Source organism: Elaeis guineensis, chromosome 5 (genome assembly GCF_000442705.2).
Source record: "Elaeis guineensis isolate ETL-2024a chromosome 5, EG11, whole genome shotgun sequence".
Classification (NCBI taxonomy): Eukaryota; Viridiplantae; Streptophyta; class Magnoliopsida; order Arecales; family Arecaceae; genus Elaeis; species Elaeis guineensis.
This window is the reverse complement of record NC_025997.2, coordinates 118,831,636-118,903,724: the sequence shown is the minus strand read 5'-3', so window position 1 is coordinate 118,903,724 and position 72,089 is coordinate 118,831,636. Positions and strand designations below refer to the sequence as shown.

At 38.2% G+C, this 72,089-nt stretch overlaps 3 protein-coding genes across 3 annotated transcripts; all 3 read right to left on the bottom strand.

The window, feature by feature from the left end:
• Positions 1–603: 603 nt before the first annotated feature.
• LOC105045490 (splicing factor 3B subunit 6-like protein) lies at positions 604–1,342 on the bottom strand. Its single transcript, XM_010923783.4, has one exon. The coding sequence runs from the start codon at positions 1,207–1,209 to the stop codon at positions 835–837; it is 375 nt and encodes a 124-aa protein (XP_010922085.1). The 5' UTR covers positions 1,210–1,342; the 3' UTR covers positions 604–834.
• A 750-nt stretch (positions 1,343–2,092) lies between these two features.
• Positions 2,093–13,833, bottom strand: LOC105045489 (dihydropyrimidinase). Its single transcript, XM_010923782.4, has 13 exons — positions 13,646–13,833; positions 13,395–13,544; positions 6,886–6,937; positions 6,527–6,796; positions 6,169–6,380; positions 5,520–5,640; positions 4,529–4,616; positions 4,366–4,444; positions 3,889–3,976; positions 3,750–3,790; positions 3,590–3,642; positions 3,217–3,373; positions 2,093–2,474 (listed from the first exon to the last, which is right to left on the bottom strand). Exons 1-13 carry the CDS (start codon positions 13,784–13,786, stop codon positions 2,283–2,285), a joined length of 1,644 nt encoding a protein of 547 aa, XP_010922084.1. The 5' UTR covers positions 13,787–13,833; the 3' UTR covers positions 2,093–2,282.
• A 3,114-nt stretch (positions 13,834–16,947) lies between these two features.
• LOC105045488 (uncharacterized) lies at positions 16,948–66,343 on the bottom strand. The gene is made up of 5 exons (XM_010923781.4): positions 66,214–66,343; positions 66,004–66,066; positions 52,903–53,513; positions 37,473–37,648; positions 16,948–17,802 (listed from the first exon to the last, which is right to left on the bottom strand). The coding sequence occupies exons 2-5, from the start codon at positions 66,023–66,025 to the stop codon at positions 17,316–17,318; spliced, it is 1,296 nt and encodes a 431-aa protein (XP_010922083.1). The 5' UTR covers positions 66,026–66,066; positions 66,214–66,343; the 3' UTR covers positions 16,948–17,315.
• Positions 66,344–72,089: the final 5,746 nt, after the last annotated feature.

The window sequence follows — 72,089 nt, the reverse complement described above, 5'->3', positions numbered from 1 at the left end:
AGATGTTAGCCATTTAGGCTGCCAGCTTTTGTAAGGGGTTTAAGGAAAGAATAAAAGCATTTTAAGGGGGTCAAGTAGCACATAGAATGAACCTAGTTTCAACTTTTGCTTGATTGTTCTCTAATAACATCTTCTCCAAAAGATTGGATTATAGTTTTTTTATAGCAGGCCTGCATAATTTAATTTGCCTAGGATATAAGAATTATGAAACTGTGGAAACCACCTTAAAGAAAGAATTCACAAGATCCAAGCAACGCAAACCAACATGATGCACCAAAAGATCCAATCCACATTCGTATAAACCAAGAGATAATCCATCTCAAAATATGAATTATTAATCAACAAAATACAAAACTATGAAAGTCACAATATCCCCAAATTTGAACTTTTCACTATGTATCCATTAAAACATGCAATTCCAAAGAGTTCAATGAACTCCTAAAAGCAATCTGTAGAAAACAATAGAATCAAGAGCAAAGAAGATACAAATCCACAAATTTCACATATTCAACAGAGAATCAGAAACTCAACCGAACTTTCAAAACCCTAAAAGCTGTACATGCAATCTAACTTTAATTCAAAAAAAAAAAAAAAACAACCACATGAAGAAGAACATATCTGAATATAAATCCATACGCACAGATCATCCAAAAGTTGAAACAAATTCCAACAGAATAGTCATCAAATCCACTAAAGATTCGATTTTTTTTTTTTTTCAATAGAAGCATTCAAATCATACAAGTAAGTTCTAGTGATGTAAAAGTCACCTCTTAGAGCAAGACGCATCTCAAGAAACCCCCAATCCGTAACCTGTTCTGGGATTTAGTGTGATGTTTACTTATCTTTGGAAGACAAGCCGTATTTCTCCTGCATGCGGGCAAGCTCGTCCTCCTTCTTCTTCTGGTCGACCTTCTTGGACATCTTGGCCTGCTGGTAGTAGAGGACGATGAGGTAGCGGTTGGCGACGTTGAAGCCGGAGAGGTGATCGACGGCGGTCTTGGCGTCGTAGATATCCTCGTAGACGACAAAGGCGGTGCCCCGGGTGTCCTTATTCGTCCCGATCCGGATCTGGCGGATGGCGCCGTACTTGCCGAAGATGTCGTACATCTCCTCGCTCGAGATGTTGAACGGGAGGTTCCGCACGTACAGCACCCGGTTCACCTCCGGCGGCAGCCGCGTGTTCCCCTTCCTCAGGCTAATCGTCGCCATCTACCCCCTCTTCCGTCGATCTCCGGAGCTAAGGTTAGGGCTAGGCTTCCGACGAGGAGAGATAGAGGGTTGGGGTTTCTGCTGGAATTTTCTAAGCTTTTTCGTGAGAGGATTCGGTGGCCTCGGAGGGGCGGATCGGTAGACAGCGGACGGTCGATGGAGCAGATGAGAGAGAGAGGCGGTCAAGTTGAGTCTTATACAGGGAACAGAAATGTGTGGTGACTTTCTAGATGGATCTCATGGGCCGGATTATAAGTCCTCTTGGGCTCGGCTTGTTACTGCTATGGGACTATTTTTGCCCCCTTTTAAAGGGCAAAGGGCAATTGGTAATAATCCCCCCTACCCCGCTTTTCCGGACACTCAAATCAAAATCTAATCAATTAATCAAAAGGCTTCATATTTTCGTTATCAAAAATCAAAATTAAGGAGTGATAATAATCTGGACGGAGCTTCTTTTTTTTTTTTTTTTCCCTCCGCATTCCTTTCCTTTTTTTTAATTTTTTGGGTAGAAAAAAGCAGCAGCCTTTGGACATGGATTAAAGTGCCGTCATAAAGTATAAGAAAATTAATCTAAATGGACCTTGTTCGCGCAAATTTTTCCCTCGATCGTTACGGATTAGTCTAGTTGCTGAATATAATGAAGATATTCCTTCACATAAGGAAAGGAACGTATTGAAGCCCCCCAATATAATTTTGCAGGATCCTTCCTGTTCTCGCCTGTACTCATTTGAAAGTTTCTGGCTTACTGTAAAGCTTTATAAGTAGGCAGATACATGGACAGAAACATAGCCAAAAATTTCACAAGAAATTATCCAACATGCTATGTTGCACTGTTACATTAAGGGTATTGGCACATCTATAAATTTATTTACATGCACAAGTGTAATGTTAAGTGCTTATATATATACAGACAGTTAATAGAAACATTATGATTTGCTTGATTATCTCAACATTACACATCACGCATCTAACATACACAATGTCCTAATAACAGCTTCCATTCTATTCATGCACCTTATTTGGGAGTATCTTCTATTATTGATAAAATTATCAAGACAATAGGAAATATAACCCTAGGCTGCAGCTTTGGTCCGCTGAACAGGAGCACGAAGGGAAGCCAGATATGCAGCATCTGCCTTCTCAATCCCATCAAAGAGATAACCATAAGGTGCCATTCTGATGTACTTGCCAGAACCAGGCATAACGTTCAGCATGCCATCTTCCCAGACTACTCGTCCTCCTGAAATTGTCACCTCTACTTTACCCTGCACCAGCAATAACATGAAAAGCCAGCATCATAATGATTGTTAGAAGGGTTTTAGCAAGTCCAGGGTAAATTTAGGTTTACTTAGTTGCTAGTAATAGTTTTTCGAGTAAGAAAAGCTGAAAGGAGTGGGAACTTCAACAAATCTAGTCACACTTTAAAATTTACTTTCACAAATGCCGCCAAGGTCTCAACAGAGCTATGCAACAAAACCTGTGGGGATTCTAGCCATAGATCAAGCTCGAGCATTTATGCTGATCATCAAAGTTGGAATTGCATGAAACCATAACAAAACCCATGATTTAAAATAAAGGGATACTAGAAAAAAAAGTAAATACGTGGACCCTCGTATCCTTCATACACTTGCTCAACTATGCTAAAAAAGCATACAAAACCTACTGCACTGACAATTCAAGATTATTCTCTCTCTTTCTCTCTCTCTCTCTCTCTCTCTCTCTTTCTGCTAAGAAACAAAAAGAGAAATTGAAAGTACTGAGACCAATATTTTCCTCTTAACATATCTCTCTCTCTCTCTATCTCTATCTCTATCTCTCTCTGATAAGAAAAACAAAGGAGGAACTGAAGTAGGGACAACAATATTTTCCTCTTAACAGATCTGTTCAAGCTTGCAGAATGCTATAGAAACTACAGAAATGAAGGAACTAAGATGAGGTTCTTAAAAAGTTACGTTTGATACTGTATCTACTGAATTTACCCAGACAAGTATCAATGCTCAACTATACCTTCCCTGTCCTCCCATCATACACATTTGTATCGGATTTAGAATGATGAGAAGCAGCAGTTACTTTGAAGCTTGCATTGGGGTTTAGTATAATTATATCAGCATCAGATCCTTCCAGTATTGCTCCCTTTCTTGGGTATATATTGAAAATTCTAGCACTGCAATTGTATAAGATTAAACAATTAGAGCTATCATGCCGATCTATGCAAGTACAAACATATCACATGAAGCATATGGATATAACTCTAGCACAGATCTGGAAAGTAAATTTCAGCTGAATTTGGTGTGAATGCTGAACTTTTGAATGTTCTAAACGTGACTAAAAGAACAGCAAAATTTACAATGCCATGAACATGTTCATGATTATGACATACCATTCAGTGCTTGTTATCCGTACATAATCTGTAACAGATATTTGGCCAGACACCTAGAGCACACCAAAAGTCAATAAAATGGCACATCAACTGCTGGCACAAATTATGCAAATGACAAACGCATCACTAAGAAATCAGCTGTCACTAGTTTTCAGCTTACCACCATTGTATCCCAAATTAAATGCATCCTTTCCTCTATACCTGGGATTCGGGGCATGGTAATGGAATACCAGTATTAGAAATTTTTCGTAAAATAGGCGTGGAATTTGCTTTCCCAGTTACCTAATTCTTAGGCATACCATTGACACCATTGGGAATTTTCCGGAAGTCATCAAAACCAAAAGCTTTCTGTGTGGAGTTGAAGGTGCAATGGTCAGTTCCTACAAGCTGCAAAACACCAGAATGATCTTTCAGGAGTCTTTCCATCATTTAATACAATGGATACAACACAAACAACAGGATCAGAATGAAGTAATTGAAAGAAAAAGCAACAAAAAATACCGAATATTTGCATTAGAGGAAACTGACAGTATCTTTGTCCAAATTTGAAGTTTTTAGCAGAAGATCAAATCATTTAGAGAAAATATGAAAATTACAAGTACTGTACCGAAATCTATCTGACTGCCAACATGTCTATATCCTACCACTCGCACAACCTCCAAAGAGGCACAAACCCAAAAATCATATGAATCAAGTTTTTAAATAAATATAATGCACAACCTGAATGTGCCTAGTGTCCTAGGCACATGAGTACCACAAAAAAGGAAACATATTACCTGCAGAATTCCTGTTGAAAGTGCAGATTGAAGGGCTTTATCATGTCCTGCTTTCCTTATTGGGGGACTCATTACATATCTAAAAGATCAAATTGACCGTTATAAAAAGCATTGCTATAAATCTTAAGGACAAAACAAGGAAAAACAAGGTATAAATTCTTGCTTTGCAGCAGTAGTAAAATCAGGATCCCAAAGCCAAGAATCATCAAGTACTAGACCAGAAACTACAGGTTCGCCGATAACCCTTTGCCCTGCAAAATAAAACTCAGTAGAAGTGTTAATGACTTATTTCACATTGTTTAAAAAGTTATCGGTTTAATGCATAATAAACTGTTCAATGCCCAAGAACAAACTTGAGCAATCATTGGAACAACAGAAGTATATATACTTAAGCTTACAAATAAATTATAATGAGGGATTTATAGCAACTTGCATGACAAACTCTTTCCAAGTCCAGAGGGATACTCAATCTCCCATTGCACCATTTTAAGTTTAGTAACAATGAAGTTTTCTAACTTTCAGGGTAGGACTCTCAATCCGTTACATGGCTTCTCGGTTTCATTGCAAGTCCTACTCTTTCCCAAACTTGCCTTGGTCAGGACTTCAGTTCAGCACTAACTCATTGAGGGTTAATGTCATGATTGAGTCTTATAAAGCCCACCGCATAAAGATGGGATATCACATACTGGTTAAAGTTATCTTGAATATTTACAATCCCACAAAATATAGGTTGGGAAGGAAGCATCAAAATGTGCATACATGCCAATATATGCGATTTTCAGGTAAAGCAACAACCCCTTCCCCCTCCCACACGGGCCCCTTCTCTCCCCCTCCTCCTTCCTACAGGAAAATACACAAGGTCTAGACAAAGTGTTTTGATCATAGCATATCTTGAAATTTTATCATTAGACACAATAAAATATAGCATCGATAGTATTAGACATCTCTACTTCAACTACATAACTTTATTACTTGGTGAATATTACTCTCACAGAGATATCTGTCTACTGCAATAATTTGTGACATTTTCCAACAACCAATGCTAAAACATATTGCAAGTTAGAAGAATGGAACCGCACTGTATGTCAAAAGATATTTTAAATGTATTAAGAATAAATGTATATAAAAAGAAAAAAAAATTCAAAACATGTCACCTGCTTTTCTAGCCTTCGCAATCTCCTCCATGGCATTGATGCTCATCACATGAACCACATATAAGGGTGTATTGACAAAACTTGCCAAATGAATAGCTCTTGCAGTTGCTTCTCCTTCCAACTGCACAAGAATCAACTTAAATCACAAATTATTGCAAGCACTAATGAACCCGAGAGAATAGTTCATTAACTGAATGGTTGTATACTTATACCATATGGCAGCAACAGGAATGACATTCAACTGATAGGCGAACAAACACATGTCTCTTACAATTACCTCTAGTCAGTATACTATTATATGTATATGTGCATGCTTACAAGGTTCTAATGTGCTCACTCCATTAGGTTGCAGAAAGGACAAATGTTATAACGTTCAAATGCAAAAGGACAGCATACAATATTAAAGATTACAAATAACTATCATACCTCCTAACAGCTATATCAACATATGTAGCAATGTATATATTGAAGTAACAGAAATTCTTGAAGGCAACAGAAGCAACAGTAAAATCAAGAGAAGGATAAAAGTTACATACAAAAAGCAACCGTCAAATGGAAAAACACCCTAAGACTTACTAGATAACTTGAAAATAAAATCAGAAGTTACTACTGACATGGCACAGTAAAAAAGACAAGTTTTGAGAATCACCACTGGAGGCCTTGAAAGTGCATGTCCCTCTGGACCTGTTATGCCAAGATCTATCATTCTTTTTTGTCCTTCAGCAACACCATCTCCATTTTCTGCATGAACCATGGCCAATGCACCAAGAGACTTGCATTTTTCCAAGCCTTGCATTAAAAGCTCATCGTTGACCATTAATGATCCTTTGTATGCCATAAAGAATTTAAAAGAGTTGATCCCTGATATTAATGTTAGAATATTTTAGGAAGGTCCATTATAATAAAAATACAACAGCCAGATTAAGCTGTTTTCAGATGAGCATTCAAAATCAAATATTTATGCACTAATCAGAATAATTTTCCATGGGGTAGCATAAATTACAGACCATTCTCTTTAACCATTAGCTCCATTTCTTTTGCAACTTCTTCATCCCATTTTATGATGGCCATATGAAAACCGTAGTCCATTACTGCCTTTTTTGCTTTGTTTTTATAGGATTCAAAACCTGCAGATAAACTTCCATTAACTGGGATAACAAAGTCAATGTGCATGGTTGTTCCCCCTGCTAATGCAGCAGCTTGACCAGTGAAAAAGTCATCTATTGTCACAGTTCCCATAAACTCCATCTCTAGGTGAGTGTGAGGATCGATGCCGCCTGTTACAATACACACAGAAAACCCGGTAGTTATCAAAAGAAAAGACATAAAATATATGATTCCTCTACATAATAAAATTTTAACAGACCTGGCATGACATACTTCCCAGTTGCATCAAGTATTTTCACATCATCTCCAACCTGTAGTAAACATTCAGATGCATATATATTGTAACAACAACCGATAGGAAAAGAAGAAAGAAGCACCTCTAAAGGAATTATGAGTTTCTTATGTAAAATAGTTGCCTTTCAGTACAACCAAATTAGAATTAAAACCTGTGACAGTAAGATTAGTAGTACAGTCAAGGTTGCTAAGCTGTAAGTTTAATAGAATGAGAAAACATGGAGTTAGAATTCATGGTATTAAAAACAGGTTAAGATTTAGGAGTATCAACAGTGATAAATAAAGCTAACAAAATAGTTTGATATGGTTTGAAACTGTAAATACATGCAAGTAGACTGGACATTGTTTATTAAGGAGACACAACCAGGTTTAGAAGCCAATGAAGAGATTCGATCACCACTCCCTCCCCCACACACAGGCAGAGAGAGTGAGACTCTACAATGGAAAAAGGATGCAACATGGGTTGAGCTCAATCCGAAGTTGCCCGCCCAACCTACTCATTGGGTAGGGATAGGTTGAAATTTTATAAATTTGGGTTGGGAATGGCTCAAAAATATAGTTGACCTTCAACCCAACCCGAGCTCAAGCTGGACAAACCCTACCTGATTCAACTCAATATATAAATTAACAAACAATTTATATATATTTTAAATTTATATTTATGTTTTATATTGATCATTCACATGTTTTATGTAGCTATATCCTTGGCCTTATTAAATTATGTCCAAATGTGCTATTAAAATTTATGAATGATTGAAGCCTCAATCAAACAACTATTGATCTAATAAAACTATCCCAAACATTTTCCCTATCTTAACTTTCTTATTCAACCCAATCTTTTTTGATTGACATGACCTAACCCGACCTAATCCGACGAACTGGACCCAACTCAAATTTAGCTTAAGATGTTTGGGTTGGATTGGACTAAAGAAATCCCAACTTGAGATTAGGTTGGGTTGGCTAGGGCTGGGAGATATAAAGGTTGGTTTAGGTAAAGGTTAGCTCTCAACCCAACTGAACCTACTCTAGTCGCAGCCCTAGGAAGAAGGTGTGCAAACAAATCAAGCTTGCGCAAGCTCGCATTAGCTCAAACTTGGTTCATTTTGTAATTGAGCTGGCTCAAGTGAGCTCATTTAATTCTGAGCCAAACTCAAGTTTCTCATAAAAAACTTATTTAAAAGATCCACTAGCATTATATCGAAATCTTATAGTTAAATACATTCTTTTGTATATAAATTATATCAATTGTTAATAATTATAAGTAAAATATTTTTAATCTATGAAATAACTAAAATACTATATAATTTATATCAATTATTTATTTATTTCTATTTAAAGCTTAATCAAGCTAAGTTCAAGCAAACCAAGCCAAGCTCTAGGCCAGCTGATTAACTAATTGAGCAAGCCAAACTTGAGCTGCTCAAAAATAACTCGTTTGTTTGAGAATCCTAGATGGAAAGAAGGGAAAAGAATTTTAAGCCGCTAGCCATACTCTCCAGAAAAATCCGCCTCCAATAGTTATAAATGTTCTGGTCCATAAACTAACAACAAGGCAATCTCTCAAAGCTTCCTTTTTGTTCTTTTTTCCCCTTGTTTTCAATTACTAGAAGCAGGAAACAGGCATACGTTCATGTACTAAATCTCCATCATTTGCAGTCCCGCATGGTATTGCTTTTCTTTTCTGTTTTTTTGCTTTCAAAAGTTCAAGAAGAAAATTGAACTAGAATGAACAGATATTATGATTAAACCCTTTTGTTTTTAAATTATTTGTTTGGCAGCAAAGACTTTTATTGTTTCAGAAAAAGTGAAACCAGAAAGCAAGGATTGGCAGAAGTTTGGTGCGGATGCCATGTGCAACATCAATCTCCATGAGGTAGTTTACTTACTTGTAGGAAAAAAAAAACATACAAAAACAACAACAATACTTAACTGGCCCTTATCATATATATATATATATATATATATATATATATATATATATGGATATAAAACGATACTCTACGAGGGATATTATGGTGTTGCCAACTCAACTCCTTAGAGGAGTTTGGTTGTACCACGTGTACCTTAAAAAAGATGGATCGCACGGAGGGTTACAAAGAAGGAGCGAGCCGCGTGTGGTTACAAAACCCCACGCATCGTCAAAACTTCCCTATTCGGCCGCTCAAGCCTTCCACCTGGTTGGACCGACATCCTCCACGAAAACCACGACGATGCCACTACCGGACACCTCCAACGACCGCCTCTCCCTTGCTCCCCTCCAGCCTCCGTGTTCTCCTGATCCGTCATCGGCTTCGGCGGCGATTTTTTGCTCCGGAATTCAAGAACCCTCATGCAAATTAATTACGTCAGATCACGTGCGGAGCCAACACCGGCGCTGGAAGCTCCCAAGTGAGGCGAGGGGAGTTGGTGGTGCCGGAGCCGGGGGAGGGGAGGGTAGGGGAGGGGGTTGGTGGCGTCGGAGCCGGAGGAGGGGGTTTGGTGGTCGCACAGAGCCGAGTGCGGTGAGGACGGCGGCTGCGGCGCAGACGGAAGTGGGGCAGGGCCACGGCAGGGGCGGTGCGGACGGCCGCGGCTTGGGCCTCACGGAATGGGGGCGGAGGGTAGGGGGAGGCGGTGGGAGAAAGGGATGGGACCATCATCACCAGAGCCGGTGCCGGCGCTGGAAAGCTCCCAAGTGAGGCAAGGGGGGTTGGTGGTGCCGGAGCCGGGGTAGGGGAGGGGAGGGGGTTTGGTGGCGATGGAGCCGGAAGAGAGAAGGGAAGGGGGTTTGGTGGTCGCGCAAAGCCGGGTGCAGCGTGGATGGTGGGTGCGACGACGGCAGTGGGGTGGGCCCGCAGGGCGGCGTGGATGGTCGTGATTTGGGCCTCACACGGCGAGGATGAGGGGTGGGGGAGGAGGCAGCGGGAGGAAGGGATGAGAAGGGGAAAAAAGAAAAAAACATAAAAATATTTGGGGAGGAAAAAGAAAAAAAAATATTATTATTTTATTATTAATAATAATTTAAATATTATTATTTTTTAAATAATATTAATTTTAAAATAACAATAACAATATTATTTTTTAAAAAAATATTATTTGAAAAATAATATTTTGATTATTAATTTAAAAATATTGTTTGTACAATAATGTATTATTTTTAAAAATTTATTTCAAAAAATTAATAATAAAATATTATTTTAAAAATATTATTTAAGTAACATTAATTTTAAAATAATAATAAAAATATTATTTTTTTAAAATATTATTTTAAAAAATAATATTTTTATTATTAATTTAAAAATACTATTTGTATGATAACATATTATTTTTGAAAAATTTATTTCAAAAATTAATAATAAAATATTATTTCTAAAATAATAATAATTATTATTTTAAAATATTAATTTATTATTAATAATAATTTGAATAATAATAATAAATTATTATTAATAATAAGTATTATTTTATTAATAATAAAATATTATTATTTTGATTAATAATAAAATATTATTATTTGATTAATAATAAAAAATTATTTTAGTAATAATAATAAAATATTATTATTTTATTAATAATAATATATAAAATGGGTAATGTGTAAGCAAAGGATCCATGAGCTTTCCTATCTCCCTCGGCCCTGGAGGGAGGGTTGTGGTGAAGGCACCATGGGCGAGCAAGGGGCGGATGGCGGAACCAAACCTACCCCCTTGCTCGGAGGCTATTAAATACAGAGATTTGGCTTTCAAATCGATAAAGTATCGTGCTTTGTTTGTGGATAATTTATCAGGTTTGATCTGATCCAGTGGATGGATTCAGATCTCGAAACATATTATTTAAAAAAAATAATAAAAATATTATTTTTTAAAAAAAATAAATTAGTATGTTATTATTTTTAAAATTAAAAAATAATATGTTAACTCGCATAGTTATGGTACATGCTTAGATATACATGATTTGTCATTTGAGGAGTTGTGATGCACTTATAGGTTGTATGGCCGTAGGGTTGAAAATGGATTAGATATGGATTGGAGTATTAGAGTGTTGCCAACTCAACTTCTCAAATGGATTGAAAGAACACTTCTTCAGTGCAACTATTTAATACGATACAATCAATATATTTTATTTTCCTACATCCGGCCCCGCTGTATCTCAAAAAGGATGGATCGTGTGGAGGGTTTTAAAGGAGCGAGCCGTGTGTGGTTACAAAACCCCACGCATCGTCTAAGCTTCCCTATTCGGCCGCTCAAGCCTTCCAGCCGGTTGGCTTAAGGAGCTCTTGCTCCTTCACCCACATCCTCCATGAAGACCGCGACGACGCCATCGCCGGACACCTCCAACGACCGCCTCTCCCTTCCTCCCCTCCAGTCTCCGCCTTCTCCCGATCCATCATCGGCTTCGACAGCGGTTCTTTGCTCCGAGATCCAAGAACCCTTATGCAAATTAATTATGCCAGGTCATGCGTAGAGCCGGTGCCGACGTCGAAAAGCTCCCAAATGAGGCGAGGGGGGTTGGTGGTGCCGGAGCCGGGAGAGGGGAGGGGAAGGGGGTTGGTGGTGCCAAAGCTGGGGGAGGAGAGGGTAGGGGGTTTGGTGGTCGTGCAGAGCCAGGTGCGACGCAGAAGCGGGTGTGGAGTAAACGGTAGTGGGGCAGGGCTACGACGGGGGCAGCACGGACGGCCATGGCTTGGGCCTCACGTGGCTGGGCCTCTCGTGGCGGGGCGAGGGATAAAGAGAGGCGGCGGGAGGAAGGCATGGGACCATCGTCACCAGAGCCGATGCGAGAAAGCTCCCAAGTGAGGCGAGGGGGGTTAGTGGTGCCGGAGTCAGGGGAGGGGGGGTTTGGTGGCGACGAAGCCGAGAGAGGGGAGGGGAGGGGGTTTGGTGGTCATGCGGAACCGGGTGTGGCGCAGATCGTGGGTGCAGCGATGGCGATGGGGCGAGCCCGCGGCGGGGGCGGCGCGGACGACCGCAACCTGGGCCTCATGTAGTGGGGGTGGGGGGTGGGGGGGAGGCTGCAGGAGGAAGAGATGGGAAGGGGAAAAAAGAAAAAAAAAATTGAGGAAAGAAAAAGAAAAAAATATTATTCTTTTATTATTAATAATGATTTGAATATTATTATTTTTTAAATAATATTAATTTTTAAATAATAATAAAAATATTATTTTTTTAAAAATATTATTTTAAAAAATATTTTTATTATTAATTTAAAAATATTATTTGTATAATAACATATTATTTTTAAAAAACTTTATTTCAAAAAATTAATAATAAAATATTATTTTAAAAAAATATTATTTAAATAATATTAATTTTAAAATAATAACAAAAATAATATTTTTTTCAAAATATTATTTTAAAAATAATATTTTTATTATTAATTTAAAAATACTATTTTTATGATAAGATATTATTTTTTAAAAATTTATTTCAAAAATTAATAATATAATATTATTTTAAAAGCAATTATTTCTAAAATAATAATATTTTTATTAATAATAAAACATTATTATTGATTAATAATAAAATATTATTATTTGGTTAATAATAAAAAATTATTTTAGTAATAATAATAAAATATTATTATTTTATTAATAATAATATATAAAATGGGTAATGTGTAAGTCCATGGGCTTTTCTATCTCCCCCTGCCCGAGGGGGAGGTTGTGGCGGAGGCACTATGGGCAAGCAAGGGGCGGACGGCGATCCCACCCCCTTGCTCGAAGACTATTAAATGCAGAGTTTGGCTTTCAAATCGACAAAGTACCGTGCTCTGTTTGTGGATAATTTATCAGGTTTGATCTGATCTGGTGGATCGATTCAGATTTCGAAATATATTATTTAAAAAATAATAAAAATATTATTTTAAAAAAATAAATTAGTATATTATTATTTTTAAAATTAAAAAATAATATATTAGCTCGCATAGTTATGGTACATGCTTAGATATACTTGATTTGTCATTTGAGGGGTTGTGATGCACTTATGGATTGTATGGCCATAGGGTTGAAAGTGGATTAGACATGGATTAGAATATTGGAGTGTTGCCAACTCAGCTTCTCAAATGGATTGTAAGAATATCTCTTTAGTGCAACTATTTAATATGATACAATCAATATGTTCTATTTTCAAACATCGGCCCGTGCAACGCGCGGGTCTTCGGCTAGTTTAATTCGTACAACAAGGTTACCAGAAACACTGCAAGCACACATCAACAATGGAGACCGAGATTTATTTTTAACTCATTATGCAGGACACTAAGGAGATAAATATCTATGTGCGTGTGTATGAGAGAGAGAGTGAGCGAGCAAGTCGGGATCATGAAGCCATCTAGTACTCAGGACAAGCAATTATTCATGGAAAAGTTAATTTGACTTAAATCTAAAAAGATGAAATTTGACCTTCCAATATCTCGAATCTCACATAGATTACACGAGTAGTACCACACGAGTAAACAAGAGACGTATCAAAGAACAAAGGATTATGATCAGAAACTGACCTTGATATTAGGTCTCACAGAAACAATGACCCCGTCCTCGATATAGACATCGGCGACCTCCTTATGATGAGCGTTTACTACGGTCCCTTCCTTGATCAAGATCTTCGTAAACGACCGACTACACTCCGAATCGCTTGCAACGGCACAGTACTACAAAAAATCCACCAAAATTTCATCAGGATCACTCGAATTAGATCAGGAAACAAAGGATTGGAATCTTAAAATCGGTTAGGGTTATCGGAATTGCTCACGCCTTGCATCTGATTCAGCTCGGAGATCGAGCGAGGGAAAGAGAGAAGGAGAAGAAGAAGCAAGAGCTCGGGGCGGTTGATCGACACGATGGATTTCGTCTCTCTCGACGTCTTCCATGGGAGGTTGCGTTCCACCGCCATTGGTAGCAACTAGCAAAGAGGAGGAGACGACGGAGAGATTCTTTTTTCTTTTTATTTTCCTTCGGCTGACGCGGGTCGCTGCTTCGAAAACTCTTTCGAAAATAATACTTCCTAATTAGAATTTTATTACGAAAAGGCCACCACTAATATTACGCGATTCAATCCCTCGTAATAATCTGCTAATGTTAGGGGTAGTTTGGGCATAAAGTCGGATTCCTGTGGTGACTGAGCTCGCCGGGATCTACCATTAAATATATTGACCCTCCAATGCATCGGAACGATGCTATAGAGGATGCAAAATAGGGAAAAAATTTATCCTCCTTTGGATATATTGCACTGTTCAGACATACCACTTGGTCATTTTCCTTACTGAATTCTATCCCTTAAAAAAAAAATTGGTTTCACCAAATTAGATCCCCAAACAACACATATTACCAGTATATAATACTTCTAAAATAAAATAAAGCTGGTTTTGATTATGCCTATTGAACTAACTAAAATATCCTAGACCTAAATTTTTGTAAATACTATATTCATATTTTTTTAAAAGCATTTATCTTGTATATGATGTTTTCTATGACAAAGTATTAACAGTAATCTTTATGGATTGCTAGTGGGTCGATTTGGAATTTATAGTTAGTATTAAAATTTTGTAATTATTTTCCTATTTTATTCAGTCAATGAGTACGTATCTCTTTCCCACTTCGGTTTCGGCGAGAATCCATGCATTTGAAATTTAAAATCTCGCACGTAATTTACTAGTATTATGTTGCCTTCCATGAAGAAGGTGCCATTTCTAATCTATTTTTAGTCGATTTTCTTGTCTTTCCTTTGCTTGCACCTTCGTTCGCGGATCCTCTCCGTGCCCAAACATGATATATTGGCCTGGTTTCTTCTCGTCCACACATATCCAAAAGCAATTTGCTGAAGAGAAGAAGAAGACAACGTTGGTGTACAACTGTACAAGCCAACTGAATACCCTCATGCTTCACCAGAAAAGGAAAAGAAAAAAAAAAGCCAAACTTTGAATTCAGCAGCTAGATGAGCCTGGGGTTTTAGTTTCTTTTTGTTCCCATTACCTATTCATGCCTTTCGCCGTTACTTTAGTTCTTGCTGACCTACTCTGCTGCTTATTGATATCTGCCACTTAACAGAACTCCCATACCAGATAATTTTGCATCTTAGACAACAGAAAGCAGTTTTCTATTATATTCAGCATGTTCTCTCTTAGCCACCATGGGCATGGAGTTCCGAGCTCTTAATTCCCATAGCAAATAGCTTGTATCTAGCCATCCGAAACGGAAATATTCCATGCATATTTATTATTTAATTAAAGGTTCAAGTGAATCTTTGAAAAAATACATGAAGGCAGATCCATCGGAATGATATTTGTGCTGATGTATGAATTTTCATCCTAGCCGCCGCCTTCGGAGTTGGCATGATTCAATTAGGTAATGGCCTATTTCTCTAAGACGGCTCTCAAATTTGGTTGGCCAATAACAGGCCGTCATCCTTGGTATTGGCTCGATTCAAGTGGAGATGGACACCTTATCTTTTCTTGAGATTTTTCTATAGGATACCGTTGAACATCCTACGGAACTCATGGATTAGGTCGCTCATTTAAGCATGACTTTATCAGCCAAACACTTCTCAGTCCAAATCATCTCAGAAGAAAAAGACTTCCATGGTTTTTTTTTTTTTTTTCCCTCTCCTTCCTGTGGCACAAAGATTGGAATTTGTGCTAAACTTTGAGCAGGCTTTTAAAAGGTTAGGAGCTACATGGACCGACAAACCCGATTTAGATAAAATCGATCAGATTTGGACTCAGATCTGATCAGATCAAAACTGGACAATGAAGATCCTACATTGATGATCCAAGCTATTGGATATAATCTACTACTTATAAACTAATTATATATCAAAAATCATATAATTTGAAAACCTCAAACTTATGCATCAAGTAATCAAAAGATATATCTAATTCAATTTTATTTAGATTGTCCAATTTTTGACTACTTGATGAACAAACTAGGGACCCCTAAATTAAATACTTTTTGTGTGTAAAAAATTTTTAGATAATAAATCACATTCAATGATTTAGATCATTGATGTAAAACACCAATTATAGAATTTTAATCTGACTGGATCTGAATCCAAATATGATCAATCTAATTCTAACCTGGCTCTTTGAATAAGAATCTATTTTATGATTTCTATTGTGAAACAGATCTAAAATACCCATTACATGATGGATATTATCAAGTTTTCAAGGAACTCGTGTGATTTTTTTTTTTTTTTGGAGACAAAGTAAATGGAGTACTAGATGTTTCACAAGAACAAAGCCTCCAGCCCACCTACAACAAGGGGACCACTTTACTTTTTCAATTCTTTGATTAGTGACTGAATTTTGAGGGACAATGATATAGGCGAAATAGTTGCGACAGACCTTTAATCCGAACATAATAGTTGTTGTTTCCATTTCTACAAAATATTTGCAATACTACAATAAACTTTAATTTGTATTAAAATAGCAGACAGACGTGTAGTATGCGTCATTCAATTTGTAAGCATTGGATTAGATGGCTTACCATGTGCTGTGCACATGCATCACTAGCCAACGATAACATCTGCATCACCTGCAATTCAAGAGCGAAAGCAAAGCAGGTGAACTTGCTATATAGTCTATAATAAAATGCCTCCTTAGTTATTTATTCATTCTGTGTACTAATTTTCACCACGCTTCCAGCTTAACATGCACATCGTTACATCATACTATACTAAAAGTTTCCACCAACATCTCCAACCTATATTTCTAAAGTGACTTTTATAAAACCGTTTTGCATAAGTTTTGCTTGGAATTCAGGATAGAAAGGAAGATTGATGTGTTTAAACAACATATTCAAAGTACAAATTCATCCCCTACAACGAAGTTTACCACTTGTCTTTGACTGCCTGATGGACAATTCAATATCATACACAAAAGCCTGGAGCATAAGATATCAACACCAAATACAAGAAATTAGGTCTTTAACTTCGTTCACATAAGCGGTCCGCATTTACTTAGAAATATACATATTAAGCATTAGATCAGTTGATAGGGAACTCTTGTTACATATACTTCAATCATCCAATTCGCACATCAGAACTCAATAACAGCAATATATCATTGCCCCAGGCAATAAGTCCAGCAGATTTCCATTAAGTAAAAAGAAAAAGAAGAAGGTCCAACTCTAATAGCTTATTAGATAAACAAACATGTCTTAAGCATGTAAAGTACCTTAAGCAGCATATTCCATCCCCCTTCTCTTCTGTCAATGAGAAGTCAGTTTGAGAGGTTAGGCAAGTACCTAAGGGTTTCAGTAACAGGAACAAGGACAAACTGTAACAGTATACATATACGGAAGCAACAGCCCACCACGCTGCACGAGCTCATTGCTTTCCCAACTATTGATAAGATCAAACTTCGTTCCTTCTGTACAGAAATGATTTTTCTGATGATATATTCCAGTACTAGAAGTCTTCTCCTCCATTAAGGTGAGGCCCACATGAAGTAATTACAGACGGCACGTCTTGTAGTTGTCCATCTCCCACACCCAAAGAAGCACCTGCCCTGCATTGGCCCTGGCTTGCGAACCACAGACTTGCTGCACCTCACGCCACAGAAACAGTAGCTGCACCTCTCCCCAGTGGCGGGATCCATAAAAGGATGGAACTGAAAGGCAGGGACCACCAGATCTTTCAGTTTCTGAGTTTGCGGGGCAGGGTCCACCGGGTAGTCGGGTGGTAACTGCCAGGGCAGCGGGTGATCCCCAGACTGCCACACTAGTGAGTTAGTTATGGAGAACCTGAAGCCCCGGCGCATGAGAAGGGCAAGGAGGCGTGCCGTATTGCGGGCATCATCAAGGCCACAGTGAGCACGGCCCTCCCATGCGAGGCCAGCCAGCTGAACTGCCTCCTTTAGATTGCAGCGCACACCACCAAACACCTCTTGGAATGGAACTTTCAAGTTAATCCACCTACTCACAAGTTCAAAAACAATGAAACCATTTTGAAATCAATTGCAATATAGCCTGAAAATAAGGCATTATACAGATGATGAAACAAATCCATCGAAAAATATTTCTGCCTACAATTATTTTGACAGTTGACTGGCACGCTGAAGTCATTAAGAAATGGCAATATACTTTGTTATAGCATGATTGCTCCCCAGGGTAAAATATTTTGTCATTAAAGGTTTTGATATCCAAGTCTAACAGGTTCTGATGACTAAGATGGTAGAAACACAAGTTTCGTTCTGTAGTTTAAAACACTGTGAAGCAAGAATATTGGTATAAGAGAGAACACTGCATAAAAGCTCTACACTTTCTAACTAATGGATGTGGCACAGTGGGTCCACTCATGTAATAAATGAAGAGTCTAGTACATTTACATGTACAAAAATTATATAAAATGATGTGAATCTATAGCTCTAGCACCATGCCTCATACTCAAGTTGGTTATAGTCAGCAAGCTTGATGCGGATATTAAGAGCACATGCTATGCTGGCCTTTTTGAAGTCCGCAAGCTATTCAGACCAGATAAGTGCTAACCATAGGATATCTTCTGATGGAGGTGGGCTTTAACTTTTTTGAGAGGCATGAAAGAAAGATCTCAAGAGTTGAGCTTGCCAATCTCCCAATTCTAGACCACTCTTTGTGAAACAGAAGTTGTTTTAAATTACAAACATACAGAATAAGTCATACCAACAAAAAAAGAATATGATGCTCTTGTACATATTAAATACACAGCGGCAAGATTGTCAATAGATGAGATTGGGCAAGCATAGTAATCCTAAGGATTATCAGGACAGGCAAAGCAACTACGAGAGGCATCAAGATTAAGAACTTCAGAAATCCTGACAATCAGGTTAAATATCAATCGAGGCAAAATCAAAGAAAGCATCAAAATGTCATAAGAAGTCTCAAGTATAAAACAAGTGTAATTACAACAAACATATACATCAGACTTCTAGCAAGACAATCCATATTTGCATGCTCACAAAAATGTAGATGAGATATTCTAATGGTAATCCAAGTGCTGCTAAGAGGAAGAAGATTATATCAAGCAGGATTTTAAATTTTCTGAGATGGGGTTGTCCCAGTTTTCCCATAAAACGGGACGCGCCGCCATCCCATCCCGTCCTGATACTTGCAATAGCGGATGTCCCAAGACATGCAGATTGGGATGGATGCTGGAATCATGGTAGGACAGTCCTGTCCTGATACATGAGATCAGAGTACGCTATACCGTGCCGAATCGGAGGAATGGAGAGTATTGTACCATACTAGTTCGATACAGTACATGGTATGAGGATGTACCAATACTTGGTACCTCGAACCGGCCCTATACCAAGCATTACCGACACAATGACAGGGTGGCAGTAGTATGGAATCTGGTACTAAGATGGCATATCTTGTATGGGATAGTACCTCATCCGGTTGTCCCATGGGACGTCCCACCAGAACTCAAATCCTTGATATCAAGAATACGTAACATGTGATGGTGACCATAAGCATGAGTTACTGGTCATTCCTTAGAATGAGCAAATACCATGGCACAGCTAAAAGATTAGTTAAGAAGGGCCAAGTCCCGTGATGATCGAGAGATAACATCTGAGATACATTATTTTTTATCAATAATTCCATAATACTTGTTTGGGAACATGACCTTTTGGCGCATGAAAGTATATTGCTGTAACATTTTTTGACCAAAGAGAAATATCAAAATCAATTTCCAAAGGCCTTCACAGGTTTTCTAAACTGGATATGAACCATTATTGTGAAAAAGCTACATATGCAGCACATAAAATGTTCGAGGCACATATAACATAACTTACCAAGAAAGAGTAATCAATAATGAACATAAAACATAATCTACCCATTAATGCAAAGGGCAAGCTGCACATATCAACAAGCATAATATAAAAATGCAGAAAATTTTACTTCATTTGATAATTTGTGGGACATGCAATATGGCCATATACATCACCAAGCAACCTAAAATAAATAAGTCCAAGCCTTTGCCCAGAGGAAAGGCAAGGTACTAATGTCACATGTAATGTAAAATAAAATACTAACAAAAAAGAAATTGGCTGAGGAACCACTAGACGAAAAGACATGATGCACTAAGCCTCTAACTGATACTAATGATATCTTCAACCACTTCTTTGTACCCTTCTTTTTGCCATCAAATGTAGAAACTCAAATAAATGACTTCTACCAGTCCTTTGACATACATTAGCACAGATAAGAAATGAGATAATATAGCAAAATTGATACCAAATTTTTAAATGGCAAAAACCCAGTACGCGAATGATGTGCAGGAAATAAGCATAAGCTGGCCTCTCTAATTAAAGAATAGGTTGGTATGGCTGTCTTGGGAGGTGGGAAATAAATAAATAAGCTATTTGAAGGTAATCCGGTTGGCAATCTCAAAATCAAATACCCATAAGGATAGGGAAGCATCGACGACAACCAGCATGGCAGAGGAAGCACCACTAGTGATATTCTTGGTAACATGTCAAAAAATCAGTTGCATATAAGGGCGCAAATAAGTCGAGTCACTCGCGAGCTACACGATCTTGACTTGAGTCTAAGCTCAACTCGACTCGGTTATATGGCTCGATTGATATTTGAGTCGATCTCAAATTTTACCTATTTTTCATCAAGCTAAGCTCGAGTTTGGAATATTAAGGCTCAGTTGATCTCGAGTCGAATTTCGAGTCAAAGTATTTTGAGTCGAGTCGAGCTTCTATCCACTCGACTCAACTTGACTCGATTGTACCTCTAGTTGCATACGCCAAAGTTGTTTGACAAAGAATGGCAAGATCAAGAGAAAAAAGACCAAGGCACTTCAAAATCAATAAAAACAGCAAAACAATCACCTCTAAAATGCTGCCCTACAATGATCCCTTTAAACAGACAACAAAATTGCAATGCTAGATCCTCAATAAGTAGTTCATCCAAAACAATTTCAATTTTGGAAAGCAAAGGGATAGGCATGATGGTACCTAAACACTAGGAATAGGTGCCAAGTTTCTCGTGTCACAATCCCGTATTGACTAATAAAAGGGGTAGCACATGGGTTTATTAGTCTGGGCCAATCCTCCTAACAACTTAGCTTTTAGGCTGCGAGTCTGTGACAAGTAGTATTAGAGCTAGGTTGATTATGCATCACAGTCATTATTTGTCATGTAGACCTCTCACTCAAAGATACCAAAGTGAAGGAAGATTCGGTAGGGTTGAGTAGGACCGAAGCCATGGGTGGGCTGCCGTCTCTCAAGTAGGAGCCAACCATGACGAGCAAGGTTCACCGACTCGGAGTCAGATCCCATGCCGACCAGCCGACAGTACGAGTCTGTATGCCCCTGTACCAGACCGTAATAGACCTGAACCAACATGAAACTAACAGAGAACCGAAGAAAAGAGAGAGAGAGAGAGAGAGAGTGGGGAGGAAGGGAGGAGGCTGGCAGACACACCGGAGGTCCTCTGGGGCTCCACGATCCTCCATGAAAGAGATTGGAGAGAGAGATAAAGAGAGAGAGGGGAGGGAGAAAAATTGAGGGGAAGGCAATGAGGAGGCCACTAGAGGGTTGTCAGGTGGCCGTCGTGGCTGTCGAATGGCGAAAATCCACCCCACAGATGATGTAGGTTCAAAACAGCAATGGATCCCTCGTTCATCGCATTTTTTTTCAAAAAATGTTGGTCTGCTAGCTTCAATGTAAATCGAAAAATGATGAACAAGGGTGGATTGCCCCTATTTCGAATCTGCAACGTCCAAGGGGTGGATTTCCACCATCCGACGGCCATGATGACCACCCAATGGTCCTCCAGTGGCCTTCCTACTACCTTTCCCTCCCCACTCTCTCCCTCTAATCTCTCTCATAAAGGACCGTGGAGCCTCGGAGACCTCGACGGCCCTCCAACAGTCTCGACGGGCCTCCATCGGCCTTTCCATCTCGTTCCCTCCTTTCTTATCCCTCTCTTCCTATTTTTCCTTCTCCCTCGCTCCATTTTTACTGGCATTCCAAATCAAATGCCTAAACCTCACTACTTGGCAATCAGTACGGTTCAACACGCCCCGAACCATCCAGCTCAAGGAAGTTTGGTGAACCATGGTGATGAGGGCATCACGAGGTTGGATGGGGGAGATTATCATAGTCCCACATTGACTAATAAAAAAGGTGCCATATGGGTTTATTATCCTGGGTTGGTCCTCCTAACTACCTAAGCTTTTAGGCTAAGTTTGTGACACTTGGCAACCTTAAAAAACTTAGGCACAGGGGCATGGTGTGCATATGTATGTATGCACACATATACAACAAATGGTGTTACCTAGGCATGTATATGTATGTACGCATCGATGCATGCATGCATGCATGAAAATGGATGCATGTATGCATGCATCAAATGGATGCATCTATGTGCATAAATATATATGTGGTGTTTGCATATTTTAATCCTTACTGAAAGAGAAAAAACGTACAAGGAGAAGGAGAGTTTTAAATGCTATCCAACAAATAAATTAATGGAATAGCTTTGCAAGTTGTCTAATTTATTCACTAGGTTTATTTCTAGTTACTTAAGATTTCATAAGATACTTAAAATTTATCATTACCTGGGATATATCTATAAAGTATTCATAAAGTTGTGATTATAATAAAAACATAGTAACACTTTGCCTAAAGTGTTCATATAATCTTGATAATTTTATTTTAAAAATATCATGGCATTTCTCCTAAATTGCACACAAGAAAAAGAAAGGAAGGGAGAAAAAAAAAAGGAAAGAATGAAGAAAGGAAAGACAAAGAAGAAGAAAAAGGAAAAAAAAGGAGGGATAAGAAAAAGAACGAAAAAGGAAAGAAAGGAAGGTAGAAGAAAAAAAAAAAAGAAAAGGAAGAGAAATAAAGAAAAGAAGGGAAAGAGAGAAAAAGGATATCCATTGAGATAGCTATGGGGAGAGGACGGGATGAGACAGTGGGGCATCCCGTTCCATAGAGATACCGGGATACCTCTGTACCATAGGATTTAAAATCTTGATGGTAACAATGTGCATGTAATACTAGTGTATTAAGATGAACATTGATAGTTTAACACAATTAAACATTTACACTGATTTCAAGTTTGTTGCATGAAATTGCAGTCATATTTTTTCTTCCTTTTTTTTTTAAGGTTAGGAGGGGCTAATCCTCACCTTCTGCACTATACCTACCCCATCTCTCAAGGGCTAATACCAATCGGAGTTGAAGCCCCACCCCCTTGCCCAGGTGGCAAGGGGTAATCCCATCCGAGCAAGCACACATGAAACCATAGCTAGGGTAGTAAAGTTGATATATGCAGCTTTCTTACCTTTGAAAAACATAGCATTTCGATAGGAAAATATCACAAAAAACCCAAACCACAATTTAGAGCCAAAAATTGCTGCATCAATGATGTCCAAGGGGCATCCATGTATTATCCAATTGTTCCCTTCACTGGTACAATCCTCAGTACATGTACCTACCCACCCTTCTTTGGTATAGATTCAATCCATGGTTTAAAAGACCTTGATAAATAGATATATAGATAAATATCCATATGAACCAACTGACATACCACTAAGCTAAATATTTGCCATAGTGATTGTAGTAACCAACAATTTGGTGAAGACTAGACCCCATGAGACTAAATCAAGCACTGCAACATGGGTGGGTAGTTAATTGTATGCTAAACCAAAGAGGCAAATACATGGGCATGCCAAAAAAAAGTCCATAATGAGCAAAGTGAGAGCAAGATGAGAAACAATCTGACAACATTGAAAAGAATAATTAATGAACATGTACCAAAAAGTAGCGAAGAAGATAATTTTAGGGTGCGTGTGGTAACACTTTTTGATTTTTGATTTTTGCTTTCCAAAAAATACTTTTTTTTTTTATTTTTGCTACAGAACAAAAGCAAAAAAGCAAAAAGTATGTTTGGTAACTATCACCCTCTTCCTATCAAATGGAGAAAGAGAAGAAGCCAAAGAAGCCCTTTCAGCGGCAGAAATATTTTTATACAAAGAAACCCTCCTGATCCACCGCATCCAGCTGCACTCCACCATCAATCAGTACCCTCACCACCTTGATCCGCCCCTTGAATGCCGCCCGATGGAGTGCCATCCACCCATTTTGGTCCCTCCCGTCCACCGCCAGCCCCCACACCAAGCAACTCCGCACGCCGGTGACGTCGCCACCATGCGCCGCCCGGTGGAGCGCATCGCTCAGTCTGAGTGCATTGTAGAGCCCCGTGTGGCCCCAGTCGATGGTGAGGTCGAATGGCGTCTTCTGCCTGTCTCTTGTTCGCGCGAGCTAAGCATCATAGGCAGACTGATCGATCAAGAACTCGGCAACATCCAGGTATCCGCCGGTAGCGGTGCAACGAAGTGGGATCCACCCATGGGAGTTGGCCAGATCGGAATTGCAGCCGTCGGAGGCGATGCGGAGGCAGACGGCAAACAACCCACGATCTCCATACAGCTGGCTATTCTGTTATAACAAATTAACGGCCCAACAAACTCTCCTAACGGCCTAAGAACTTGAACAAATCCACTCTATATAAAAGGGGCAAAGTACTCTCCGAGAGGTAAGTCAAGTGAGAACTCGTAGAGTTGAGACTCTACTGAATCATTCTCAACTCCCCCACTAAAGGGAACAAGAGTCCTCTCTCTACTTATGTACAGTCTCTTTTCTCATCCTTCTATTCTTCTATTTTCACAACCTGTTTTCAAGACTTCGTCTGATTTAATCATTGAAGGGTCTTAAACCGAAGGATACCCCTCCGATTTTAGGACTCTCTGCAGGATTTGCTATGGACTTCGCCGAATTCACCCAAGAAGCTGTCCAATTCGATCCGAGACTGATCTTGTCATCTATCCTCCGGAGCCTTGCAGCAACAGATTGACGCTAGAAGAAAGGTCGTCCCAAAAATTTTGGTGAAAATGGTAAACAAGAAGGCACCAAATCATCCTTTACCTGCACCATCTTCTCCTGGAGATGTTCAGGAGAATACCCAACCTTCGATTACTATTAATCCCCAACAATTCAATCTCTTGGTTCAGTAGGTTCAAGCTCTTACTGTCGTAATATAGCAACTTCAACGTACAACAAAACAACAGCAAGAAGCAGCCCCTCAAAAAGCTCATTCACATCACACTCAATAACCAACTCAAAATCTCCGCCATGATCATCTTCTTGATTGTGTTGATCAATCTTGAAAAGCAGAATTTGCTCCACATAAGAAGTCATGTATGGAAGGTCCTGGACAAAAGATTCAAGATCTTCAGAAAAATTGATGGAGATACAGATTAGAAGCCACTCTCAAGACAGAAGAGATTTCAACTTACGATTCTCCTTTTCTCAAGAAATTCTTAATGAACCGATTCCTTCTCAATTCTAAATGCCCGTAGTGGGATCATTTAATGGCTCCACTGACCCCCTAAATCATCTCGAAGACTTCAGAGCCATTGTGAGATTACAAGGGGCATTTGATGCCCTACTTTGCATCACCTTTCAATCACTCTCAAAAAATCTGCAAGAATCTAATTTTTTGGACTCCAGTCAGGATCTATTTCATCTTTTGAACAGTTGGCTAAATTATTCATCACATATTTTAATAATAACCGAATTCATTTGAAGAATACTAACAATCTTTTTACTGTAAAACAATAAGAGGATGAATCTCTTCGAGAGATGCGGCACACTTTAATGCCGCCACACTAAGTGAAGAATTTCAATGAGTCCGTTGCAATGGCAGCTTTAAAGTAAGGACTCAGAAACAATCGCCTGATCTTTTCTCTCAACAAGAACTACCCAGACAATTATGAACAAATATTGATCTGGATCCAAAAGTATGCTCAAGCTGAACAGGAATAGAAAATACTTCGTCAAACAAAGAAATAAAAGGACGGAAAAAAGTAGCTCCGAAAAGAAGACCGCAGAAATCAACAAGACAGTTCTGAATGACCTCTGAAGAATCTGAGGTCCAAAAGTCCACCTCGGGGATTTGATACCTACACCTCATTATCTGCTTCTCGAGCTCAGATACTAATGAAAATCAAGGATCAAGGATATCTCCGCCGATCTAATCCTATGAAGACTCCACCAACAAAAAGAGATTAGAGAAAACACTACTGTTTCCACTATGGTTTGCCATACCGTGCCGAACCAGCCGGTACACCCCATCTCGTACCGGACCGGCGGAGAACCGGCACGATTCGGCCAGTAAAATCGGTACACCGGCAGTACCGACGAATAAAGAACGAAAAGAGAGAAAGAGAGAGAGGGAAGGGAAGAGAGGGAGGTGGGAGCCGTCGGAGGCCGACGGTGGCCGGCTGCGGCCGCCAGAGGGCTTTCGAGCCCCGTATCGCCCGATAGGGCTTTCAAGAGAGCAAAAAAGAGAGAGAGCGCTCGGAGGGGGGTGGAGAACCTACCGGACAGACAGTGCCTCCATTGCGAGGCTCCCGGTGGCCGACGAGCCGACGGCCTGAGGGCGGTCGAGCGGGCAGAGCCCCTCCGCAGCTCCGCCCCCTTCTTCTTTTTCGAAACAGACGTCGTTTGTTTCGATTTTTTTTTTTTGTTTTAAACTTATGAAGTCGGCAACTGGGTTGCCAACTTAAGAATTTTTAAAAATAAAAAATAAAAATAGTAAAGCCGACAAATCATTTGCCGACTTCACTTAAAATCACGTTTTTAAAAAATTTTGCGAAATAGGGGCATCGCGATGTCCCTGTTTCACGCCTGCGGCACCGCGCGCGTGGACAGCGCCCTCCGACGGCCACGGCGGCTAGTCGGAGGCCGTCCGGCGGCCCCGCCGGCTCCTCCCTCTTTTTTTTTTCTTCCTCTTTCTCTCTCTCTATTTCTCTCAATTTCTCACTTTCTTCCGGTTCGGGTCGTCGGTTCGGTACAGTATGAAACCATACCGAACCGTACCGTCGGCCGGCCGAAACGACCGGCGGTACCGGTTCAGCAAACCTTGGTTTCCACCGAGATCATGGCCAGGATATTGAGTACCGACAACTTAAAGATGAAATTAAGGCACTAATCTGTCCAGATCACCTCGGTAAGGATGTTCGAGATCAGACAGGTCAAGCTACTGATCAACGATAGAAATCCATCAATGAAAATGAGCTCAACAAGCCTACTACTGGGGTCATCAATATGATCTCAGATATTGATAGAACTGGGGGGAGGCAGTTGAGGTAATTGAAAATCTTCCAAAGCGGAAGTGTACGGATAACACAATTTCATTTTCTGATAATGATATTAGAGGGTTCAGACTCCTCATAATGATGCTGTTGTTGCCTCTATAATAATAGCAAAATATGATGTAAAAAGAATATTGGTTGATAATGGAAGCTCCGCTAACGTGTTGTTCTATGATGCATTCCAAAAAATGAATATAATGGATCAGCAAAAACAGATCAACACCCTCCTAATTGGATTCTCTGAAAATTCTGTAGCTGTAAAAGGGGAAGTCACTTTACCCATCACTACAGAGGAAGAACCTCGTCAGTCAATCATAAGACTTACTTTTCTAATTGTCAAAATATCATCAGCTTATAACACTATTCTTGACCGACCTAAGCTCAACGTCCTCATGGCTGTAGTTTTCACTTATCATTTATTAGTCCGATTCCCAACTAAGTATGAAGTCGGAAAAATGTAGAGAGATCAAATGTTTGCTAAGCAGTGTTTTCTGATAGCCACAAAAATGAAAAAAAACTAGTGAAAGCTCTATCGATCAAAATGCCCAATCAAGAAAATAAAATTGAGATCAACAAAAATCGAGGAGAACCAGCCGAGCAACTCATTACTGTTCCTTTGGATGAAAATCCGAAAAAAATTGTTCAAATTGGATCCCAGCTAAAGCCTGACCTAAGAAAAAACTAATATCCTTTCTTCAAAACAATGCTGATGTCTTTATATGGTCAGCTTCTGATATGCCAGACATTCCGACCGATGTCATTGTGCATAAACTAAATATTGATTCGAAGCATAAGCCAGTGCAACAGAAGAAAAGAATCTTCGCTCCGAAAAGACAAAAGGCAGTAGATGAAAAAGTCGACAAGCTCCTGAAAGCTGAATTTATCAAGCACAATATCCAAAGTAGATTGCAAATATTATTATGATTAAAAAAGCTAATGAAAAATGGATATGTATTGATTATACCGATCTCAACAAAGCCTGCCCAAAAGATAATTTTTCTCTCCCAAGAATCGACCAACTTGTTGATGCTGCTTCGGGACACAAATTACTAAATTTCATGGATGCTTTCTCTGACTATAATCAGATCAGAATGACACCCGAGGATGAAAAGAACACAGCCTTCATCACTGAAAGAGATTTGTATTGTTATAAAATGATGCCTTTTAGTTTTAAAAATGCAGATGCCACATATCAACATTTAGTCAATAAGACTTCAAGCAACAAATTGACCGCAATATGAAGATTTACGTTGATGATATGTTGGTGAAAAATATCGAGTTAGATCGACATATTGCAGATCTGAAGCTTTCGGAGAACTATGCAAATATCAAATGAAACTCAATCCCAACAAATGTGCTTTTGGAGTGACTTCAAAAAAAATTTTAGATTTTCTTGTAACTCAGATAAATCGAAGCTAATCCCGAAAAAATTCAAGTTCTACTTGAAAAGAAGCATCCAAGCTCCATCAAAGTACAACGATTGACTGGACGGATGGCATCGCTCAATCGATTTATTTCTAAATCGGCTGATAAATGTCTCCTTTTCTTTAAAATTTTAAGATAAATCAAAAACTTTAATTGATCAGATGAATGCCGAGCTACCTTCGACGACCTCAAAAAATATCTTGGTGTGGCTCCATTACTGTCAAAGCCGGTTGAAGGTGAGTTATTCATGTATTTGTCTGTTTCAGCTAACATTGTTAGTTCGATTTTAGTCCGAAATGATGCAGAGATACAAAAACCAATTTATCATACAAGTAAATTGCTTAGAGATATTGAAACTCGGTATTCTAAAATCGAGAAAATAATTTATGCTATCATTACATCAGAAAGATGATTTCGGCCTTATTTTCAAGCTTATTCTGTTGTTGTCCTAATCGATCAACCTTTAAAATCAATTTTACGACGACTTGATACTTCAGGTCGGATAACCAAATGGACCATTGAATTAAGTAAATTCGATCTTCATTATCGACCTCGATCTTCATTGAAAGCTCAAGTATTAGCTGATTTTATTATGAAATACTCTATTCTTGACGAAGAACCAATCTTGGAAAGTTCGAAAAATGTTGGAAAAGATTCTTGCTGGATACTACACATTGACGGAGTCTCAAACTCAAAAGGAAGTGGAGCTAGTTTAATTCTGACCAGTCCAGAAGTTGTCATTACAGAGCGTGCTTTAAGATTTAATTTCGACACCTTAAATAATGGAGCGGAATATGAGGCGCTTATTGCGGGACTCAAAATGGCTAAAGAGCTCGATGTCAAGAAACTCAAAAGTCTTTACCGATTTCCAACTTATCGTTGGCCAAGTACGAGGTCAATTTGAAGTTAAAAATTTTATAATGTCCTAATATCTGCATAATGTGAAAGAATTATTAAAAAGCTTCAAAGATCTAGAAATTATGAAAATATTGAGGTCGAAAATTGCCCGAGCTGATGTCCTATCTCATTTGGCCACGTCGGATTTCTTTGAACTCAATCAAAAAGTTCTTATTGATATTTTTGAAAAGTCTAGTATTGAAGCTTTGCCAATCATCCAATTGAGCATGAACCAAGTTGGATCGATCCGTTGATGGATTATATTCTGAAAGAAATTCTACTTACTGATCCAATTGAAGCAAGAAGAGTTAAAAGATAAGCTCCATGGTATGTCGTTCAAGTCAACCGATTATATAAAAGGTCATAGTTATTTTCATTACTTCAGTGCTTGCGACCATCAAAAATTGATTATGTTCTTCGAGAAGTTCATGAAGAAATCTACGGCAATCACTTGGAGGGTGGATCACTAGCTTATAAAGTGATTCGACAAGGCTAATATTGGCCCATAATTCAAAAGAACACTGCTAATCTTGTCAACAGATGTGATCAATATCAAAAATATGCTAATATCCAATGTCAGCCTACGACTGAGCTCATTTCTATTACGACACCATGACCTTTCGCAATATGAGGATGGATATTCTGGGATCAGTCCCAATGGCCGCGGAGCAAAAAAAATTTTTAATGGTGGCTATTGATTATTTTACCAAATGGACAAAAGCTGAACATCTAGCACAAATCACTGAGAAAAAATATGAGATTTTTATAGAAACCAATTATTTGCCGTTTTGATTTGCCTCGGATCATAATCACTGATAATGGGCGACAATTTGATAATCAAAAGTTTAAAGAATTTTGTTTTGAGCTCCACATAGATCACAGATTTATTTCGGTTGGACATCCATAATCAAATGGAGAAATCGAAGTTACCAATAAAACCATCCTTCAAGGCCTGAAGACAAGGCTCACTGCGGCTAAAGATCTTTGGACAGAAGAACTTTATAATGTTCTTTAGGCATACAAAACTACACCTTGAAGGCCAATGAAAGAGACACCTTTTAAACTTACTTTTAGAACAGAAGCTATAATACCAATGGAGATCGGACTTCCAACGGCCAGCACAGAAAATTTTCATGAAGAAAGCAATTCAGATTGACTGAGGACCGATCTATATTTACTTAAGAAAACTAAAGGAAGAGCCCAAATTCGTATGGCAATTTATAAACAGAAAGTTGCCAGATATTATAATTCTCAGGCAAGGCCTAAAATTTTTCATAAGGGGGATTTGGTTTTCCGACGAACTAAAGTCTCAAAACCCATGGAGCAAGGAAAACTCGCTCCGAATTGGGAAGAACCTAATCGGATTTTCGAGGTGATCCATCCAGAAGCCTATCGAATTGAAAATCTGGATGGAACAATCATTCCATGAATATGAAATGCTAAAAATGTTATAATGTACAATCAATGAAATCTTTCAATAAAGTCTTCAACTTTTGTCCTAATGAAGAACAAATTCTGATCGTCTTGATATAAATATTCTATCAAAAAATTCTTCTTCATCCAAACAAGATCAGTGAAAACCAATCAAATGAGGATGATGATAAATGAAGATCTTGTCTGACAATATTATATTGATCAGAAAAACAAATCTATCCACATAAGGCTACGATGTCCGGCCAAATAAGGATAGGATTTTATCTGAATGAGGTCAGTAAGCTTGACCAAACAAGGATGAGAAAAAGATTCAAGTATCCAAATGAGGTCAAAAAAAGCCGAACTCAAGCTATGATGATCCTAACCAAAACAGGACAAGATGATGTGAGATACCCTATCTCCGGATTGGACCTCACGAATGATGTGAGATATCCAATCTCCGAATTGGATCTCACAAGATTTGAGACACCCGATCTTCGGATTGGACCTCATGAATGATGCAAGACATTCGATCTCCAAATTGGATCTCGAATGTGAAAAACCTGAAACATCTTATTTTTAAATTGGATTTCATGGATAACAGAATAGACTCGGAAAGAATCTAATGAAAAAGCATTCAGATCTACAAACTAGACTTCTCTACATTGGTTCAAAATAATTAATGACCAAAATCACGGAAAGACAGCACGAGTCGCAATTCTGCAGATAAAAGAACCCGACCTATCACTCTGAACTCAAATAAAGGTACTTTTGGAACCTTTATGATAAATTATAAGAGATTAATTTATCTTTAATTAGTTGATTTGATTCAATCATTTCAATGATAAGCTTATGCATTAAATTTAACCACATTAGATCCATTATTAGTTTGATTGAGATTAATCAATATTTATTGAATGCCTTAATGGTTTACCTGACCAAAATCAGATAATGACCATCTACTGTGAATGACTTGAAATATTTTTTGAGACCCCAACACTCAGATCAGGTTAGTCAAGATCGATACTATCCAAAGTGAAGAGAAAACAATAACTTGAAAAGTTCATTTCATTGATGTGAAAAATATCTGCAGAAGCCCACATCGGACTTATACAAAAGTTAAAAAAAAAAGAAAAAAAGAAGAAAAGATAGTTCAGGCTTTAGCCTAAGAAATACTTGCCGAAGAAGCTAGAGCAGGATCTTTGTCAGCCGGTTTCATCGGAGTGACTTCAACAATGGAGACCCCAACCGGACTGACTGAGTCTTTGGTTGGAAGAACTTCAGTAGGAGTGGCGGGTAGCTCCGTAATGCGGACCCCAAAAGTAGTCCTAGAGGTCACTTCGACCGCTGCTACCAGAGCTGCCTCCATAGTGACCTTGTTGAGATCAAGATCTGCAAAGAGCTTGATGATCAAACTCCTATAGCTCAAAAAGCCATAATGAAAAGCTCCTTCTAAGGCCCCCATGACCTCACCTTGAAAAGCATCTGAATTCTTATAATCTTCAATGATCCTTGACAGATGCTCTTTATCCTTATCAAGCTGCCTCCAATATGAAAAGAGAACTTCATTATGCTTTTCAATCATGGATTCGGCCTCCTTCACCTTGGCCTCCAATTCTGAAATCTTCTTTATTTGCTTTTGTAGCTTGTCATACTGATCATTCATCTAACACTGGTTGTCTAGAAGCTGCTTATTTTTCTCTTTTAGAGAGTCCATTTTCTCCTGAAGCTGCTTCTTCAGCCCCTCTATTATTTCACTTTCTTTGGCAGCCTTCTCTGCTGCCTTGGCCTCTTCAGCCACTTTCTTGACCTCCCTTTTCGGCCTTGAGCCCTTCATCCAGACTTTTTATTCTCAAAAAATCATGTCAGTTGCCCATTGAGCAACCTAAAAAACATGGCCGACTGCAAAAAAAAAGATTAGATCAGTAAAAAATCAATGTAAAAAAGAAAAAAAGGAATAGAAAAGAATAAAGACTTACGTCCATAATATTATTGAATTTGAAATTTATTATTTGCTCAACGGAAAGGTCCCTTCTTCGAGCATCCAATCCTTCTGAGGCATCATCATGCATAGCAGATTTCTGTCTAGCCTCGGAGTCTCCAAGAGTGATACCTTGGAGAGATCGACTTTCTCCGATGAAGAAGATGGTAGGCTAACATCGAGAGTCTAGAACTTCGACCGTTGATCTGTTGATCGATTTGACTTCATCGATTTTGGAGGTGCTAGAGAAGGCACCTGCTTTGATCGTGTAGACTCTTTTAGAGGTGGATGGGCCATCTCGGTAGATTGCCGGCTTGACTTCAACGATGGAGCAATTGAGATCAAAGCAGCATCCATGTCTATCATTATTGCCCCAGGTGATGAATAGGGGGCGACCGATTTCAGTGGAGCAGCAGTCTCCTTACTCCTCTTTGGAGCAGACTGATCAGTCGAATCTTGCTTTCTCTTCTTTGCGTCAGCTAGCTTTTTCAGATCGAACCTCATTATCGTTGCTATACAAAGAGAGATCGTCAGAAACGAAAAATGATGAAATATGACGGTGAACAGAAAAAAGAAATTAACATCGAACTTATCCCACGAAGAGATTTGACTGATACCGACGTCAAACAAAGATTGATCAATCACCAGTAGGCTAAACTTGGGTACCTTCATGTCCAAAAATTCTGCAAAAACCTCCTCATCTCCAAATAATATTTCATTATCTGAGTTCCATTTGATTTCAGACTTACGCCAGTTGCAGTTAAAACCCCATGGAACATCAGAGAAAATGAAGAAAAAATGATTTTTCAGTTGTGGATTGAGGAAGGATAGGACCAAATTTACATTTAAGCTGAGGTGAGAAAACAAATAAGACTCTGAAGAGAGAGATCCTAAGTTCAATGGAGGAGAATTTACAGCAAATAATAAATACTATGATCATCCTAATAGCATTGGGGACAACCTGGGTTGGATGGAGTCTACAGAAGTCCAAAACGTTACTAAAGAAGGGATATAAAGGAAACCGAAGGCCAAACCGAAGTGCCTCATCGTAAAATGCGATGCAACCTTCTAGAGGTTCGGTGATCCGATCATTCTGATTTGGAGCTATCAGTTGGAATTCTTCAGGAATTGAATATTTTTCTCTAAATTCCTAAAGATCGAGATCGATTAGGACAGACTGTTCAGTATCAGGACCGAAGTAATCCAAAAAAATCCCTTACTGGAGATTCTGGATCCTCTCGAACTGAAGTACTGACTTTAGCTGTTGCCTGAGGTGAATTTTCCACCTCAAACTCGAGCAGCAGTTAAGTCGACCGAGGCATCTGATTGCCCTTATCTCATTACTGCTATTAGAAGATTTTTTGAAAAAAAAAGAAAAGTAGAAGAAAATAGAAAGAGGAAAGCAAATGAAAAAGAAAAATAGGGAGAACTGTCCAAAAGAGGTAAATAGAGATTGTAGAAACCTAAAATCCTGGATTTACACAAAAAAGTCGAGGACGAAAGAATCTACCTAAAAGACAGAGGAGATTCTGAGGAAGCTTTCGAAGAATCCTTGTCGACTCCAATGACTTCTTCCCGGACTCCTGTGATGCTGAAAAATCCCCTTTCCCAAACTCCAGTGACGCTAAGAAAGCTATGAAGAAGTCTTGATAGGGCTTCCACACAAAAGAAACAGTTAAGTGATTTTCAAGCAGAGTACAGACCTATTTACAGAACTTCTTAACAGTCAGGATTGATCTGCTACATTGCTGGATAGATGCCATTTGTCAGTGATCTGACGATTCTACCAAAAAAATGGTTCAACGCACCTCTCCCTGATTGAGCCACATAAGTTGAATTCAAGTGATGAATAAACTGACCAGTGACAACACGACACATGGCGCACGCACGTCTGGGCATAGCCATCCAAATAATAATGAGCTTCTGATTCTCTAAGCATTTATTATTACTAAATCTGACGGACCGTTTTCAAGAAATGGCATGTCACTTCGAATGATTAAAAAAATAATATTTTCAATCGTCGATGGTATGGTGCATTTATGGTGATAATACAAGTCGAATGAGATCTCCTGAATGGACTTTTCACACCCGACATGAAGAACTTCACTTCAGGTCTTGAAAGTGAGGGGCATGTGTTGATACATCTAATTCGACCTCATCATCTGACCAGGTAGCAATAGATTATTATCTGAGTTATAAATATTTTTTTGGATCACATCAGCCATTTATCGATCTGCTTCTTCAGTTTGTTGTTTTGTCGATCTAATTTGATCAGAGCTGATCTTTTCTTAACGTATGATGCTTATCTCAGCTTTCTACCAATCTACGGTGAATTACGTTAGTCTTTAGCCGATATAATTATAAGGCACTAAAGGTGCTAAATATTCAATTCAGCCAATTACCGATCTAAGAGGAGTTGCGTCAATAATATACCAATGTAAATACCGAAATGCAAACGATTATCTCGTAGCTATCATCCAGCTCAGCATCAGCTGTCTTCCAACTACTTATAATCTCCACATAGGCAAACAATCTACGATCTCCATACAGCTGGCCATTTTATTATAACAAACTAACGGTCCAACAAACTCTCCTAACGGCCTAAGAACTTGAGCAAATTTTCTCTATATAAAGGGGGACGGAATACTCTCCAAGAGATAAGTTAAGTGAGAACTCATAGAGCTAAGACTCTGCTGAATCATTCTCAGCTCCCTACTGAAGGGAACAAGAGTCCTCCCTCCACTTGTCTACAGTCTCTTTTCTCATCCTTCTATTCTTCCATTTCCACAACCTATTTTCAAGGCATCGTTTGACTTAAAAATCAAAGGATCTTAAATCGGAGGGTATCCTATCGATTTTAAGATTTCTCTGCAGGATTTGCCATGGACTTCTCCGAATTCATCCAAGAAGTTGTCCAATTTGGTCTTAGACCGATCTCGTCATCTATCCTCCGAAGTCTTACAGCAACAAATATCATCTTGTACAGTGTCACTATAGGTCGATTTGTAGCATTGACACTCAGAGATGTCTCTATATCAAGTAATGATTGCTGAACCAACCCAACTTGAATGGTTCAATTTGTATCGAACCAAATCAACGCCAAGTCAGAATGGTTCAACAAGTCAGTTTTGTATGGATATAAAGACCCCTCCCTCACCCCTGGACCCCTCCCTCACCCCTGGTTCAATTATAAAACTGCTCCCCCACCCTCTGATTTGATTATAAACCTAACCCTAGTTCAGATATATCCCCCCTCCCCGTGGTGCTCATGATGGTCCGAGAGCACTCCCCCGCCATTGTTTGAAGGTGTCGATTGTGCTAGATGCTCCTTGCTCCCTCTCAACCATCACTAGTAAGCCCTACATCCTCCCCCTTCCTCCTCTCTCTCTCTCTCTCTTCACTAGGGTTAGGATTAGGGTTTAGCCTCGGACCCTCCCCCTTCCTCTCTCTCCTCCCCCCTTCAAGATTAGGATTAGGGTTTAACCCTCAACACTCCCCCTCCCTCCTCTCTCTATAAGGGTTTAGCGCTCGACCCTCCCCTTCCCCCATCTCTCTCTTCTTTTCTCCCTCTCCCAATATTTGGTGTCCCACAGCAGCAAAGTATGGACCCATATCATACCGAACTGATCGCTAGCCACTATGATCTTCGGTATCGATTCAGCAAACCTTACTACCAAGTACCAAGTATTTGTTTCCTACTAGTACAATATTGTATGCTCAGGCAGTATGGTCAATATAATGAACCATGTAAATGACCAAAGATGGCATGAGAGGAATTTGATGGATTTAACAGAGTCTAAAAGTAAATGCACAGATCAAGAAGAGATAGATTAGTTGGGATGAGTTGGGTTGATTTGAGTGGATATTTTTAGTGCTGCAAATGGCAAAGATAGCTTACGGGACTTACAAGAAAGATGAGGGTAAAAAAATGTAATTGCAAGAATTTTGAGGATATTTTTAAATATGAAATGACTGTGAAAGGTGTTTTTAAGACATTCTTTGCCAAAACCAAGGAAATCCAAACAAAAACAACTAGTTGAACCTACTTCTACTATTTGAAAATTGCAACTATAAGTTTGTAATGCTTGGAAAAATTTCAACTGATGCCCGATTCCATGGTCAAGCTAAGGCTAGAAGCAACCAAGTCAACGGATTTTGGAAGCAAGTAATGGTTGTGTTTTGGGAGAATAAGGTAAAGGATGACAAGGCAACCTTGTTTAACAATAAAGCAATGACCATGCGATCATTAATAGTAAATAAAGCTATAACAAAGAGCTCGTGAATCCCACTTATAGTTGTTGGAAAGTAGCATTTTTAAAGGAATCCACAGGAATAAGGAATAAGAACGTATACATGGTTACCACAGATCATAGCCCTGTGCATGTAACAATGTTGTAAAGCATAAAATTCGTGTATTCATACCAAGAGCAGTTATCTGGAGTCCATTGCACTGACCAACATAATAAATAAATGTGGCCACCTAATAACAAATGAAAGAAACAAACACCTTCCCATTGTGCGAAATGAACAGATGAAGGAAAAGTCATAACGAATGAAAAAGAAAAATGGATACTGAGGCATATAAACACTTCCATGAAAAGGAGAGGCCATAGGCAAAGAAAGAAAAAAAAAAGACTCAATAGATTTGACAACGATGTGATTCTTGGATAGATGAAATGGCAAGATTATTAGTCTTGCTAAATCAATTACCTATTAAAGTAGGGAGGCTTCCTGATCCTTTTGAATCTGCACTCTGACTCCAACATAACACGACAGTCCCAGTTAGACCATGTCACAATAGCAAAGCTTTTCTGCTTAATCCCTTTGTCTTCCAACCATTTATCATGCATGAGTAAAGCTTCACTTAGAGGAACACCTCGGTCCACCTGACATATACATAATGTAAAATCTCAACACATTTTCTGAATAGAACATCAAAAAAAAAAATTGTCATTATGAATTAGAAAAACATATTGTTGTATCATGGCTGCACTTAAGTATCTCTAGCAAAACAAAATACAAGCCAGCACCCTAAAGCTCGGAAATCAGTATACTACCCAGTCAGTCATTGATATCACAATAACTGAAATGCATAAAAAGCTCATTCTCATCAAACTTCTAAAAGAATGTCTAAATAACATTAACAGCAAATGCATTGCACGCATATATAAGGGTCTCAGGGATCATTCATATTTGTTGATAACATATACAGGATAAAACATTTAAAACGGCAAGCTGAACAGGATCATAAAACACATATTACATGTACTCACATATTGAGATCTCACCTAAATTCTCAGCAATAACACACCTTGAAAATTTCCATCTTGATATAGTAATGTAATTAGGGAAGGCAGTACCATCCCAAACCACTAGGTTCGAGGCACACTGATCAATATCGAGGCCGGACTGACACAATTCCGCCCCTCTGTTCAAGAAATCCATCAACGGAGGGGGAGAGGCAGAAGGGCGGAGAGAGAGAGAGAGAGAGAGAGAGAGAGAGAGAGGTGAAGGGGTGCTGACTTCATTTTGAAGGGGCAAAATAAAGACCCCCCCCCCCCCCGCAAACAAAAAAAAAAAGCCCTTGTTTTATTCGAAATAGGGGAGCCGGAGGGCTTCCAGCCCTCCCTCCACCTCTCCCTCTCCCTCCCTCTCTCACTCTACAGCCGGGGTGGAAGGGCACAGTACCATATCATCCTGTACCATCAAGCAACTGATATGGATCTTGGTACCAGCACAACCAACCTTGAATATAACTCTAAAATGAAATATAATTATTTCACTCCATGAGAAAATAAATGTACAACAGTTTGGAGAGTACAAAGTAATGCTTTTTGTGTTTTGAACTTGTGACATCCAAGTCACATTGGAGCAACCTTTCCATTGCACCAAGGCTCACCCTCTAAAGCATTCTTAAAACAATAAAAAAGGATAATTTAAAAAAAAAGGATAAACAACTTTTCTACTCTCAGTTGTCTGCAAAACCATGAAATATTCTAGCGGCTTGCTCTTGCCAGGCTTGTCGTTCAGCAACAACAATCACATCTTTCAGAGCGCACCAATGTGACAATCATCCATTTAATAATCATTTAGCGCACAAGTACTGCATAAAAGATTATCGTTAGTGATCCACATATTAATGTGGAAGGGCACACATCAATCACCTAAATTGGATATTTCAGTCCTTACCTTGTTTAATCCTTGAAAGCATAATAAAGTCCATCAGCTAAGCATATTGAGAAGAAATTCTGTGAAATCATATCTTTGTCATCATGCTACTAGCTCATCAATTTTTTTATCCAAAATGCAGGAGTATCATCATCAGAATTATGGGTTGTTAACCATTCATCTACACTGCAACAGATACAAATTTACAGACCCCTGCAGCAGAAGTATTTTCCAAGATACAATCGGTCACAGAGAGAAAATCCCCACCCACCTATCCTGTATTCTGTAAATAAGAATGTCCGTCTTGACCACTTTTCCTTTTTTCAGAAAAGAAAAACCTAATATGATATATGTCATACGAAGAAGGGTAGGGTTCATGTGAATCACATCAAAAAGACAGTTCTACAAAATAAAAAATCTTGTTGCATAGTGGCCTATTATTTACATAAAACGGCTTAGTTGATTAGAATGGATAAAAGATCTGTACTACAAGTAATTGCACACAATATTTTATATTACGTAGAGACGTGAGATCAAATAGAAAATAGGTGCTTTTAACACAAATTGTCAAAAGTGAATAGAATTTTCATAAAAAGATTATTTCTCCTCTGCTGAAAAGAACTAACGTATGACTGTAAGTCACTAGTAAACCTACAAAGAGTATGACCACTCAAATATCTTAATGGCAGGAAACAAATAAAATTAATAAGAAACAATCCACATAATGTAATCTGAGTGAATAAAAGTAACTTCTGTTAATGAAAAAATTCATCAAAGGAGAAAAGAGCAATCTCAAGGCACCACCAGAAATGAAATGCTAGATGTGAAAATTCAAAAGATCCGAAATTAAGAGGCGCATCAAATGGCAAAGGAACAAAAAAAAATAAAATATGAGAAGAATTTACTGAAGTTTGAAAAAGATTACAGTAATTATAGGCAAACCCCATACAATTTTTCTACTGAAATGACATGGCATTGCCATGATAATGGTACCGACGACACGCATCAGAACTAACAGCATCCAAAGGAATGAAAAGTCATTGGTTCTGGCTGGTACAGTCAATAGTGTATATGCACCAGTTTGGACCATCAGTTCATATCATAACAATGTCAGTTTTACATTGGAATGGTGCGGTATCGACAATACAATACCAACCTACCAGTTTTTAAATCTTTGGTCAATATTCTGTACCTCATGAATATTTGTTGAATAAATTATAAATAATTCATGAATGAATTGTTATATTAATATTTGAATAACCAAAAATTAAATTGATTGCAAGAGAAAAAGAGATAATTATTTGCCCAATGAAAATCATGATAATGTAGCAGTGACCAATTTGATCACTTGTTACATACTAATGGGGGATGCAAAAGGATGGAAGAACTAGACCAGAAGGCTTTCAAGTCATCCATCCAAGCAATGGAAGGCTGAAACTATGTGATCATGAATCTAAGAATCCATCCAATTAGTGATTATTAGGAGGAAGTTGAAGCCTAAATCTACTTAAACAGATTCAGACTTAGTTAAGGGTGTGTTTGGCATTGTTTTTGCATCATAAAAAGAGGATAAGCTAGAGGCTAGGTTTTCTTGCTTCTCCTAAAAGTGTTATTTCAACTTTTTTTCTTTGTAGAAGCACATCTCAGATAATGTTACCAAACACTTTTTTGGGGAAAAAGGGCCTTTTTCATTTAAAAGTCACAAAAGCATTTTTTAAGCAATTCTAAACATGCCCTTAGCGTGGGTTCTATTTTATGTAATTGTGAGGAGGCAGTCTAGGAAATGTGCCCTAAAATGGAATAAGGAGAGTTTACTGTTTGCCACTATTCATGCTACAGTCCTATGTAATGTTGAATGAAGGCTCTTCCTTTCTTCTTTCTTCATTCTTTACGTTAGCAATAAAGCCTCATTGGGTCCCAAGATTGTGGAATCTAAGACTCTAAATTAGGAAAGAACAGGAGTCAGCTGGCTTTATACATGAACTGCACTAGGCATCTAAGATATCATTGAGAAAGGAGGAAAGGCCTGGTACAGCTTCTCTTCCTTCTTCTCTTATTTATTTTTCTCTTTAAACTAGCCTTCCCTTCCTGTTTGCATCTACCAGCATTCCTCTACTTGCTGGTTTATCTCCACTATAGATAAGTTTCTGCATCTATCAAAATCCCATCCTTCCCAATTTTGTTTATTAGTTACATGCTGTTATTTGCTTAAATGTTGGATTTCTGCACAGCTAAATCAGATTTTGCTGTAAGCTTGATCTAATGCAAAGCATTCTTTTTACTTTTTCAAATCTCCTTTAAAACCAAACACTGATTTCTGCCCTTAGCTCCTTTAAAACCAAACACCGATTGACAAGTGGAGTGACCTACTCATTTGGCTGGTCGAACTTGGGTGTTGATAAGAATTTAAGGAATAATTAATCCATTTTCTTATTATTTAAGACATCTATAAGAAGAATACCCAATAATAAGAAATAGTTATGAAATGGTTGAAATGTTCTACATAGTGCAAGCTCTACATACGGGTGGTTCAAGTTTACATCAAAACCATTTCATTTCTTATGACAATCAATTACATTCAAGAAGAGGTTCGCTTGTTTATGTTATTTGACGTCATCAAGTTTATCAAAATTAGAGATGGGGTTTAATTTTAACTAAAAATAGCAAAAAAATGTGAATAGCAAGGCTCAAAGCAAGAACTCAAGAAATATAACCAAGAGTAACATATAAAATCTTAGTGTGATGATGCAGAATCAAGGATGCTATTGAAATTGAAAAAGTCCCCTAATCAAATTAATTATCAAATCTAGAAGGATGGAGATATAGGTGATGATGTCACCTAGAAAACTGGAGCAAGGTGGGTGGGGAGAGAGGCATCTTTAAAATTGATATTTTGATTATCAAATACCATGAGACTTCATATGGATTACCAAACTAGATAGGAATCTTGTGCAGAAGAAACATGATTAAATGATGAGAATTCTGAAAATGAACTAAGGAATAAGGGACCTCTGAGACAAAAAGGACTTCATAAAAGTAGGTCATAAAGAAAATATAAAAAAAACTAAGTTACAAAACTTGATTAAAAATAGGAACATTGACAAAGAAGAACCCAGGGAAAAAATGGAAAGAGGTGTTTGTGTCTCTGTTTATCCCTTCCCCTTGGATGCCTAAAGAATTTTCCTCCAAATGTTCTCAAATCAATGAACACCTATAAGCCAACACGGCAGTATAAACACTTGCCACTATGAATCTCCTTCATGATGAAGCAGCTTTCATCCTTGTTCCATGCCCTTTTTTTTTGGAAGCATAGCTACTCCTTTTATTTCAATTTATTACAATGGAGATATCTAATGCACCATCCACATAAGTATGTCCATTAAAAGTCTATACACTGATGTTGTCAATGTACTTCCTTCATGATGCGTGCAGAATTAAGTGTAGACAGTAGATGACCCAATCTTCTACGAAAGATGTCATACTTATATGTGTTTGGAAGTTACATTGCAACAAGATGGTAAATTCCATCAAAAACTAGCTCCACAACTTCCGATGTATCAAGGCAAGGATTACCCTTCCAAGAACCCTGTAAAAAATCACAGACCTATGGGAAAACATTCAGACATCCTGGGCCAATATCCACCAAAGGAAGACTTATGGAAAAACATTCGGACATCCTTGGCCAATCTCCATCGAAGGAATTAAACCATGGTTCTGATTTCCGTAGACTGCACCTAAACCTTAGTTGAGGCTGATTTCCATATTATCATAAGAAACCAACAGCTTGTCATCAATTGGTTGCAGGATTTTCTTCATCACACCAGAAGTCTCATTCATGGGTTCTCATCACCAACCAACACTCTCTAAAGGTCAAGCTTTTACTTTGTTTTAGTCAATCATCATCTTTCAAAACTTTTCCAATGGTTCTCATCACTAACCAATACTCTCTACAGGTCAGACCTTTACTTTGTTTCAATCAAATTATCATCTTTCAAACCTTTGCCTTTGAAACCTTTTTCCTTTGAAAATGGTCCATCCATGAATCCACTAAGTCAATCAGGCCTCATGGATGTATTAAGCAGGAAACCAACAGCATGCCATCAATTTGTTGCAGGGATTTTCTTCATCATATCAAGTCTCATTCATGGCTTCTCATCAATAACCAGCACTCTGTGAAGGTCAAGCTTTTACCTTTTTTTGGTCGAAGCATCATCTTTCAAACCTTTTCCATGGGTTCTCATCACTAACCAATACTATCTAAAGGTCAAGCTTTTACATTGTTTCAATCAAATTATCATCTCTTTTCCTCTGAAAATTGTCCAGCAATGAATCCACCAAGTCAATAAGTCCTCGTGGATGTACTAAGCAGATTTCATTTTTCACATATTGCTACCTGACATAACATCAGACCTTTACGGAATTGGTGCAAATTCATGGTCAGGGCAGCTATAGAGAAGAGAACAGCCTCCATGAAACCTAGAAGGTTAATGGAATACCACAAAGTTCTTCCAAAGAAGCAAGAGGAAGGACCAGAGGAACCTATGCTTGATATATACAAAATTGCATGATTCACCTATTGGGGCATCCTTCTTCAACTTCAAGCCACGATGGCACTCAGGTAATGGGTAGACACTTTCCTGGCATGGCCTCCCTAGAAACCACAAAAGTTTCACCATGGCCTGTCTTGATGATTCAAGCACTGAAGGAATTGGAATTTACTCAACTCTTTCTGATTTGCGAAAGAATCATCTTTTCTGCCCCAGCCTTCAAGTCTTTGTTATCTTCTTTAGTCAACTTCAACGCTTTCACGTCTTCCCCCTTGACTTGCATCATCTTGATTAAGAATGATTTTTTATTTTGACGAAGTGCAATTGTCATTTTGTATTAGTAACCTATCATGCATTCATCGCTCAAAAATGGTACTCTTTGGTTGCAACACAGTGTCATCTTGGTATCACCTTAGGTCAGCTCTCTGCCTCGACTTCTTTGCTTGCTTCTTTAACTATCCCACCATGGCATCACTAGTATTTTCCTACTCCATAACATAGTTATGACAGACTAGTCTCGCTTAACAAACAATTCTATAGCACTGAATTGTCACCACATGTGCTGTTGTCATACATGCAATGTTGTCACCACATGGGAATGCTTGATTCCTTGCAGCTTCAAGACCAACTTTTTAAACTCTTGCATTTGTCTCTTACATATTTGGCCATTCCAGCCACAAATCAACATTTAAAGATACTCTCCAGAAGCCACAACTACATTGCCCTGCATTACATATACTGATAACTTGCCTTGTTATTGATGCTTGCAAATTCCTGAATCCATTGCTATGATTACTTTACTGCCATCAACTTCACCGGACGCCAGATGCAGCTAATAGTGACCAGATGGTTCACATCAACATGGATGTACCCAATCAGCATGCAATTCTGTATAAAGCCACCAATTAAGAGGTCCACTCAATCATTAGCAATATCATGTAATGCTTATGTTAGAATTTGGCCCAAAATCTAACTTCTACAAATAACTAAATGGTCCTTCAATCTGTTCCCAGGAGCATATCAGTTTGCTCATGGACTAACTCATCACCAATCTCACACCATACTGCCTTGACCAAGGAAGCCGGAACCGGAACCGGTACCTGTGCCGACCAGCCGTCAGTACGAGCCCCTACGGGTCCGTATTGGACCGGATTAGAGTGAACTGACACAGGGGAGAAGAAGGGAACCGAAGAGAAAAAGAAAAAGAGAGAAAGAGAGGGGAGGAAAGAAAGACAAGGAGGGAGCAGAAACTGCCGGAGAGACTATCGAAGGGCCACCAGCTAGCTGCCGGACAGCGTAATCGATGCCAGCGGTGCCACGAGCACGAAACAAGGGCACGCCCCTATTTCATGATTTTTTTTTAAAAAAAAGTGTTCACTTAAGTGAAATCGGCAAACCCATGCAGCTTCAACGTAAATCTGCATTAAAAAAAAATCCATAAAACAGGGGCGCACCCCTGTTTGATGCTCGCGACGCCGCAAGCATCGATTACGCCATTCGATAGCCACGACTGCTGCCCAACACCCTCCGTCAACCTCTCCACTGGCTGCACGTCTCTCTCTCTTTCTCGTTTAAATGTCCTATTGGACGATACCGCGCGGAGGCCTCAGCGGCACTCCGACAGGCTCGGCAGGGCACCACCAGCCTCCGATGGCATCGTCCCATCTTCCCCTCCCCTCCTCTCTCTCCCTCCCTTCCTCTATTTCCCTCTTTCTCATCAGGTGTCTCGATTTATGATGCAAATGTGAGGTTGCAAAAACTAAAATTTCAATTGAAACCTTGGAAACTAGTTAATCCTTTTTTTTTTTGTTTTGAGAATTCTAGATAACTTCAAAAACCATAAGCAAAATAGTAAATAAAATTTCAGCAAGAAAGTGATTGTAAAATCCAACTAAGAGGAACACAAAGATGATAGGGAGCACGCTATACAAAAAATAATAATATTACTCAACTAAACTGCTTATAAATATTCCAATAAAAGTAGTAAGTTTGATCCTATCGGGCATAAAACTCTTAGTTTTCGGTTGATTCAGCAAGGATTGATGATAGTGGAGGGATGGCTAGAAAATAATGATACCTAAGATAAGGAGATGTTAGGATTCAAAAGGAACAATGGTGTACCGATCGCATGACTGCAGGGGATCCATGATTGACGAGGATAGCAGCCACACCATGGGTAGAATTTCAGCAAAAGGAGAAGGAAGGAAGAGAGGGGCAGCGGTCCGAAAGAAGTGTTGACGAAGAGGAAGAAGCCAACCACGCGGCAAAGAAGAAGCAACACGATCAATAGGAGAAAGGAAGAAGATAAGAGGTCAATAGAAAATTTCTGTTCTTCAAAAATCTCCCCTCCCAAGCTTCAACATTTGGATATTTATAATGCCAAAAATCAGCCTCATATTGATTTCTATTGTCCCTTCATTTTTCAAGATAGCACTGCATTAAAAATCAACTTGTCTCTTCATTTTTCTAAAACAGCACTACATTAAAAATCAGCTTGTCTCTTGTCTTTTCATTTTCTCCAAAACACTGACTATAAAAAATCAAAATATGAAAGAGAAGAGGAGGCATTAACTTCAGCCCATTACTCCTCCATTTACTCCAAGGCACATGCTCCGAAAGTCATGAGGTGCAGAAAAAGAAAAGACATTAAGTCCAGCCATGTTGGTTTTGAATTTTGGAGATAATTTTGGTGGATAATAGGTTTAGGTTAGCTGAACCAACTAAAACTAATTGTCTTAAGTCTGAATTAGATACAAACAAAACAAAAAGAAAATTACATGTAATAAAATAAGAAATGATGATCGCAGTACTAGTGGCTGCATCAGTTCCCCCCAGGTGGGAGAAATCTCAACCCCATCAAGATAGCGTCCTAAAAACTATGGTATAAATCCTCTCAAAAATGACATAGCTCTGCCTCGAAAATCCTGCTGCTATCAGTCAATGGGCGACCACACTAATGCACTAAGTATCGACGATGAACACCACTACACGTAGAAGACTCACGCACATCCAAAATATCCTCCACTCCCTCAGATGGCACCTCAGTGTCGAAACAGAATGGCAAGCCACCAATATCGACGGTAGAGGGGTGCACTCCATGGTACTTATAAAGCTCACTGACATTGAAGATTGCAGAAATCAACACCTCCGAGGGCAAATCAATGAGATAGGCATTTGCCCCCAATTTTCTTAGGATCTTGAATGATCCAAACTTCCACTTGCATAGCTTGCTATAGCCTCCTGGGGGGAACCTCTCTTTCCTAAAATAAACTAAAACATTATCTCTTTCATTAAAATTCATACCTCGGCGGTGTTTATCTACTGAATCCTTGTACTTGACAATGGAATCCAGCAGCCTCTGATGGACCTGTTGTTGGCTTGTTGCACTTCTTGAATATATGTTAGGTAAGATTCTGCATCTGCACTAACTCTACCAGGATTGGGTATAGGGGCTCGATCAAGAAAGTGGGCTATAGGATGGCCATATAAAGCTTCAAAAGGGGATTTTCCAATGGTTCGATTTATGGAATTATTATAAGCAAATTCAGCTTGTGGTATTGTTAAATCCCATTGTGTTGGTTTTTCTCTGGCCAAATATCTTAAAAGATTACCCAAAGATCGATTTACTATCTCTGTCTGTCAATCAGTTTGTGGATGGTATGGACTGCTAAAATTCAATTTACTTCCTGCTTTAGACATTAAAGTTCTCCAAAAATGACTTAAAAATTGTCTCTATCAGAAATAATTGTTTTTGAAATGCCATGCAAACGAACTAGCTCATTGAAAAATAATTTTACAATATATGATGCATCAAAAGTTTTTTTGTATGATATGAAATGAACCATTTTTATAAAACGATCAACAACCACAAAAACAGAATCAACTTGCCGTGCAGTCTTTGGTAGGCCTAAAACAAAGTCTATGGTAATATCTTCCCAAGGTGCAGTAGGAATGGGAAGAGGAGTATATAGACCCATATTTTAAGTTTGTCCTTTAAATGTTTGACAAATTTTACATCTTTGAATGAATCTCTCAACATCCTTATTATTCATGTTAGGCTAACAATAACGCTCTTGAATTAATCCCAAAGTTTTCTCTCTCCCGAAATGACCTCCTAGCCCACCACTATGCAATTCCTCAATCAATGCCTCTCTCAATGAACCCTGAGGAATATACAATTTTGACTTTCTAAAAAGATATCCATCCTCGATACAATAATCAGAAGGTGACTCATTATTAAAAGATAGATAGTTTTGTAGGATGGGGGCAAAGTGAGGGTCATTCTTATATTGATCTTTAACCACTTCAAATTCTACAATCTCCAATGAAGCAATAACAAGCAAACAGGTTCGACGGCTAAGAGCATCGGCGACACGGTTAGCAATGCCTTGCTTATGCCGCAAATGAATAGTGTATTCTTGCAAAAATTCAATCCACTTAGCATGCCGTTTGTTTAAATTTTTTTGAGAATTCAAATATCGCAAAGCTTCATGATCGGAATTAAGAATAAACTCTCGATGAATCAAATACAGCCGCCAATGTCTCAAGGCCTGCATGATCGCATAGAATTCAAGATCATAAGTGGAATAGCGCGTATGTGCTTCGTTTAACTTTTCACTAAAGAAGGCTATAAAATGTTTTTCTTATGATAGAACACCTCCTATACCGACATGTGGGGCGTCACAATCAACCTCAAACACTTTATCAAAGTCGGATAAAGTGAGTACCGGAGCTTTTGTAAGTTTATCCTTAACCAATGAAAAACTTTTCTCAGCCTCGAGTGTCCGGTTGAATTTGCCCCCTTTCAAACAGTCGGTAATTGGGGCAATCAAGGAGCTGAAGTTTCGAATGAAACATCGATAGAACGACGCAAGTCCATGGAAGATTTGAATTTCAGTTATGGTCTTTGGAGTTAGCCAATTTTGAATCGCCTCTATCTTGGTAGGATCTACTTTAATCCCCTCAGCGGACACCACATACCTTAAGAAGATAAGTTTATCAATCAGGAAAGTACATTTCTTGAGGTTCAAATACAGGTGGTTATTTCTTAAAGTTTGAAGCATTTGTCTTAAATGATCTAGATGAATTTTAGGACTAGTGCTATAAATTAAGATGTCATCGAAGTAAACTACAATGAACTTCCCTATGAATGGTTTTAGGACCTGATTCATAATGCGCATGAAAGTACTTGGAGCATTGGATAGTCCTAAGGGCATAACCAACCACTCGTATAAACCTTCCTTGGTTTTGAATGCTATTTTCCATTCATCTCTAGGTCGAATGCGGATTTGATGGTATCCACTTTTTAGATCGACCTTAGAGAAAATTTTCGCACCCCCTAACATGTCGAGCATGTCGTCGAGTCTAGATATGGAAAACCTATTCTTAACAGTGATCTTGTTAACTGCTCGACTATCTACACACATTCGCCATGTTCCATCCTTTTTTGGTGTTAGGAGGGCTAGCACGGCTATCGGGCTCATACTTTCTCTAATGTAACCTTTCTTCAACAAATCACCTACTTGCCTATGCAATTCCTCGTGTTCAGTGGGACTCATCCTATAATGGGCTAGGAGTGGCAGACTTGCATCAGGCACAAGGTCAATACAGTGTTGAATGTCCCTCATAGATGGAAGGCCGTCAAGGAGTTCCTCAGGCATAATGTCAGAGAATTCATTCAACAATGACTGAACAACATAAGGAACTTCGGTGTTTTCAATGGATTCTTTTACTACGAGGACATAAACAACTAAGATCTTTTCAAGATTCTTAAAAAATTGATTTTTATTCATAATCATCATTTTCTTATCATCCGGGGTTGCTTGCTTCTAGGGTTTTTCTTGTTTAGGTTTGGGCTTGGGCAAGAAGTTGGAGGGGACCAATCTAACTTTCTTGTTGTTTTTAGTGACAATGTAGGTATTTTTCCTTCCATCATGTATAGTGCTACAATCATACTGCCAGGGCCGCCCTAATAGTAGATGACTAACGTCTATGGACACTACATCACACCAGACCTCATCAACATAAGTCTTTCCAATTGAAAACTTAACCAGACATCTCTCAAAAACAAAAAATTCATCCCCATCCTTAAACCAAGCAATTTTATAAGGTTGTGCAAGTTTTTCAAGTTTTAATTTAAATTTATCGACCATTTCTCTTGCCACAAAGTTTTCAGTACTCCCACTATCAATAACCAGTGAACAAAACTTTCTCCAGACACTACAGATCATCCTAAAAAGGCTACATCGTTTTCAATCATCTTCGGTAGACTTAGTAGTTGCTAAGACTTGATGAATCATCAAGTTCAGTTCAGTTGCATCCAGAATTTCATCAAGAATTTCCTTTTCATTTTCTTCCTCTTAAGTTTCTATTTCATTTTCTTCTTCTTCTTGATTTTCAATTACATTTGCTTGAGCATTAAATTTTCTTAATGGGCATTCAGATGATTATGTCCTTGTTTGTTATATTTGTAACATATGATATTAGAATTAGTTGGTTTTGCTCCTAAGATTCCTTTTCCCTTATAATCTTGAACAATTTTTGATGATTCTGAATTTTCAATTTTCTGGATAGGTTTGGCTCCTACGGTGTTCTTTCCACTAGTGTTTCCTTGACGAAATGTTTGTCTTTTCAATTTGTTTTCAGCCTTAAGCGCATGATTATACGCATTGTCAACCTTGTAGAAGTTGAAAAGGTTAACTCGTCATGGATTTGAGGACGAAGACCGGCCAGATAGCGAGCTATCCGCTGTTCATTATCCTCTTTGAGATCATTACGAGCTTGGAGGGTGTAAAATTCCTCAGTATATTCTTGAACCGATTTAGAACCTTGTTTAAGATTGTGAAATTTTTGGAAAAGAATTTGACAAAAATCAGTTGGTAAAAATTTTCTTTTAAGCTTTTCTTTCATTTTCTCCCGCGAGTTAATCTTTTCTTTTCCTTTTCTGATCCTATCATTCTAGACTTGCTTCCACTATACTAAGGCATGACCTTTCAACTTAAGGAAAACAAACTTAACTTTCTTGTCCTCAGATAACTCTTTCCATTCAAAGAACTGTTCTATTTTATCTAAACAATGTATGAATTCCTCGAGTTGTAATCTACCCTCAAACTCACTTACATCCATCTTAATGCCTTGATCCCATCGAGAAATGTTTCTTTGATTTTGGGGAAGCAGGTTTCTTCTAGCTGGTAAAGTGCAAGTGTCAAAATCAGTGTCACTCTCAAAATCTTCTCTTCTTTCATTTTGTCGTTGCATGATTAAAATTTGTAACATTTGTTGAATATTATTCATTTGTTCTTGCATGTCTCTCATGTATGTTTGCTGTCTTTGATATGCTTCTTTCCAATCTTGAGGTTCTTCTTTATCATTTGCCATTACTAAGATGCTATCAAGTTGATCAATGTAGTGGTTGATATTTTGAAAAAAAAAAAATTTAAATGATCAAACCAAAACAAGCGTTCCCAAGGAAGGAACTTGCTCTGATACCAATTGATGCAAATATGAGGTTGCAAAAACTAAAATTTCAATTAAAACCCTGAATACTAGTTAATCCTTTTTTTTATTTTGAGAATTCTAGAGAACTTCAATCACCATAAGTAAAATAGTAAATAAAATTTCAGCAAGAAAGTGATAGTAAAATCCAACTAAGAGCAACACAAAGATGATAGGGAGCACACTATATAAGGAACAATAATATTACTCAACTAAACTACTTATAAATGTTCCAATAAAAGTAGTAAGTTTGATCCTATCGGGCATAAAACTCTTAGTTTTCGATTGATTCAACAAGGGTTGATGGTAGTGGAGGGATGGCTGGAAAACAATGATACCTGAGATAAGGAGAGGTTAGGATTCAAGAGGGACAATGGTGTACAGATCGCTTGAATGCGGGGGATCGATGGTTGACGAGGATAGCAGCCACACCATGGGTAGAATTTCAGCAAGAGGGGAAGGAAGAGGGGCAGTGGTCCGGAAGAAGTGTTGACGAAGAGGAAGAAGCCAACCCGCCTCAAGGAAGAAGCGACCCGATCAATAGGAGAAAGGAAGAAGATAAGAGGTCAATAGAAAATTTCTATTCTTCAAATATGTCTCCTCCCAAGCTTCAACATTTGAATATTTATAATGCCAAAAATCAGCCTCATATTGATTTCTATTGTCTCTTCATTTTTCAAGGCAGCACTGCATTGAAAATCAGCTTGTCTCTTCATTTTTCCAAGACAGCACTGCATTAAAATCAGCTTGTCTCTTATCTTTTCGTTTTCTCCAAAACACTAACTCCAAAAGGTCAAAAGATGAAAGAGAAGAGGAGGCATTAACTTCAGCCCATTACTTCTCCATTTACTCCAAGGCACATGCTCCAAAAGTCATAAGGTGCAGGAAAAACAAAAGACATTAAGTTCAGCCATGTTGGTTTTGGATTTTGAAGATAATTTTGGTGGATAATAGGTTTAGGTTAGCTGAACCAACTAAAACTAATTGTTTTAAGCCCGAGTTAGACACAAACTCGCAAAACAAAAAGAAAATTGCATGTAATAAAATAAGAAATGATGATCGCAGCACTAGTGGCTGCATCAATTTATCTGTCCGAATTATCTCGGTTTGCCATCAATACGGCTCGGAACATCTGAAACCATCCACTTTGGGATGGTTTGGTGAACGGTGGCTTTGACTTAATAGAAACTCTGTTTCTTGTACCCATAATTCATTATCTCTCATTATGCATACTTTAGCCACACGTTATCTTTTGTACCCATAATTCATTATCTCTCATTATGCATACTTTAGCCGCACGTTATCTTTTGAAGTCAACAATTTTGTGCTTGTGTGACAGATCAGTCATCAATCATTATCTATCATTAGCATCATCTCATTTTTTTTTTCAAATCAACACCATGGCCACCTTATAACAAGACGTGGTATTCCCTTCTTTTGTTGTCTCTCCACATTGTTTAATGGCACACCATATGTCCTAGGGCATTTCCGCCAACTAGTGAACTAAATTTTTGTATAAACTATGGAGTTCTTCAGAATTATGTACCAAGTACTGACCACATAGCACCAAGATGGTATTATTTTGGATAAGCAAAATTGTTGAAACACAAATCAGTGAGGAACCAGCAACCATTTTTCAGAGTGACATTAATAGAAAAAGTAAATCCTGTAAGCAGAAAATTCTGCCCTAAATAATAAAAGCAATATAAGCATAAAAGCACGAGAAAATTATTGCTAGATAAGAAAAAAAAATAAGTGGATAACAAACAGGACAGGCAATTGAAAAGCCACTGCAGTTCAACAAGATGTATTTGCATCAATTACTAAACAGTAAACTGGAATGTAGGCAAAGCTGTATTATGTCTCAAAAAATAATATTAGCATTCATATAATAAATCAAGAAAAGTCGACAAAAATGAGTTCATGACTACCTGGATTTGTTGAATCCCAGTGAGCTCCTTGCAGAAATCACTTAGATGTTGATGATATGAAGGCCGCACATATGTCTGGAAAGAAGCTTCCAATTGCCCAGTCCCACTATTAACTAAAACAGATGGGAATTCAATGATCTCTTGTGGATGTGGATTCTTTTCTTTGTCACAAGTTGCTTCAAAATCGATAACCACAAAATATTGAAATTCTTGAAACTGAAATCCATGTGGGAAACCATGAGCAAACATCTTGAATGGCAGATGGTGAAACCTATTTTCAACAGGAAAATAATATTCCCTGTTCACTGGGTAGAACTGGGCTTCCACTATATTCACTGGGCTGTGCCAAAACTTCTGAAAATCAGGATGAAAGCTTGGCCATGTGTAAGATTCTTGTTGGTAGAAGGGTCTATTGTAGGCCTGATTAGGAGGTGCAGATGACTCCCTGTTTGATGGATTTCCTGATTCAACAGTACCACTAGGATTGATGTTCATCTCATTATCGTGCTCAGGAAACCCTTCAAAGGCATTACCACTTTCATGTGAACTATAGTAAAATGCCTTGGTCCTGAGGCATCCTGAGGATGCCTCAAGGTTTCCTTGCATTGTTTCTGCAATCAAATAAATAATACAGTCAAAAAGAAGAGCAGATTGTTAGTCAAAACAAATGGAGGGTTTCAATTGAAAATATGAACTTTAACCAAGACGTTATATTAAGTGGTATTTTTACAAACTGGGCTAGAGCATAACCGTAATTCTAAACAGCAATTAACAAAACATAAATAGGAAAGCAGCAAATATGTCAAATCCAAATGAACATTTGAAGGAACCTATTCAAAGAAAGAAGGTTAGGAGGTTCAAGTTCTCAACATGGAGCATAGACTATAACATACTTCAAAGTATTACTTGACAATACAGCCAAGAGATCTTCTTTTTTTTTTTCTTTTTTTTTTTTTAACTCATACACTGATGGCTTAAGTTTTCCAAACATTTTTGAAATGGCCCAGCCAAGGACCGCCAGACCAATATCGGAGGGAATACTGGCCAGCGACCGGTTCAACATGATATGAATTCATACTCTGTTGCTCCAGGGCATACTGTCACAAGAAAAAGCCAGAGATGGGGAAAGAGAGGAAAAGAGGGAGGGAGGGAGAGAGCAGGAGAGGGAGGGGGAGAGAGAGCGAGGCTGAGAGAGAGTGAGAGAGAGAGGCTGAGAGGTGGTTACCCCTGTTTTGTTTCAAAACAGGGGACGAGCCCTTTTTTTTCCAAAATTCCAAACTGAAGATGGCAAACTGTTTGCCAACTTCACGCTGACTTCACCAAACAGTATGCTATCTTCAGTTTGGAATTTTTTAAAAAAGATAGAGCTCGCTTCCCATTTCGAAACAAAACAAAGGCCCCTTATCAACAAGATGAGGGCTTTCAAGCCCCCTCTTCGACTCTCTCTCAGCCCCTCCCCCTCCCCCTCCCCCTCCCCGCTTCCTCCCTCCCTCTCTCTTTTCCTTTCTCTCCTACTCCCTCTCCCTCCATTTCGAATCAATGGACTGAACCATGACGGTCCCCAACCAGCCAGTTCGATACACCTTGAATCGACTGGTTCGGCACGGTTCCACTATCCATGGGCCCAATGATGACATAACTATTTTTTTCTAGCCACACATGCAAAGCCTGCAGACATAGATATGCATCTGCCTATCTAATATTTATTTGTGTTATGTAAAGCTTATTAGCCAGAATCATCTACCTAGCATAATATATCCACTTTGAAATCTTCCTAGAATTTCTCAAACCTAAACCCACTTCCTAAGTGCTTCCTTACTTCAAGTGTTTCTAAAATATCCACTTCCCCGCATCCGCAAACTCCGCCTGATTATTGAAAATAAGGTCTAAAGGTGGTCTAATACGCATGTGAATCTAGAGATCTTGACTACAAAATTCATGCATATCTATGAAGATAGACATGTACCCCACTTGTTGCCATATCTATATTTTGTGAATTCAATGCCTTGGACTACCACGCCCATCTTGCCATTGCATACAAACACATCATATATAGTATGTCCCAAAAAAGGTCATTATTGAAATACCAAAAAATATGGTCATTATTTGTTTGTGGAATAGTAAGTATAGAGAAATTTTGCTTGGCTATATAGTTATGCTATGAGAGGTACAATTTAAAAGAATTTGGTTTGGGAATGGTAAGATTCAAGCATTTCCTTTATTTTTTGGTGGTGTGCTTGGCATTCCCCACTTAAAAGTACAAGATTTAAAACACTCACCACTTAAAAGTACAAGATTTAAACCTCAATTAGGGTAGTCTCCATTTAGAGGACAAACAATTTGAGGTAAGTCTCATCACATCCATGCTAGGACTACAAGATAACTAACCAAAGGTTGCTTCAACCCATTCCTGTAGATGATGTAGCATAGCTCTCAATTTTGCCCAATGATTGACAATCCACAATCCCTCCAATGTACTGAATTGTGACCATATTACTCTATTATAGGGTTTTGAGGATCTTGTCCAAAGCATCACACCATCATAAAAATTATCACTTAGACAAGCTCCAATGCATCTACAATAATCTGAACCTTGATAAGCCCATTAGGAACCATACTAATAGGTACCATGCAACATCTTCGCCTCCAACCTACTAGAGTATCATGAAATTGGTTGAGCTGAAGCAAATATAGAATGATCGTGGTCACTGAATATGCCAAGACGACCTCTTACAATACCTTGGAGTGGAAATCAAGAGGCATTTGCAAAACAAGTACACCATTTGCTGGGCTCAGGCCTATGCTATCTTGGGTCATGTCAGTGTCATCATTAGGCATGGTAAAACTTTTGTTAGTCCAAACCTCTAACAATGCCAAGCAGCAGGCCTATGTTATCTTTGGTTATATTGGAGTCATTGTTGGGCATGGTAAAACTTGTGTTACTCCAAACCTCTAATGATGCTACGACGTACTAAGCTCCATATCTTCGAATGTGATCGGCCATGCAACACATGATTCCTTCATAATCGGATACATTATCGAAGTTCAGTAACCTTTTGATATATCTTCAAAATTTGTTATCCTTAAATATCTTTGACCCCCAACATCTTCAATATCCAATTTATGCACTACATAACAAGCATATTAAATGGCAACTATGAAATTCCTAATTCTTTGTTTTTGTAATATTTTCCTTCCATTTTCTTATGGTTGTTTGAACAACTTCAACATAGTTAAAGGGAGGAAAAAAAGAAATATAATCACTAAGTAAGATCCTTTGCTTTACACCAAAAATCAACTCAAGACCAACAAGATATGCTCCTCTTATAGCAAAGATACATATGAAATTCAGTTCACCAATTCACCTTGGAAAATAAGAAATTCAGTCCACCAACAAAGAAAAAAGAGTTACATGATTGCCGTCAAAAGAATAAACAAACTAGCCTTGCGATTCTCCTAAACTACAAGACATACGCAAGCGCGCGCACATGCACGCACACACACACATGCAAAAAAAAAAAAAAAAAGAGGGATCATAATCCAACAAAGAAACACAAAAGATAGGAAGGAAGCAAATAGTCCTCCCAACACATTGAGCTTCCAGCAATATCCAATTTCTTCACTCTTCAACACCCTCCCCCCCTAATCCCGTCATAAAAGTTTAACCACTCCTCGCACCTCAACTTCCTAAAATATTGCTACTGCTCATGTACCAATTATCCATCATAAAGGCCCCTCAACATCTTTCGATGGCTTGGTAGTCCTAGATTTATGGCTGTGCCCAATATCTAGGATATAAATCAACTACCAAAAAAAGAGCAATTAAAATATTATTAGAAATAGAGGTCCATATGATCCCTCGAAACCATGGGAATCCTCTCAAGCAATTCAAAACTTAAAGCATCAAGGCATGAAACTACCTAAGGCCACTCAAAACCAGGGTGATGGCATATCTTTATGAAATCAGTTACCATCCTTCAATGGTGCACTTAGCAATCATGAATCCCTTACAAAACTCTCTGGATCATGCTTTTAGAAAGACAACCAAGCAGCACCTTCAAGTGGCCTCTCCATTCTCTAGCATCAGGGAATTAATTGGTCATCTTGTAGGAACCGAACATCCAAGCCAAAATCTCATCCCATTCCCACATTCTATGTGCATCACTGTTTGCTCATCGCAGCAAATGAAACAGATTGCCAATCTGCTCATCAAAATCATGATTTAAACTTCAGGACCACATAACCCAATTAGGAAGGCAATAAATTTACTAAATTACAGCATCTTCCACATTCCATGCAATCTGAACCAACCAAGGATTAAAATCATGGCCTTATTAGTTTTGAACCAGCCAAGTACCTCTATTACGAAGCAAGGTTCACAAAACTAACCTAAACCACCTGATTCGGGGCATACCATACCAAACAACCACAGAGCCAGGTCAGTGTGGGAATTTGGCTCAAGACATAGCAGCAGGCACATATGCAGATCAATTCGAAACAAGCGAACAGACTGGTTTTGCTCAGTTCAACTTGATTGGAAGCAGCACTTGCTGGTTCTGAGCTTATAATTGAAGAGTGAGAGGAGAAAGGGCCTTCTCAACCACCTTCTCCTCCCCTTTTGAACCTCGAAAGGATTGGGAACGTGGGAAAGTGAGGAAACAAAGGGGAAGGAAGGGATTTTGCAAGCCAATAGCTCAAATCAAAGAAGAACAAGGCAAAATCTCTCTGTCTCTCTCTCCTTTTTTTTCTTTTGACCCAAAACCAAAAGTTGCCAAAACAAAGGGAAATCATGCCAATTTTTTATTTTTATATGATTCAATGATATATTATAGATCTATGGATAATATACACACGGAAGACAAAGTCATGATTTTTTAGTGATCATGTAATCTTTTAAATTAAAAAAAAAATTTGTGGTTTAAAATAATAATAATATTTGAAAATTAAAAAATTGGTAGCATGTTTGGGTTATGCATGTTACTTGCTATCTTTTCTAGCATCAATTTGTTTAAACTTAGGCATTGTTATGGCTACACAAATCTAAGCACAAATTCAAATAAATCTCAAAAATAGGTGGTGATTAAGGCATACCCATAGACTTGAAAAAAATAATATCCCTATTAGGATTCTATGTTAATCCAGATTAAAATTATCTATACAAATATTTTACAATTGAATATTAAGGAATAAAGTAATTAAAAAATAAAAATATTAAAAAATATTATCATATATAGATAATTTTGAAATATTTTATGAAATAACAAGAACATTACACTATGATTTATCAAATTTTTAAGCGTTTAATAACTTAAAAATTATTAATTCAACTAAAAATAAGGAAAAATATGGCAATGTATACTGGTAATTGGGACATGTTTTCTGAACAATATGAATACTTTTACAATATTTTATAAATTATCACATGTATCATATGAAATTAAATTGGAAAATCACTAATATGTTTGAAATACATATTTTTTATTTTTTTTAAAAAAATGTAGAAATGGATTTAAGAAGAAAGAAGGATAACCATGCTGACTGATTGGGAGCATGATGCAATGATCTAGAACCAACACCACTAGAGGTGCAAGTGGTTCGGTACAGAGTAGAAGGAGGTAGATGATGTGATTAAAGTAGTATTTGGTTGGTACTTGGTAGTTATCTCAATGTGACTGTGTGCAACAAACATTCACAAGAGGTTGGACAATTGATGAAGAAAAACTTTCATGATTTTAGGAAGGGCACAGAAAAAGAATAGAGAAATAGACAAACATTGAACATCAAGTAGTTGAGCCACCATTATACCACTCCAGTATCCAGAAGACTATGAGGTGTCGGATCCAGATGACATGGAGGAGAACCAAATTTAGGCTATCATATGTGACATAATTTGAATGATCAATGACAAGGGAGGAGGCAGCTAGGCAAAAGGCACAGTTTAGGCCCTCATAGTATGAGAGCGGGCTCTGATTCCAGATCTGCTAGGATAGATCCAGGACATAGAGTAGCCAGACAATGTGATAGGTTGTCGGCAATGATATTGACTGAATTGCACTACATTTAAGAGTTTTACCGAAAAGGAAAAAAGATCAGAAATACATCAACAAGGGCCATCGTTCATGATTAAATCGACATACCTTCCTTAACAAAGACTCAAAGCAGCAGAGGATTGATTCAATGCTCTTCAAAGATTAAAAAAGGATATGTGGAAAGCTATTGCTTATTGATTCCACTACTTCCACATCCTTGCAAATGCCTTAAACAACACCTACAATCATTCTGCTATCAACTCCATCCAGAAAGCCCATCAGGATGTCAATCCTCCTGAGCCAAGGGATATCTATGGTGAGTTGATAATAACAATGAAGAGTTGGAAAGATGGATGGCCTCCTATAAGAGTTAGTGAGACATTTATGGGCTGACATTAATGTATGATGGTTGGACAGGGCCCAACAAGCAAAAAATCATCAATTCTTTTAGAAGTGATAAGAAGGCATTCTTTGCTAAGTCAATTGATGCTTCTAACATGGTGCAGGGTGACTAGTACATCATGAGCTAAATGGAGTAGATCATTGATCAAATAGGGAAAAAGCATGTCATACAGGTAGCTACTAATAATGAATGATAGTACAAGGCCATCGAGGATATTCTGATGATCAAGAAGCCACATATTTTCTAGAACATATGTGCCACCCACTGCATTGACCTGATATTGATGGACATAGACAAGATCCTAGGATGAAAGAGGTGGTGGAGACAGCCCAAGCCATCACTAAGTTCATATACAACCACATATAGATGTTGGCTTTGGTCAAGAACGTGAGAACATTGATGCCAACAGTCACCTATTTCACCACGTACTTTACTATATTCACTTGATAGCCTCATTGGAGAAGGAAGGCATGCAATAGATATTTTCAAATGCAGAGAGGTAGGAGAAAAGATATACCCACACTAACATGGAAGAGAGCCCATGTGGAGGGGCTAGTGACAAGCCAACACTTCTAGAAGTGGCTTGAGATAGGGCACTCGCACTTATGTTAAGTGCTTAGGGCTGTGAATGGCGAGAGCCACCCCTAAATGGGCTTCTTGTATCATATGATAATGACTACCAAGGCCGAGATCAGACAAGCAGATCTAAAGCATGTGATAAGTATATTAACATCACTGAGAAGAGATGGATTGTTAGCTGACGAGTTTGCATCTAACAAGTAATCCAAGTACAATCGTCAATGCTCATTTAGTCTTATAAAGTGTCATCATGCAATCCTTTGTTTGCTAATTTAATCTTCTTCTTGTAGCCTACTACCTCAATCCAAGGTTGAAGCATAGTGTCCCAATGATAGACTTGAATGAGGAATAATTGACTAGCCTGCATAATATCATCATCTATAAAAAGGAGCTTGATAACCGTTATTGCCAAATGCCTAGATGTAAGTTAAATTTAATGGAAATAGTATTTTGCAGATACATGATGTCATAAGTGGTGCACTTTTCAAAGACAATCTTTTAGAGAGGTGAAAAGGCAGCTATGGCAAGCAAAGATAATACAAATCCAGGTATTTTTGAGCAGCAACTCAAACTAGTCTGATGTTTTATGATAAATGATGTCTAATATGCAGTTTACTAGATCGCATTTGTAGCTAAATGGTAGTGCCATTTTGGACCATCATCTAAAAATATCCAGAGACTAGAAATCCAGATCCTTTCACGGACAGTCTCCAAAACCTACAAGGACAACTTATCAACCTTCTCCTGAGTACACAGCTAACAAAGAAACCGCCTGACATAGAAGATAGACTAGAAATCCAGATCCTTTCACAGACAGTATCCAAAACCTACAAGCACAACTTATCAACCTTCTCCTTAATACACAGCTAACAAAGAAACCGCCTGACATAGAAGAGAATACATAACTTTACATATATGCATTACAATTTACGACACAGATTGAAGTGCATCCAAGAGGAGATAAATTATAATGAACCACTTCATAATGACTTCATATATGATAGGAGGATCCCACGATTGGTTTGCTTAAGAACCAATAGTAGCCAAAGCTTGATGAGTCAGTATAGCCTCCTCAACCAGCTCATATCAAAGAAAAAGAGGTTTGCGTGAATGTAGTAGTGCCATGCTCAAAACCAACCAATGCCCAGCCGCAGCAGAAATCAGAGAGGTTAAGAGGGAGCCAGTTGAGATTGCAAAGCTCTATGTCTAAGACCTCCACCCAAAGATAGGATATGCTGATGAGCGGTTGCCATGGTACGTAATCTAGTCAAGAAGGCCGGAATAGTTAGGATGGTAGGCCTAGTCGAGACAACCAATTTGGCTAGGGAAGCAATGAAAAAAGGCAGTTCGTCAGAGTAGCAAGAAAGGTAAAGGAAAGAAAGCAACAGATTTGTTGGAGAAGGTTGATGACAGGCCTGTTCGAGATTACTAAGCCCTTGAATGACCGATTACCTAAATCATCTCATGATCCGAGTGATAATGCTAATGATAGCTCGAGTAATGATGCATCTAGCAGTCAAAAAGGTAGCAGTGGACATGGTAGGGATGTGTGGCTGTGTGCAACTCTCAGCCACAGTCCAAATTCATTGAATGATGAGTTTTGTTCCACTCATTTTATGCAGGATTTGGACAAAGCATTTTATAAAGCTTGTGAGGATATGATAGCATACAAGAGATGGCCCCCTTGAGATGGTTCAAGATCAGGCACATAGTGAGCTACAATTTGCATGTGTATCCTTGTTTGAGGCATCCTATTCAAGTGACTATCATCCTCCGTAGCCTTGCCAGATTATAGGTCATATATCACTACTGCAATCTTCTCTCAAGCAAGATAGCCAGCCCAATATCAAAAAAAGATTGAGATGGCTATCCAGGAGGGCCAAATTATCATATGCAAGGACAGGTATAGTATCTAGGTTGGAGTCAAGTGGAAAGCCCCAATTATGAACAAGATCCCGACGTCCACAAACAAGAAACTAGATGTCCTTATATATTTTGTCATTATGAACAAGGAACTAGATGTCCGTATATATTTTGCAATTCAAATTATTTGATATATGCATTTTCAAGCTACAAACTATGCATTATCTATTTCACTTTATTATAATTGCATCCGTCAGGCAACCATACAATCTCCTAGATGAATATAACATGAAATAACAATAAAACAATCTTAAAACACATTTCCAAAATCCCTAAACCTTAAAATAAGCATGATAAGTAAAAAATTGAAAAAACAAAAAAATAAGACAGTGAACTGGTGTCATAATGGTATGCTTTTGCATATCGAATGTTCGTATGGCCAGTAGGCCCAGTACCATACCATATTGACCCCATAACTGGTCACTATAGTACTTGGTACCAAGATTGCAAATCTTGCTACCATGGTTCTTTGTTTTAGCTAATTTGGGCCCCTTCCAAATGTCACCATATTAGACCAAGAGTGCTCCCTAACCAATCTACACCACCTAGTACTAACCAAGAAGCCTTTAAAATGCTTCTTTTTTCTGTCTCCTCCATCATTTGAGGGCAGAAATGTGGAACAACCAAGGAAAGAGAGTATGAAGATGAGAATGATGAGAAATCATGCAAGCAGACCTCAGATAGCCAGGTTTGGGCCTAGAAACAAGCTTCTAGCTAGCAAATTTCCTCCCTCCCCTTTTGTATTAAAAATTTAAGGATAAATAGTGGGAAATTGTAGAAGTTGTGGAGGCATTATGTTGTAGGTAGATTTAGGGCCTTTTTGGGAAAATCCTGCCAGACCCAACTGGATCTAGCAACATGGACCTAGGAGAGGAATAGAAAGGAGAGAGTGGAAGGAGGGAAGGAGGGCTCGAAAGGTCGTGGGGCTCGAGCCCCACTAGATGAAAAGAAGACCTCTCGAGATCTTTCTTAGTCTCGCCAGGATCAGGGTCATACATGCTCTACCTCCCCCTTCTTCCACTCGCTAACTTCCCCTACAATATTCTTCCTTGGCAATCCCATCGGAACCTATGGGATTTTGTCACACATACCATTAATGGTCTACAAATTCTCATTCATGCCTTAATGTATGAATCCAACATCAAAGTATAGGAAACTGAGAGGTTTGGATTGATTGTCAGATCTTTTGTCAAATAAATGCTACTAATAGACTCTTCATCTTGAAGCAATAATATTTTGTATCCTTCATTAGTTCACCAAAATTCCAATAACCTAATTACACTTTAGTTCAAACATATAGATTTTCTATGTATTTTAACTTGCAAGATAAGATATGCAATAGACTAGCAATAGAAAATCTTTCGCACACATCAAATAGGATGACTAGGGAAATTAGATTGATACATTTATTATATATCCACAAAACATAGCATTAAAACACTTAAACATAACAAAATTAGATGCCAAAATGGGCTATTACTAGGGATATACTCATCATATCAAAGTGTACTGAAGGTAAAAATGAACCAACTGGCACTCATACACCCCTTATACCTTAACATTTAAATTCTCGAAGCTAACATGAAACACAAGATGATCTATGACCAAAAAATGGTTTAGCATTCTAGAATTTAGTTTACGAGCACAGTTCCCTGAACTTTTACAACAACAATAGACAATCAAATCATACCATTATCTTGTCCATGAAGTCTTGATGCACTTACAAATAATAGTGTCACCTATTTTTTATTTTGAAACAGCAATCTAAGGATTAAATTTAAATTTGGTCTCTTGGTGATATACAAATGAACTTATGTTTCCCCTGGTCCATGCACACTTGCCCTATCACTAGTCAACCCTTTGAATAACAAACAGAGAAATTAGGTAAAGTAATTTGCAAATGGACAATTCTGTCCTTCACCATGAAGTCAAGGTTTTGCCAAATGAGGTTGTCACCAGCAGATGCCAAGAAACCTAGGCCATTCCACATGGGTGCTTGGAGAACCCAAGCACTTATTATTCTAGCACTCCAAGCCCTTAGGGAAGATGGCCACTTGTATGCCTGGATAGGCACCTAGGCAAGCACCTGGCTACTTAGAGGCCTCCTTTCTTTCAAAAGAGAAACTTATTCATCAATTTATTGAATACATTAAATTATTTGACTAATTCTCTTAAAGTAAAAAGCACTTACCTCAATAGGAAATGAACTTGAGTATACTTATAATGTGTTCCTTAGATACTATTTGATGCTTGACCATGTTATGTTTTTAAGAAGCTCTCAGTCAAAAAAGAAAACATAAGTAAAACTAAAGTAACTAAACCAATCATTTCACCATTGCATAAGTTGAGAAGTTGACAACCTATTATCTATTAATATATATATTCTTTGATGTGCTTGTCTATGAATTACATATGACTCTATATATGAGAGCAAGGTTTGCTGTCTCGGTACCATATCCCGTACCGGTAATATCCTATTATAGTGTCAGTATACGGTTCGATATGGTACGATAGTGTCAGTACGCGGTTCAATATGATACGGTAGTGTTGTACGCAATTCGAAATGATACAGTGGTGTCCGTATGGGATAGCACGGTGCACCAGTACGATGTATGGTACGATAGACCTCGTACCAAGCGGTACAACAAAACAAGTATGAGAGCATATGGTTTCGTTAAGTTTTGTGATTTTTTAACTTAGAAGTGAGCCTGGCCACCTAGGCATTCTGATTGGGCATTTAAAGGAGCCAACACCTAGGAGAGCTTAGCTAATTTTACATCCTTGCAAAATCTACCAATATAAGGCATGTTTACCGGCCAAAAAAATTATCTTTTTAAACTAGAGAAACAATCCAATGCAAGAATTCGGACAATACTCAAGGCTTTAGTTGATGAGATCCACATAAGCAATATATAATCGGGAGTAGTTGCAAATAGAAGATGCTCTAGCAGATCTGATGTTATAATCAAATAATAAGTCAAACATAGGAAGATGAAAGGTCTGGTCCAGCCCTTAGTAAAAATGAGAGTATCACCAGCAAACAATATGCCAGAATCATCTAACAATATCTACAAGCTGCAAACCTATATTTCACTCTTTCATTCTAGAAGGGCTAACACTCTGTTCAAAAATTAAGAAAAAATGACAAAAAAAAATCTAAAAAATATTTGGCACGCCAATAACCTCTGTTATGGAAGTATGTTGTTTTATCCATTAACCATTGATTTCTGAAGCAAACCTGACACCTCAAAATTTTCAGGTAAAAAGTCCCATCTGAACTAACCATGGGCCTTCATCAAGCCTAATTTTAAGGAAAAAAATAAAACACCATTCTTCTTATGATGCACAAAGAACACTATTTTATGCGTTCTTGTTGCTCAGTCTTTTTCTTTGATCATGTAATTCTGATCTAGCAATTAGGTCAGATAAAGAAAACAAATAACTGATTCATGACCATTTTTAGAAATCTAGAAAGAAACCATATGTAGAAAGAGTCCAGACAAAGAGGTAACAAACAATCAAAAATAATGCATACAAGAATCACATTTAGGTCTAAGAGTTCTAAAGAGCTTCCTTTCCTTTATTCCAGTACCTAAACAAAATACAAAACTATTCCTTAAACATTTAATAACAAAATTCCATTTCAAAAGCCGGCTAACATCTCCTATAGCAGTAGACACAAATCCCTAGAACATAACTGGATACCGTGCCTAATTTTTCAAGCCTTTGTTCCAGTACAATAGTCAGCATACTGTTATAACTGAAGAGAATTCGATCAGATTCATAAAGGGATGCCTTGAAAGAAAAATCCAAACCATCCCCACGTGCTCGCTCAAACAAACCAAACCCACAAAAAAACGAAAAGGCAAACGACATAAAGATCAAAACCTTTATTTCTTATTCATCTGAATTTTCCAAAAAGCCAGTTTTTGATCAGATAAAGAAGTGATCGCGTGCAGAAACCCCCTTGAGATCACCACACCATCCACACCCAAGATCCCCAAAAAAACCAAATTCCATCAGAAAAATAAACCAAAACATTAAAATCCAATACCTCGAAATCAGTCCTGTAGGCATCCCAAGATCACACACAGAAACAACATTTCCAAAACAACATCAAGCATATTCAAAAGATCTAGTTCCTTGAGGGGGGCAGGAAAACCATACCTTTGTCCTCCCGATTAATCATGCTCCTGGGGCAGAAAAATCAGATCGCATTGCGCGCCCCACCTAAATCCACCACGATCCAAGAAAAAGAATCAACAACAACAACAACAACAACAACAACAAGACGAAATCCAAACAAAACAAAATCGACAAAAATCAAAGAAAAATAAAGAAGAAGAAGAGATTTTCCTTTCTCCTCTCCATTCTTACATGTGCTTGAAGACGGAAAAGAGGGGTGGGGGGAAGAGGAGAGAGAGTCGGGGGGATACAACTGGTCTCTTTCTTCGGGTATAAGACGAGTCCCGAGTCCCGGTCGCCAAGGGCAAAAGGGGAGCCGCACTCGCTGTTCCGAGAGAACAGCAAACAGCGTTCCATCGACAAGCACATGTATGGCAAGTGGGCCCCACTCGCTGGGTCTTCACATCACTGCGTGGCGGTTTTTGTTAGGGTGTAATGGGTGTTTGCAATGAGATGTTGGCAGAGGGGGGAGAGAGGGACCACCACCGCGATCGTTACCCTCGAGGGCGGGGTGGGGGGTCGTCAGAGAAGCTTTACTAAACCTCAACCGTTTTGCACCAGTGATTCATTGATTAATTGAGAATTATTATCAAATTTTCTCAACTTTTGGCGGAAATCTAGCGTGTAACAAATTAATTTCTATTGGTACCCCATTGTTTAGTGGGTTGAGGAAACTTGATCCGAAGCCAAACTTATCCGTAGTAGTTTGGGGTCAAGTAGACTGAAGGCGGCTTGCAAACCAAATGGGTTCGGTTATGTGGTACATGTCCATTTTAAATCGAGTTGGATTAACAAATACGAATTAGAAATTGCCAACCCTAATAATATAATTAATTTCATATTGATAGAAAAATCTTTTGGACGAGGGTGAGCACCTCTATCTTTGTTTTAATATTAATAGTTAGTTTATATTGCATGAAGATTTTCTCATAATGTAAATTATGTCTTTCTCTTTATTTAAAGCTACACAACTAGTTTCAAATGATAGTGAAGTTTTCTGACAACACGAGAATCACACTTCAAATTTTGTTGTGCTTTGGCACAATTAGGTTCAAATGATAGGAAACTTGCTTTGTATCGTCCATTATTGTCTAGTTTGGTTAGGATATATTTTCACCCCTATGACCTAGGTTTACATCCTATAAAAGGTTCTTCTATATTTAGCTATTTTTAAATTTTAATTAGGTCTTGACCAGTTAATTCTTCTAGAAAAACATCAATATCTTTATTGTATGCTACAAAGTTAGCTCCAAATGGCAAAAAAGAAAAAAAATAAATATCATGGGACAGCACCTCTATTAATAATTAGCTTCAAGTGGCAACAAAAATCATTCTGACAACATGAGAATAACTCTGCTACCTCTATTTTGGATTACACAATTCATTTTGAATACAGTAAAAAAATCTTTTTGGCAAAGTAATAACAATACCTATATCTTTTATTGTGCATTACAAGTTAGTTTGAAATAGCAGAAAATTTTTTTTTGACAACACCAGAATTACATCGCTATTTTTATCATACATTGTATATTAATCTTAGATGCTAGAGAAATGCTTCCGGCAATGCGAGGATGACGTCTATATCTTTATTAATGTTACAAACTTAATTTCAAATGATAGCATGAGGATTACACTTTTATCTTCATTTTACAAATCCATGCAGAAGAAAAAAGCTTTTGAGCAAACACCCACCGTTATTCTATTTGCATTGAGTGTCCTTCCACTTTCTCCGTATGAATATCATCATGCATTCAACTTTTCTTCCTTTCATTTGGCCAAGAATGTAATTGGTCAAGTTAGTGATGTCCAGGTTGGGTCAATTACTTCCATTTGTAACTCAAGTTATTGGTTTTAAATGGCAAGAGTCTTTCTAACATGAGAACAATACTCCATCGTTGTGATAAGAAAATCTTTTTAGTAACATGAAAATGACATTTCTATCTTTATTTTCTCTTATCACTAATTTCAAATGGCAGAAAAATATAATTGTACATTATTCAATTAGTTTCAAAGCAGAGGAATCTTTCTGACAACATGAGAACAACACCTATTATCTTTTGTTATATTTTACAGGGTTTTTTTTTTTTCGGTAAAGTTATATTTTACAGTTAGTTTCAAATGATGGAGAAACCTTTTTGATAACACCGAAAATGAGACTTTTGCCAGCACAACAAAAACATCTCTATCTTTATTATGCATTGCAAAGTTTGTTTAAACTTGCAGGAATTAGCATGAGAGCAACACCATTTACAACTGCAAATGGGTAGGGTCAACTTATGAGCCACTGTCGGCCCTAACCTGATTATACTTGACCTTCTCTGTATTTGGAGATATGTGGGTCAGGCAAGGTCAAAAATTGGACCCAGTTTGGAAATTGAGTCAGACCAGGATTTTATATTTTCTGACCTGACCTATTGGGCAAGCAAGTCAAGCACATGCACTAACATCTGTTGGTATTTCTTTTTATACTTTTGTTGGCATTTATTCTTTTTCCATATTTTTATCAGGCTATCTAGTGAATCACGTGCCCTGTTATCTCTCCGTGATCATTAGGATATCTTTCTATGTTTGTACACTTGACCATCATTGGAACTCATTTTCATATTTATGCTCTGTAATCATTGGCCGGGATACACTACATATTTGTGCTATTTACAATTATAAAATTTTTTATCCTCTATTTGATACGAAGAATGAATCCGAAGAAAAATAGATGAGAGAGAAAATGAGTGAAAATAAATCTCTCTTCAATTTGTTAATCGTATAGGAAGAATAAAAGAAAGAATATTATATAATATTTTTATTAAATTATTTTTTGATAAAAAAATATTATTATTATCAATTTATATCATTATTTATATTAAAAAAGTAAATAATATAAAAAAATATAATATTTATAATTTATAATTATATAAATATTATATAAATATTTAATTTTATTTACTTTAATTTTATACATAATCCTCTGAATTAATTATTAATGAATTAATATATATATATAAATTGTATAAATAGATAATTTAATTAATTTATAATTTAATTTTCATAGATAATTAATATCATGCAAGTAGTTAATTTTAAAAAATAAATAAAAATAAAGAAATAGAAGATGTTCTAATTATTTAATTATAATTATGAAAATTATATACTAAAATTAAATTAATTAGTAATAAAATTTAATAATATATGATCTGATATGGTATATAAATCAGCCCGTCTATCATTGATGGATACGTGGTAAGTAATTTAGATTCCGGACAATTACAACTTTGTAATTAAGGAAAATCTAAAAATGGAAAGATCATTATAGCAGATTTAAATCCAAAATAAAAAAAAGGAGGTGATGGCTAATGAGAAGAGAGTCTGCTGGTCGGTGAGTACCGCAAGAAGGCTGAGGTCATGAGATGGAAAATTGATCTCATAAGGCCAAGGTGGATAGTCGACCACAGCAGGTTAAGGTCATCAGAAGATCAAAGTCATGAGAAGGCCGAGATGGAAGGCCGACCACCCAAGACCGACGTCTAATGACCAACCTATTGAAGCCGAGCTCCTAAAGACCGACCTCCAATGGCCAACCTCCTGAAGATTGACCTCCTGAAAGCCAACATTCGAAGACCGATCTCCAATAATTGAGCTCTCAAAGCTGACTTCTAAAGACTGACCTCCTGAGATTGAGCTCATTAAAAAGCCGACCTTTTCAAAAGCCGAGCTTCCGAAGCCAAGCTCATAAGGCCGAGGTAGATAGCTAAGGTCAAGGTTATCAGAAGATTGAGCTCCTCAAGGCACCAGCCTATTCAACAATGTGGGCAACCAATTGGAGCCTCCTAACAAACTATCAGAATATGGCCACTATCCATGACTAACAACTTCTGATCTGCATATTAGTAGGCAAATTTTCTATCCTAACGGCCTAATAGATCACGATCTCTTCCATCATGGCTGCTCGACAATCATCGTGGTTCCAACCATGGTAGAAGACATTGGCATTCTCTGACCTCTTCCAGCAAAGATTCTACTCCAGAATACTCTTTGTACCTCAAAAAATTTCATCGAAAGGAAGACCTTGAGCAAAAGGTTCGAGAGATCAAGCAACGCTTAGGTGACATCCAGGTCAGCAACCAGAGAAGGTCGAGGTCACTAAAAGGCCGAGGTCATTAGAAGATGAGATCATTAGGAGATCAAGGCCATGAGAAGGCAGAGGTGGAAAGTCAACCCCATAAGATCGAGGTGGACAGTCGAGGCCGAGATTATCAGAAGGTCGAGATGGAAAACCGACCTCCCAAAAACTGACTACAAAAGGCCGACCTCGTGAACTAAGCTCATGACCTGAAGAACCATCTCGACACCAACCCAATGAGGAGACCAATAGCAATCAACCTACAACTGGAGTGATCAACATGATCTGTGGCCTCGATAATGGTAGGGGGCAGAAGATTACGTTGAAAATCAAAAGAGGTGAAGAGAGCAATTGAGAAACATTGTTGATCTCCAATAAGCTCAGGTTCTCCATGACGATGTTGTCACCATATAACCAATTGAAGGCTTCGATGGAATCTCCACTCTTCAAATATAGAACTCCGAGAACCTCCAAATGTGTTATCAATAAGACTTATAAATATTTGATTTTATTAATTGACGTACTCTATCAAATTCTTACGAATTTTACAAGAGTCAAAAAAGTCAGAAAACTACAAACGACGAATATACATCCTCAGCCATGAGTTGGTGCAACAATAATTATGGGATATTCGGACATCAGTCTGAATCCCGATGACTAGATCCGAGTATAGATCCCTCGAAGATATCCCAGCTTAGGCTAAGACATCTAAAATTTTGTTCGAAAAGGCACCGACATCATGGAGTTATCCTAACAAAAGTTAGCACCTCCACAATCTAAATATCTCAAAATACTTCGACGACATAGTATGATGATGATAAAGGGACTAATCCTCTGGAGACCCCATAAGACAAATTGGTACTCCTCATCTATGGATGAGTTGAGCAGAGGCTAAGGATGATGATGAAGGAGCTAACCCTCTAAGGACTCCATATGGCTATCTAGTGTTCCTCATCTATGAATGAATCATGCAGAAGTCTAAGATGATGACATTGATTTAGCAAGATTTACTGTCAAGGTTCAATTTTCTAACCTACTTCGGATATTTCTACTTCTAACCAACTACTTCCTTTATCGAAAGTAGTAAAACCACTTCAGGCTCAAAAGTGGGGGGTATATGATGTGGCATATAAATCAGTTTGGCTGTCATCGATGGACACATGACAAGTAATTTGGATTCCAGGTAGTTACAACATTACAATTAAAATAAATTCAGAAATAGAAGGATCATTGTGATAGATTTAAATGCAAAACAAAGAAAGAAGGTGATGGCTCATGAGGAGAGAGTCCGCTAGTTTGTGAGCACCCCAGGAGAAGGCTGAGGTCATGAGGTGGAAAGCTGACCTCATAATGCCGAGGTGGACAGCCAACCAGAGGAGGCCAAGGTCATTAAAAGATCGAGATCATGAGAAGGCTGAGGTGAAAGGCCGACTTTCAATGACCAACCTCTCGAAGCCGAGCTCCTAAAAATTGACCTCTAATGGCCAACCTCCTGAAGGTTGACCTTCTAAAAGCCGACTTTCGAAGACCGACTTCTAATGGTCGAGCTCTCATAGCTAACCTTCAAAGACCGACCTCTAGAGATCAATCTCATCAGAAGATCGAGGATAACAGAAGGTCAATCTCTTCAAAAGATCAAGCTTCCAAAGCCAACCTCATAAAGTCGAGATCGATATCTGAGATCGAGGTCATCAGAAGGCCGAGCTCCTCAGGCCACCAAACTATTCAGCCATGTGGGCAATCAATCGGAGCCCACTAACAAACTGTCGAAACTCACTATCTATGACTAACAACCTCTGATTCATAGGTTAGTAGGTAGATTCCCTATCTTAATGGCCTACAGATCATAATTTGTCCTATAACTCTATCTCTATATAAAGACGTAATAAGAAGACCCTCAAGGAATGCAACACTAAGCGCATACTCTCCCTCTATTATTCTTCAGTTTTGG

Bases quoted from the DNA above. Each gene is read 5' to 3' on its own strand.
- LOC105045490 (XM_010923783.4), bottom strand. From the start codon at position 1,209: ATGGCGACGATTAGCCTGAGGAAGGGGAACACGCGGCTGCCGCCGGAG.
- LOC105045489 (XM_010923782.4), bottom strand. From the start codon at position 13,786: ATGGCGGTGGAACGCAACCTCCCATGGAAGACGTCGAGAGAGACGAAA. The intron at 6,381-6,526 runs GTCTGTAATTTA...CATTAATATCAG, and splicing joins GCTAATGGTTAAAGAGAATG to GGATCAACTCTTTTAAATTC. The intron at 3,791-3,888 runs GTATGCCTAAGA...CCCGAATCCCAG, and splicing joins AATTCCCAATGGTGTCAATG to GTATAGAGGAAAGGATGCAT.
- LOC105045488 (XM_010923781.4), bottom strand. From the start codon at position 66,025: ATGATTAATCGGGAGGACAAAG. The intron at 53,514-66,003 runs GTATGGTTTTCC...ATTTGATTGCAG, and splicing joins GATTAATCGGGAGGACAAAG to AAACAATGCAAGGAAACCTT. The intron at 37,649-52,902 runs GTAGTCATGAAC...TGTATATGTCAG, and splicing joins CTGGGATTCAACAAATCCAG to GTGGACCGAGGTGTTCCTCT.